General features: G+C 31.7%; 3 protein-coding genes across 4 annotated transcripts in view; 2 read left to right on the top strand and 1 right to left on the bottom strand.

The window, feature by feature from the left end:
- Positions 1 to 23,213, top strand: part of LOC111614986 (CD109 antigen-like) — a 34,624-nt gene extending 11,411 nt beyond the window's left edge. Inside the window, exons 4-8 of the mRNA XM_023356357.1 lie at positions 1 to 28; positions 4,986 to 5,195; positions 16,248 to 16,347; positions 19,532 to 19,633; positions 22,993 to 23,213. The exon at positions 1 to 28 is cut by the window's left edge and continues 201 nt beyond it. Coding sequence (XP_023212125.1) covers positions 1 to 28; positions 4,986 to 5,195; positions 16,248 to 16,347; positions 19,532 to 19,633; positions 22,993 to 23,198 — 646 coding nt within the window. The 3' untranslated portion in view covers positions 23,199 to 23,213. The remainder of the gene's footprint in view (positions 29 to 4,985; positions 5,196 to 16,247; positions 16,348 to 19,531; positions 19,634 to 22,992) is intronic.
- A 5,591-nt stretch (positions 23,214 to 28,804) lies between these two features.
- On the bottom strand, positions 28,805 to 30,465 carry LOC111614988. 2 transcript variants are annotated; one of them, XM_023356359.1, is made up of 3 exons: positions 30,301 to 30,465; positions 30,030 to 30,169; positions 28,805 to 29,951 (listed from the first exon to the last, which is right to left on the bottom strand). In XM_023356359.1, the coding sequence occupies exons 2-3, from the start codon at positions 30,070 to 30,072 to the stop codon at positions 28,879 to 28,881; spliced, it is 1,116 nt and encodes a 371-aa protein (XP_023212127.1). In that variant the 5' UTR covers positions 30,073 to 30,169; positions 30,301 to 30,465; the 3' UTR covers positions 28,805 to 28,878. The 2 variants fall into 2 exon arrangements, with proteins under 2 accessions (XP_023212127.1, XP_023212126.1); XM_023356358.1 differs by having other exon boundaries at positions 28,805 to 30,169.
- Positions 30,466 to 32,643: 2,178 nt separating this feature from the next.
- On the top strand, positions 32,644 to 71,206 carry LOC111614985 (C3 and PZP-like alpha-2-macroglobulin domain-containing protein 8). Its single transcript, XM_023356356.1, has 8 exons — positions 32,644 to 32,853; positions 38,624 to 38,699; positions 44,813 to 44,969; positions 52,686 to 52,763; positions 58,402 to 58,570; positions 64,276 to 64,442; positions 70,794 to 70,952; positions 71,024 to 71,206. The coding sequence occupies exons 1-8, from the start codon at positions 32,724 to 32,726 to the stop codon at positions 71,189 to 71,191; spliced, it is 1,104 nt and encodes a 367-aa protein (XP_023212124.1). The 5' UTR covers positions 32,644 to 32,723; the 3' UTR covers positions 71,192 to 71,206.
- The last annotated feature ends 883 nt before the right edge of the window (positions 71,207 to 72,089 follow it).

The raw sequence follows: 72,089 nt of genomic DNA, 5'->3' as shown, positions 1-72,089 counted from the left end.
TTTCAATTATAATCCAGAAACAATACCTGTAAGTATTTTTTTAATTAATATTTTATAGTATGTGTTGATCTGTAATTTAAATTTTCTCTGATTGTTTTAAAATGGTGATATAACATTATAATTAAAACATTTATGCCAAACTAGCTTACTCGTCGCGCATTGCTGCGATCTCAGAAGAAATGAAATTCAAGCAAACTCGTTATGATAAAATTAAATTTACATTTTATCATTTTTTATGAAACTTATTATTATATNATTAAAATTAGTGGAGTTCTACACAATTATTTAGGGTTCATATGGTATTACTACCTATAATTTTTCACATGATTCATAACATGAGATTCAAAAATACAGTTTATTGAATGAATAATGAACAACACAATTACTTGTATCTCAGAAATATTATAGAACGTCATTAGTTTAATGTAAAAGTTATATTTTATTATTTTATTATAACATTTTCAAAGTATAACATCCATTCATCAGATATTTCATCAAAATAAATAATTGGAAGAACTAAATCAAACTACTATTTATCTATATACATCAAGATTGCCTCGTATCACTTAATGAATCATCAATGATGTTGCTATTTAAGTTACATTTCAATGCACTTGAGAAAAGATACTATTTTCATTTTTCAGTATGCACCACAGTTGAATTTAGATCAAATTAATTAATAAAAGCTGTGTTAACATTTTGTCAGGCATGATCTGTATTTTAAAACAAGCAGTGCAACCCATCCTGGGGATGGACAATTTTTTCTTTTAGGTTAATTATTATTTACCATAATTTTTCTTCATTATCATATGTTATAATTATTTATTTGAAAAAATAATATATACATGAAAAAAATACAAATAAATAAGGAAAATACAGTAAAAATACAATATAACATATCATTACTTTGAGCACTACTACAGTCAACATCATTGGAACCATACATCGTGCTTCACTTTCATGATAACTTTCTAAAACTTTTTTTGCATCTATGGTGCTTTCTCTTTAATCTTTTATAGTAGTTTTGGCATTTTGCTTCTTCTCCTTAGAATGATTTTGAAGAATGCAAGGCATGTCTTGTAGTTGTATGAGTCTATAAAAATATCATACTTGCAATTAAAAGCATGAAAGTTGTATAAACAAGTAGAAATGAACCAATCTATTTTTTTAGTAAAAAGTACTAAAACACAAACATAAAGTAATTGTTATAACTTATAATTTACTAATTATCTATAATACAGATAAATGTTTAGTTTTAGTCAATAATAAAAATTTTTATAATTCTTAATGTTTACTAACAAAAGTAAGATAAGGAAAATAAAAATAGCAGAAAAAAGTGGAAGAATTACTTACATCTTTTCCACACATCCACATAACATAAGCAGGTGTAATATATAATAAGGATGGGTTATACTGTATTTCTTCTGAAAAAAGTAACTGTTTTCCAAAATCAAAACACTCTACACTCTGGTATTGTTTAGTACAGACATCCCTTTGAGAATACTCCTCTCTTCAAGCTGATCACATGCATTTGGAAGCAATGGTGTCTATAAGAAAAAAATACCATCTTGAGGACAGGTTGCACCTGACAAAAGGTTAATATATATATATATATATATAGAATAAATGTAAGTATATATATAGATAAAGTAATATATATAATAGTCTATTATATTGCCTTTATAAGCATTTTATGCATGAAATACACCTAAAACGGTAAAAAAGAAAGTTTTGTTTTGGGGTTAGTAATGGATTAATTCATTTTTCATTGTTCTCAAACTGAAAATTTGTTTCAGCTTGAGAACAGATTGGTTTCCGAATAACTTTTAGGAACAAATTAAGTTTGTAAAATGATGTTTTACTGTCTTTTATAAAATCAGTGCAATTCCTTTATATATTTCAGCATTTTAGTTACATCAGTAATATGTTCATATAATCCAATACAAAAACACATTAATTTAAAAACATTTCATTTTTTTCTTTTAATTTTTGACTTTTTTGACAATTTTTGTTTGTTTCGTCTGTGATGAAACATGCTTCAAAAATTTTAATGTTTTAATGAAATATAACTTTGGTATTAAGCTAATGAATTGCTGTTATATGACTTAAATTTAAGAATTTAGAAATATATATCACAATTGTCTGTGAAACTTTTGTCAGAATTAATTGCTTCTACATCTCTCTTCTCGGTGTACATAAAGAGAAATTTATGTATATTGAGTACATTATTATGAAGTGACTTAGCTTTGTAANTGTGTTAGATGTTTAGCTAGTTCCTGGTGCAGTGATGTAAACTTTTTGTACCAGAAATTGTGAATGTTGTCTACACCAGGTGTCTTCCAGTTGTGTGTTCTGTTAACAGCGTAGCGGATGTCGTGTACATTTATTTCAGCACAGGGCATAGTTGGTATGTTGTGCAAGTTTCTGTTCTCTTCGATCCAGCCTGCTTGAGCATTGTGTGTAACAGCATTGGACCAAAGAGAAGACCAATAAGTTGTGAGTTCTTCTTCTGTTGGTGTGCCACTGTGTTGTGTATCAGTGTTTGTTTTGGTACTGATTTTGTCTGTCGAAAAGTTTTTCATTGTTTGTGAATAATTTATTTTGTTGTTTTCGTAGTGTACATGTTTTGTATCGTTTGAGTCTACGTGCTTTGGCTGCGAGTTTCTGTTTTAGTGTATTGATGTATTCTGTAATGTGTGTGTTGTGATGTTCATGTTTTGTGTGTGTTTTGATTTTCTTGAAAATGTTATTGAGTTGTTTCTTTAATTTGGGTGTTATGTTGTGACAGTGAGGTGAGGATATTGTTGTGTGAATCTATGGTGTAGTTGTTGTCTGTATGCTGTCATGTTTGTTTCGAGTTTTGTGATTGTGTAGTAAGTACAGATGATAAACTCGTTCATTTCTGATATCCATTTCATTCATTGGCATGGTTTTCCAGCCTTTGTGGTCTGTGGATGCATTGCCACAGAAACACCAAGGCTAGGTTGGTTCCTCACATCTGTTGAGGGCATTGCAGTAGCCATGCTTGGGCCGGCGCTGCTTTTGCCACCGGTAACCAAGGGAGACTGCGGCCTATTTTTCGAACATGAGCCTCTGCCTAACCCACGAACGCGGACCTTGTTAACCTGGGCGATGTCCGAGCCGGTATCACACTTTGATTTGGTTACTACCATGATAATTATCTCCACAGAATGTGGGTGTGGTCACTCTTAGCTTCATTTCTCCCCATAGACCTTACTGGCATGGGTGTCCCTACCAGGAGCTTGCGCTTCAGCCTGCATTGCTCTATGGTTCAGTAAAATTACTTGGCTCTCCCACCACGACCAGGTGGTGACCATGGGAGAGTTATTATTATTATTNGATCATTTGACATTTATTAAATTATTTGATTTGTTGATTTACTGTTTATTTAAAATATTTATTATTTAGTACTACTGTAATATAAATTGTTTGAGAGAAAATATGATTTATCTTTTTGCATATTTTACAGAAGATACAATAAAATATATTTCAGATCTTATTAGCCAAGCATTCGTGGCATTATTATTATTGGTAAATAATATTTCAAATAAACTGAAATATATCATTATTATATATGATGATAATACATGATGTAATAACACCACAGCTTAATTATAGTTTCTATTTTATATTTTTGTAAATTAGTTGATTTGCATAAAAGCTATTTAGGAGTTTTTCCTCAGCATTACAAATGTGACCAAAGGGTCGGCACCAGACTGGTGATGCCTATGTCGGGATCGGTGATGGCAATTCATTTGTTCACGCGTGAACAGTCAGATTCAGGAGTTGGAACGTCCTGAGAGACAATGTGGTTGAAAGATGTGCACGCTACAACTTACTTAAAAATACCCATTTATTTTTGTATATAATTAAATTATTTACACGTATACATAAGATAATGTTATAGTGTTCTAGCATCATAAAATGAATAAAGCTTCGGTAGCGTAGTATTTTTTGTTACTTTACTAAGTTAGCCGAGAGAGAGCTTTCATTTCTTCATGTGAGAATAAATACCTTGATCAGTCAAATCGGCTTGATTGAAGTCTTGAAATTGTAAAATGTCCTGATGACAGGGTGGAGAGGTTTCCTGGTTGGGTAGAGATAGGGTGCTTGAGGTTACAGTTCACAATCAAAAAGTTCATTTCTAAGGCGTCTACAGTGAAGGGTTGTCAAAAGGATCAGTGCGGAGGTCGGCAAACTCTTGGTGTTGGTTCTGATGCTCGTCTTTTATTTTGGGGGTCCTCTCCCTAGATTTCAATGCCCATTTTTGACCATGTTAAGTTATTTTGACCAAAAGGTGAATTTTGGATGAAAGTTCCTGATGACACACATTCGGAAGATGTGTGACCATGGGAAAGGAAGTAGATCTGGGGAAGGATGTGATCACATCCTTCCAGTTTTTTCTTTGTGTTGGGAAAATTTTTCTTTATACAATATGCGAGATTTAAGCATTAATTTAAACAAATTTGATATATTTTCTTGCAGTTAATTAAAATTTTCATCTTATTTGGTCTCTCACACAAGGATGGGAAAGTTTTTTTAATATTCTATAATGGCATTAACCTGAATGATAAATAAATATTCTATGAATATGTAGATTGTATATGACAGGATATTTTTATTATTTGAATTCCATATTGTTGTTGCAAAAGTGATAAACAATATGTTGTTTGTAAAAAATAAACTAAAACCAGAAGCAATAGCAAAGCTTATTAAAAAAAAATATATAAACACATATAATTATTTTTATTCAAGATCCCAAGCAAGCATTTTTATTAATACAATAATCTGTCATTAGATTAGGATGAGAGAAAATAACAAATTCTTATTATTTTGTATTGCAGCCTTTGGAATGTATTATGATAAATTTTTAATATTAAACATGAAAGAAAAAAATCAAAATTAAACTATGTAATAACTAAAAGTTTATTTTTAATAAATATTTACGTATAATTTTATTATAGGTTACTGTCTATATGTACGGTGTTGAAAACCTTTGTACAGGAGTGCAAGCAGGAGAGAAAAGTGAACGTAAAAAAATTTGGGTTGAAGGTAATTCAGCAGGAAACGTTGGTTTTCCTGTTGTTCCTTTAAAAGATCAGAAATTTCCTATTCATATGGTGGCTTTGAGTCCTGCTGGTTCAGATGTTATTATTAAAGAATTAAATGTTGTGGTAAGTGCAATGTCATGTTTACTTAAATATTAAACATTATTTCATTCTTTATTAATTAATTATATATGTAAAGCCATAGGGAAGAAGTACTGCCTTCGTTAACAATTATTTTAAATGTAGCCTATCTAAATATATAAAATTGCTTGTCCTGACTGACTCACTCATTCATTCACTGATTCATCATCGCCCAGAGCAAACCGCTTAACCTAAAGAGGTGAAATTTGGTACACAGTTAGGGTACGTCATGGAAACGCACACTAAGAAAGGATTTTTCGAAATTCCAACGCGGGGGGGNTTGGTTCTGATGCTCGTCTTTTATTTTGGGGGTCCTCTCCCTAGATTTCAATGCCCATTTTTGACCATGTTAAGTTATTTTGACCAAAAGGTGAATTTTGGATGAAAGTTCCTGATGACACACATTCGGAAGATGTGTGACCATGGGAAAGGAAGTAGATCTGGGGAAGGATGTGATCACATCCTTCCAGTTTTTTCTTTGTGTTGGGAAAATTTTTCTTTATACAATATGCGAGATTTAAGCATTAATTTAAACAAATTTGATATATTTTCTTGCAGTTAATTAAAATTTTCATCTTATTTGGTCTCTCACACAAGGATGGGAAAGTTTTTTTAATATTCTATAATGGCATTAACCTGAATGATAAATAAATATTCTATGAATATGTAGATTGTATATGACAGGATATTTTTATTATTTGAATTCCATATTGTTGTTGCAAAAGTGATAAACAATATGTTGTTTGTAAAAAATAAACTAAAACCAGAAGCAATAGCAAAGCTTATTAAAAAAAAATATATAAACACATATAATTATTTTTATTCAAGATCCCAAGCAAGCATTTTTATTAATACAATAATCTGTCATTAGATTAGGATGAGAGAAAATAACAAATTCTTATTATTTTGTATTGCAGCCTTTGGAATGTATTATGATAAATTTTTAATATTAAACATGAAAGAAAAAAATCAAAATTAAACTATGTAATAACTAAAAGTTTATTTTTAATAAATATTTACGTATAATTTTATTATAGGTTACTGTCTATATGTACGGTGTTGAAAACCTTTGTACAGGAGTGCAAGCAGGAGAGAAAAGTGAACGTAAAAAAATTTGGGTTGAAGGTAATTCAGCAGGAAACGTTGGTTTTCCTGTTGTTCCTTTAAAAGATCAGAAATTTCCTATTCATATGGTGGCTTTGAGTCCTGCTGGTTCAGATGTTATTATTAAAGAATTAAATGTTGTGGTAAGTGCAATGTCATGTTTACTTAAATATTAAACATTATTTCATTCTTTATTAATTAATTATATATGTAAAGCCATAGGGAAGAAGTACTGCCTTCGTTAACAATTATTTTAAATGTAGCCTATATATATATATATTAATTCATATGCCTCTATGTCCTTATTTTCTACAATTTGTTAAATGTTTGTCTACGAGGACTAAGCTTATTAATAGGATGTATTGCACTGGTGTTTTGGTTTTTGCAATTGAGGAAAAAACTTATTCAAAGGAACAATCAATCTTTATTTTTTACCCTGTAATTATACCTGTGCAAAACACCAGTGCAATATATCCTATTAATAAGCTTAGTCCTCGTAGACAAACATTTAACAAATTGTGCCTATATATAATTTATTTTTTAAAATGTTTCTTTTCTTGTATTGTTTTTCTTAGTTTTTTGCAATAACTAATTGTAAGTTTTTTGATGGATTATCCAAAATCAAATTCAGACTTGTATTACTAATATTGTCTGAATTTCATATAATTTTGCTTGTTTTTGATGACAGAGTTTAAATAAAATATATTTGTATAAATAAATTAAGTCTAAGAACAAAACCATCAGAAATGTTTTTTATTTATATCGGGGCTGTGGAATCGGTAGATTTTTACAAGATTCCAACTCTGACTCCGACTCTAACTTTTCTTTACCATTCAACTCTGATTCTGACCAGGTACAGACTTATTAACAAAGTAGGCCTGAAAATTCTGATGTCATCATGTGACCTCAGAATATAAGCTTCAATAAATATAGTTCTAATAAAGATAGAATGTAGAAACTTTTTTATTCTGAAGCTAAAATACTACTATAAGTAATGAAATAGTCAATATATAAAAATGCATTCGATAGTTTTTATTTATCTGGCTGTTATATATAACATTGTGAGGGGGGTTGGTGATGGGCCGCACTCAAAGGTATAGCCCCAGAACCGGAAAAAGAAGGAAGGAAAAGTTTGACGAGTTAAGGCGAAGGTGAAAAAAAAAAAGTAAGATAGGATAGAGTAGGGTAAGTGGGAGAATCATGGGCGCCTGCATCGCATTTATTAAAAATAAGACGAATACATACATGATTGGCAGTATGGACAATTAAGCAATGAGAATTTACAATGGATTGTTGGCGCGACACTTGGTTAGCATATTAGAATTTCGAGGTAATACATCATACAGTTATACATAGATAAATGCAATGAGAAAATGGTTACATGTACTGTACAAGGTAGATACGAATACAATGAGAGTAGAAATGCCAAATAAAAGTAACAATAAGTGATGCAGTTTACATTAAGATGCCCGGGAAGTACAAATTATACAATTATAAATCACAAAATCACTAAGTTATAAAATTATAAGATTACAAAATCACAAAATATAAGATTATAAAAGATAAAAGATTACAAAAGATAAAAATTTATAAAATTTATAAAAATTACAAATTATATATTACAAAAATTAACTTATATAGATTATAAAACCATAGATTATGAATTTGAACAATGATGTGTGATTAATACAGTCCTACACGAGTACAGAGACCACATAAGACTTGTGGGGTGGTAACCTACCACAGCACCTAGTCGAGCACCTTAATGCTTGAGGCAAAGTCTTTTAAGGCATTGTAGTACTGCTTGTTGCTGATAAGAATTTTGCTTTTGCATGGCCATAAGTCGTTATTGTCTTGAACCTTGATGATCAAGCGCTGCCTTTGTGTATTGTAGTCCGGGCAGTTCCATGTTATATATAACAGAGGTAAAGTGTAGCGATTGGTCAAAAAATGATCCTACCCCATATTTTTACATTTTTGGACTCAGGACACCTCAAAATGTTGAGATATGCAAAAGATTCAGGTTTTTTTTCTGTATGTACAAATGTTAGATTGTATGGGAGGCATGATTTTGAATTGGAGTTGGATGGTTTAACACAGCAGTTATTAAGCTTCAAAATGGTTGAACTAGATCAGTTGGAACACATTCTAACATCCATGCATACAGAAAAAACCTGAATGCCTTTGCACTTCTCTACGTTTCAAGGCTTCAAATGTCCAAAAGAGTAAAAATCTGGGAAAGTCACTTTTTGACTGATCGTCGTTCTTTTCCTTTGTTATAGGCCTATTCTGTATAACTGCCAGGAAAGAGATAATGATGATGATTCTGATTATTTTAAAAAAATACAAAATAAAACGATTTTAAAAAACTAATTAAACATTAAAATTTGACAGATCTACTGAACACATTTATTGACTTGTTTGATGATGGCAATGGTATTTGGTAAGCATGTATGAATAAAAATAGTAAATACATTCAACACAAACAAATTAGTTTAATAAAAATATTGTACATAATATACAAGTATATTGGGTAATATATAAGTATACAGATACATTAAACTTAGTCAAGAATGAGAAATAAAGAAAAAGGTTGCTTATTTTGCCATGTTAATTATTTTATTATTTTTCATTTCTGTTATAAACTGAATTACTCCTTACAAAAAAAAAATCATGTCTATTAAATCAGCATTTACTGAAGCTCTTAAATCATATTTAATAATTTTAAGAGCAGAAAATAAACGCTTTACCGAAACTTGGTTGATGGCAATGCTGTGACAATCAATACTGTGTCTTGGATAATGTGTGGATAGTGCAGTATTGCCGTTTTAACATGCAAACTTGAAGAGTGGTCAATGTGATTTATTTTTTCCAGTGCATAGTAAATATCATTTTCAAATTTTGTAAGATTTCCTTTTTTGTCTGTACTCATATTTGAACTCAAACTTAATTTTGAGGGTAGAAACGAGTTTTATAAAAAAAAAAAAACTAGCAGATGAGCCAGATGTTGCACAGGCAAAAAGCAACAATAACGAAGATTAAGATTATTAGATTATAGCTGATCTTACCCATTTTCATTGGGTGCAAGAATTAGGTTCCCCCACTTCTGAGACTAATTAGAGAATTTTTGGATGGATCTAAAAGTATGTTTGATTTTTCATAAAAACGCAAAAAACCACATCTAAAATAGTACAATAGAAACGGAGTTCTTCAGGGTAATCCTTAGATCTCATCAGGGACCATTTGAACTCTGAGATTATTATTGTTATTATGTTGGGTTTTGTGAATTATACTCGGTTCACACCGGTGGCTGTGTACTATGCCAGACCAAAGTCAAGGCATAGCAACCAAAACAAAACTAAAATTAAATAAGTGTGTCAGTGTGTGTGTCTGTATTCAGGAATTTCCTAACAATGTGGCATGTATTCAATATAGTGGCCTTCTGTAGTGTGATGTATGTATTTCTATTCAATTGAATATTGTAATGTTCCTAGGCTTTTGTGTAGTGTGTGTAGTATCCTACCTGTACAGGAGAGAACGACAGATACAATAAGCATTCTATCCATCCTCCACAGATGCCTTATTTCCTGGGCAAGTTCTGTGTACTTGGTAATTTTTTCAGTGTATGTGTTTTGTACATTGTGAGTGTTTGGAATGGCTATGTCTATAATGTATGTGATTTTATTGTATTTGTCAATGAGTGTGATGTCTGGTCTGTTGTGGTAAATTGTTTTATCTGTGATTATGGCTCTGTCGTAGTACATTTTGTGCGTGTTGTTTTCCAATACTGTCTGTGGAATATACTTGTAGTATGGTTCGTGCATGTCTACCAAGTTGTGTTTGTTTGCAAGCTCTTGGTGTATTATATTTGCTACTTGATTATATCTGTGTAAATAATCTGTCTGTGCCAAGAGCTTGCAACCAGAATTGATATGTTGTATAGTTTCTGGCATAATGTGACATTTTCTGCATGTGTCGTTTGTGACTGTTGTATTTTTGAGTATGTGTTTTCTGTAGTTTTTAGTATTTATGACCTGATCCTGTATGGCAATCATGAATCCTTCCATCTCCCCAAAGAAGCATCCCTGATCTAACCAGCTGTTTGACGCAGTTTTGTCAATAAAATCCTGGGCCTGCCATGGAGTGCCTTTCGAGCCCACGATTGCTTGATGGTGTCTATGCTTAATGTTGTCTATGCTTTTTATATGTTGTGTCATGTCTGTATGTTGTGAGTGTAAGTTTAATGGTGTGTTATTTGAGTCTGCTAGAGTTACTGCTTTATGTAACTGTGATGTTTCTTGTTTCTTGTAGAAAAACTCTCGCAGTGACTGTATTTGTTTGTAGTGAAGGTTAACTATGTCAATCAGGCCACGTCCGCCTTCTTTACGTGGAAGGGTTAATCTTTCTGTGGCGGATTTAGGATGATGTTGTTTATGCTTAGTAAGTGTTGTTCTTGTTTTCCTTTGGAGTTGCTCGAGATCTGTGTGAGTCCAATGTATAACTCCAAAAGAGTATGTGAGTACTGGGATGACATATGTGTTTATTGCTTTAACTGTGTGTTTTGCATTTAACTGTGTTCTAAGTATAGCGTTTAACCTACTTTGGTATTCTTTAATTAATCGTTGCTTTATTTGTGTATGTTCTGTTAGTTTGGCCTGTTGGAATCCTAAGTACTTGTAGAACTCGCCCTCTTCCATGGATTCAATAACGTCTCCATTTCCAAGTGCAAAATCTTCTTTCTTCAGGATTCCTTTTTCTATGTGAAGTTTTTTGCATTTGTCTAGGCCAAACTCCATTTGTATGTCCTTAGTGTATGAATGTGTGATTTGTAGGAGTTGATGAAGTTGTTTTTGTGTGGATGCATAAAGTTTTATGTCGTCCATGTACATGAGATGTGAGAGTGTAAACTGTGTTGTTTTTTCGTGTCTGATATTGTAGCCGTATTGCGTGTTGTTTAACATGTTGGATAATGGATTCAGGGCTAGGCAGAACCAGAGAGGACTCAAGGAATCTCCTTGAAAAATTCCTCGCCTAATGAATATTTCGTTTGTTTGTATGGAAGTGTTACTAACCCTGAGATGTAGTGTTGTTCTCCAGTGCTGCATAGTGTTTTCGAAGAATGCAATGAGTGATGGATGTATTTTGTACATGTGTAGAATATGTAGCAGCCAACTGTGTGGAACACTGTCGAATGCTTTTCTGTAGTCTATATATGCCATGTGTATGTTTCTGTGTTGTTTGTGTGCTTGCCGTAGAATGACTGAATCTATGAGTAACTGTTCTTTGCATCCCCTGTGATTTCTACGGCAACCTTTTTGTTGTTCTGTAAGAATGTCGTGTTCTTCAACATGTTTGTATATTTTGTTTGTGATACAGGATGTCAATAATTTGTAGAGTGTTGGAAGACATGTAATTGGTCTGTATTGTGTGGGGTCTGTGGTTTTGTTGTTTTTAGGTTTCATGTAGGTGATGCCCTGAGTAAGAAATTTTGGCATGTCTTGTGGATTGATGATGATGTGTGTTAGATGTTTAGCTAGTTCCTGGTGCAGTGATGTAAACTTTTTGTACCAGAAATTGTGAATGTTGTCTACACCAGGTGTCTTCCAGTTGTGTGTTCTGTTAACAGCGTAGCGAATGTCGTGTATGTTTATTTCAGCACAGGGCATAGTTGGTATGTTGTGCAAGTTTCTGTTCTCCTCCTCGATCCAGCCTGCATCAGCATTGTGTGTAACAGCATTGGACCAAAGAGAAGACCAATAAGTTGTGAGTTCTTCTTCTGTTGGTGTGCCACTGTGCTGTGTATCAGTGTTTGTTTTGGTACTGATTTGTCTGTAGAAAAGTTTTTCATTGTTTGTGAATAATTTATTTTGTTGTTTTCGTAGTGTACATGTTTTGTATCGTTTGAGTCTACGTGCTTTGGCTGCGAGTTTTTGTTTTAGTGTATCGATGTATTCTGTAATGTGTGTGTTGTGATGTTCATGTTTTGTGTGTGTTTTGATTTTCTTGAAAATGTTTTTGAGTTGTTTCTTTAATTTGGGTGTTATGTTGTTTTTAGTGTATTGTGTCAGCCTGCCTAATTGCTGTCTAATGTCATTTATTTGTGTTTCTATTCTTCTCTGCCAGGCAGGCTTGTGATAGAATTGTGTTTTGTGTGTGTCTGTCTGTGAGTGTATTTTCAGTCCATGGTGTGTTACTACTGTGACTGCCCCAGCATAAACTAATGTATGAATGTCTGAGAGTGTAGAAATTGAATGAATGTAGTTTGGTAGTAAGTGAGTGTTTACATAATTTAGTGTTTTTCCTACTACCTTTGACGTGTTGATTTTCGGTATTCGTGGTCTTTGTGTGGGATCTGTACCTGTATATTTAGTGAGTGTTTCCTGAAATATAAGTGAGAGTGTATTAACTAATTCTATGTCTACGTTATCAGTGATGGATGGGGAAGTGCCTGCAGTATCATTAGTGGTACTTGTTGTGTGTGTGCTGTAATCAGTGCTTGTTGCTGGATTATCCTGACAGGTTACGTGATCTTCATTAATGTTAAATGTTTCTGTCTGTTGATGTATTTGATCAGCAACCTGTTGTTTGATAAGTTCAAGTGTTGTTTGTGGGATAAGGTTGTTGTGTATAATTGTTCTTTTTTGATCAACAACCCTTTGTTCGGTGACAGTGAGGTGAGGATATTGTTGTGTGAATCTATGGTGTAGTTGTTGTCTGTATGCTGTCATGTTTGTTTCGAGTCTTGTGATGGTGTAGTAAGTGCGGATGATAAACTCGTTCATTTCTGTTGTCCATTTCATCCGTTGGCGTGGTTTTCCAGCCTTTGTGGTCTGTGGATGCATTGCCACAGAAACACCAAGGCTAGGTTGATTCCTCACATCTGTTGAGGGCATTGCAGTAGCCATGCTTGGGCCGGCGCTGCTTTCGCCACCGGTAACCAAGGGAGACTGCGGCCTATTTTTCGAACATGAGCCTCTGCCTAACCCACGAACGCGGACCTTGTTAACCTGGGCGATGTCCGAGCCGGTATCACACTTTGATTTGGTTACTACCATGATAATTATCTCCACAGAATGTGGGTGTGGTCACTCTTAGCTTCATTTCTCCCCATAGACCTTACTGGCATGGGTGTCCCTACCAGGAGCTTGCGCTTCAGCCTGCATTGCTCTATGGTTCAGTAAAATTACTTGGCTCTCCCACCACGACCAGGTGGTGACCATGGGAGAGTTATTATTATTATTATTATTATTATTATTATTATTAACTCATTTCGATTATATTATAAAATTGTGAATGCTAATAATGAGTAAAATATTCATTAAATCCAACTACACTGGTAAATATGACACATGACCTCTTCTGTCTCTATCCTATCCACTTTTAATTAAGAACCAAAATTTAATAGCATTAATGCCCTTTATACACATGCTACTGTGCCAAATTTTGTTTCTTAAACTTTACTCATTCTGAGATATTGTTTAATATTTCAGAACAGAATAAAGAAATTAAACAAATTAGACACCAACATATGTGCATGCACATGCATGAATTTTTCCCTTTATTTGACATTTTTTGGGTTCAAGAGATCTCCAAACATATAGATTTGCAAAAAACTCAGAGGGTCAAATGTGGCATTATTCAAATACTTCTTTGTTTTCTATATACATAACAAGTTGGAAAAGTAAAAAGGAGTTGGTCAGAGTCAGGTGGGATTTTTGACGACTACAACTAAAACACAAAAACTCCACGACTCTGACTCCACAGCCCTGATTTATAAAGAAAAAATTTACAAAAATATATTTATACAAATATATTTTTTTGCAATTTGTCATCAAAAACATGCTAAAATTGTTTGAATTTAATTTTGTATAATCCATAACATAAGTTACAAAAATAATAATTTTTTATTATACACGAATAAGAATTTTTTATAAAGATAATAGTTAAATTGTTATACCATATAAAAAAGTATATTGCAGTTCAACTGTTTGTATTTTGAGTAGTTGAATCAAAAAGAACTTGAGGAGAGTTTAAGGTAAATTGATTTATTGAAAAAAAAACTGTAAGGTTTTTAATTTTGTAAATATTTTTGAAAACTTTATAAAAATATTTTAGTAAGTTATAAATTTTTTTCCCAAGATTCTTTTTCTGAGATAATTTTACCAAACCTTAAAAATGATCAGCACAGTAATGAATGATTATTGTTACATGCTTAATCTTTAATTTACATAATAGATTGATTTCATATAATTCAGAAATGTTTCATTCAGGAAATGAAAGGATAGATTTCAAGGTTTCATTTTTCTATTAACCAATAAATACAGAGTAACAAATATAAAATGAACAATATCATTTTTGTTTGGTCATTAAAACTTCGTTAACATAGAAATGTATAATATAAATAATGAACTTCACTTCTAATACTGGAGGTAATATAATTCTCTCCACTTGAATAAAAACAACACATGCTTTGATGTCATTGAAGCAAGAGCGTGGTGTTCTATATTTTTGATATTAACGTTGACGTTCTAGGATTTGAATCACATTTATTTGGTTCATGTTCGATTTTGTACTGTTTGAATTTATTGAAACAGTGGCCTGAAGAAGACCCTGGTAGGGCTGAAAACGTTTGCCAAGAAGAATAACACTGGAGATTGAAAGGTTTTTATTCAAGTGGAGAGAAGTATAATATAAATTTAGTGAAAATGAAATTTTATTCTGGAGTTTTTTTTGCTTGTTGATAAACAAAGTTTTTCTCCTCTTTTATCTTGTTTTTCCTCATTAGTTTACTGAATATGTTGATGTTCTTATCTCAATAAAACTTGTTATAAAAGCTTGGTTTTTTTAAAATCTCTATTTAATTCTTTATAAATTTCCTGATATGGATTATGTTTAACATGTAAGGTGTGAATTCAAGACATAGTACAAGATGCCATCTCTTTTGAATGTGCAGTGGGATCTGATTAACTTAAATTAGTTGGGAGAAAAAAATTCTGATTTTGAGTTAAAAAGCTTTGAGTTAGGGATAGATTCAGTTAAAAATCAATAGGCTTATTGATGTACATATAAACATATCAAAACCTGATGTTATGATTCCCCTAATATATCAGGCTAATTTTTCACTACTATTAATACTATACTTTCATGGATTGTCGGTCTGTCTGAGGGAGATCATAAAATCAGATATTTTCATATGGTAAAAATCAGCATGCCAGTTTAAATGAGGTTATACATCCCTCTCTAGAAGGCACATTAAAAAAATGAACGTTGCGTAAAACAAATGAGGTTTTATTCTAAAACTGTGAAACTGTCAGCATCACATCAAAAACTATGATTATATGTTTAATTTCTGCATTTTGTGTTTTTTCTAACAGGCATGCTGTCCATAATTACTAAATGTAAATGTTATAGTTTTACAGATCTCTTCCAGAAGAGAATTTTAAAATTTTAAGAAGTTTTTACAGAGGAAATTTTCTACTTTTGTTTCCAAACAGCTTTGCAAACAACCTTTTCAAAAATGAAATATATAAAATAAAATATTTAAGATCACTGTCCAATGGATGTCTAAAGGCAACTTTAATGTTGGTGCCAAAAAATTTGTCAACATTCTTTCAAAAAAGCAATTGCAAATTTCACATTGCTTTACATTCATCATTATTTAGAAATAAAGACAATCTTAATCTTATTTGTTCCTGTTATGTTTTACAGCTCACATTGGCCTTCTCAGATAAACATTGGAGATTCTTGTTTGTTAATGATTTGTTTGATTTACACTGGATTATAAATTAGCTATTAAATTACTTTGCTAAAAATTGGCATGAAATTATTTTTAATAAAAGTATAACCCAATGAATCATTTAAAATTTGATTCTAAATAAGAACTAATTTTGAGATTATATGATTTTATTTATTGTATTTTTAAATGGCACTTAGGCTGAAGGTGTTGTCAAAGAAGAAGATGTTGTGATCATCTTAGATCCTACTAATCAACAAAGAAGAAAACGAAGAAATGTTGAAACTGAGACCTATAAAGGTATTACATATATGAAGTATTAATTAAACAATAAATTGAAATGCTTTTCAATTTAGTCTGGAAGTGAGATCAGACTGAGGTCTACCAGATTACACTATCAGGACAGTAGTAACTGGCAATGAATCTGCACAATAAGCAGAAGTTGTAGGCTTGAATCTCCTCCAGATTGATCTTTTCTTTCAGAATATCCTAAACTACTTAATTGTAATTATTAAATTTTACACAAGATGTCAACTTAATGCCTAACTTTAGACCAAATTACATAGCATTTGTATATTTAATTACCCAAAATATAGCCAATAATAAATCTGGCTTGACGTTTTGATTAATAGTTTATATTATGTGATCATTTGCCAATTATAAAATTAGATTACATTTCATTTACTTAGTTTATATGAATGACTACATAGATTTTTCTTATAAGTTCTTGACAGAAATAAAACAAAAACTTACAAGTAAAAAAATTTAAAGGTAATTCTTTGTGCCTCATGTCTTTACTATTTTAATTTTGTTTTTTATATTGTCCATATAGATCTTGTTTATAAGACTTTCAAAACTACACCAGTATAATAAGTTGTATTTATAAATAAGGTCTACATGGACAATATAAAAAACAAAATTTAAAGGTAGTTTTAATAGAAATCATGTGAAATACAGGGTATCTGAGAAACATGTACATTGTAGAATTTCATTTAAAAAAACGATGTGGTCTCTCAAAATGTGGTTTGTGATAAAAGAAACATTACCTCAAAGTGTTTTTATTGCAAAAATTAATACAAAAGCTGAAGTAGTTTGCATATATTCAGTGAATCTCGACATGTTCTTCTTTAGTTGCATGAAGAATGTCCAGTTGATAACTGTTTTCTGCCAGGTGTTGTTTGGCATTTCCCATGTAACATTGGAGGTTGCAAGTGTTATCCTTTCTTTCAAAACAATAAAATTAGGAACAGGTGTTTAATACACAATGTCTTTTACATAATCCCACAAAAAGAAATTCAGTGGGATTATGTTGGATGATTTAGGGAACCAGGGTATTGGTCTCTATGTCTAATTCATTGTCCAGGAAACATGGTTTCCATAGGTAATTTGTTTGATACAAACCACCCAGTGAGGGAGTGCATTGTCCTGTTGAAACAGTACAGTTGGCTGTATGTGTTCCAGTTGTGATATGACATAGTACTTCAGAATATCATAATAGATATCCCCATTAACTGTGTTTTCCATGAAGACAATGATTGTGTCATGATAACCTCAAGGTTAATGTCATACTAAGCATTAACCTTGGGAAAATCCTGTTCATACTCTACCACATTGCATGGGTTTTCAGAGCCCTATATTCTAACATTATGGCAATTGTCTTTTCCTGAAACATGGAATGTTGCTTCATCACTAAAGCAAATCCTGTTAAGGTCCTCTGTTTCAATCCTGCTTAACAAAGTGCATGCAAATTCAAATCTCCATTGCAGATCATTTGGTTTCAAAGCTTGACATATTTGTGTAGACTAACGACCATAACCATTTGTATATCACATTGTAAGCAGTAAAAACTTGGTTAATTAAATTCTCATGAAGCACGTCTCACTAATTTCCTCAGACTCCTATAAAACTCTTCTCTAACTTGTTGCAGATTTTCATCCAATGTCAATGAATGATTGTAATGTTTTGAGTGCTAAAATCTTCCTGTATCTTTGCATTTCTGTATGCAAGCTATAAACTGAGTAGTTAGTTGGTGATGTCTTTCTGTACTTCATCTGACACTTTCTTTGCACAATCATGTGTGGTTTTTCAGTTATTCAGCTAACCACAATACATATTGTGCTTTTTCCTGTGTTGTCATCATTTTGAATTGTATAAGCCACTAGCACCATCTATTAGACACCATAAAAACTTTTTTGAGTTAATTTTTCTTTTATTACAAACTGCATTCATCAATGGGTAACTTCATTTCTTTTCAAATGAAATTTTATAATAATGGAGATCTTTCTCAGATACCTGCATATCTGACAAACAAACCAAAAAAGAAAATAATTAATTATTTTAACTGTGTCAAAAACTACTTACTTCAGCAGTAAACCAAAACAGTGCTTATTTCCAACTATTTCACTAACGTTTTCGAACTTCGTTCTTCCTCAGGTGAAACGGGTAGAATCGATGTTATTCGAAATTTGAACGCAATGTTCTAAGGAAACTCGTGCACTCATCGTGTTAAACTTGCGCATGCTCTGTAGATAGAAGGATTGCTTTTGGCTTCTCAAGTGTCGTAAATAAGAGTTTGCCATGCCATCGACAAGGAAAGCCTCCTTAATATTTAGAAGATGTCCCACTATATTTAGAATGTTAAATAATGCAAAAGACATTCCACATCAAAACAAATTAGCAGGAGTATACAGGATCCCTATAAAAGATCATAGGTGTGATAAAAGTTTAGTATACGTGGGATCGACAAAAAGATCGTTGGAGGTGAGGATCAAGGAACACAAGGCGGACATCCTGCATAAAAGATATTCGACAGCACTAGCACAATTTGCCACGGACCCTGATATAGAAGCTGTATTTGATGAGTCAAAGATAATTTACACCACACAGCTAATACACCATTTGTGCTGGATGGAAGCGATATATATCTATAAAACAGCAAAAGAAGACAACTGTATAAACAATAAAGATGAACTATCCTTGTCGATGGCATGGCAAACTTTTATTTACGACACTTGAGAAGCCAAAAACGATTTTTCTATCTACAGAGCATGCGCAAGTTTAACACGATGAGTGCAAGAGTTTCCTTAGAACATTGCGTTCAAATTTCGAATAACATCGATTCTACCCGTTTCACCTGAGGAAGAACGAAGTTCGAAAACGTTAGTGAAATAGTTGGAAATAAGCACTGTTTTGGTTTACTGCTGAAGTAAGTCGTTTATTTTTACAGTGTGTTTAGAGGAGATTATTGTGTCAAAAACTCTTACAAAGAAAGATTGATAGAATTGATTTATATTTTATATATAAAGTCAATATGTTTTTTACAGAACTTGATTTTCATAGAAGTTTTAATTACAAAAATACTATTACAAAAAGAGATTTATACATGAAAACATATTTGTTTTAGCAAATAAACAACTTTTTATTTTATAATTTATATTACTTATAAATTTTAACAAAATAATCTTTGTATGTAATTTTCCTGTAGATACAATAGATGATTCTCAGAAACTTCAAGTAACTGCAATAAAACTTCTCCCCAGTGAAAAATATGTACCTGGAACTGAATCCTGTGTAGTTTCTGCAATTGGTAAGTTGAAATTTTTTTGGTTAAAAATGATTAATAGTATTATTAAAAAGCTTTCAATATTTTATAAATACAGTCAAAGATTTAAAGTCTTTATAACAAAAAGATAAGTAGACTTGGTTGGTATTTTAATACAGCTTTTATAACTGTATAATTAATTACTCTATAATGAAAACTAATTTAAAACAAAAATGATTTTCTAGGTAAAAGAGTAAAAATAAAACTATAATGGAAAAAAGACCTACATGACAAACAATTGTGGTTAGATCAAATTTTATTATCACACATCATCATTAACATAGATTAGGCCTGCCAACTTATAGCGGGGTATGATGAATTTTCATGATGTACTTTACATCTCTGTTCTTCTATAAAAGCTTAATAATCTATTTTAAGAAAATTATGCTGCAAAACATAGTTATTTTATTTATTGCATGTTAATTAACATTTCATATTATCTCTTTTATATAAAAATACTAAAACTTAAATTAAATGGTACCATTTGACAAAATTTATGATTTGTGAGACAATGAAATAAAATTTTTTCCTTATGGTATTATTTTATACCATAACGAAAAAATTTTATTTCTTTGCCTCACAAATCATAAATTTTGCTCCTCTTTGACTCACTTATTTTGCACTTAACTGAAATTGCTTAGGGCACAATAAAATAATTACTAAAATTACAATATAGCAATAACCATTCACACAAAAAGCATTTCTTTGTATCCACCATACATTATCTTATGAGGTGTTATATTTCAACTATTTGCCATAGATTGATATCTCCATGAAAAATATGGACTTAATATTCCTATTAAAATTATGCCATATTTTTCGTATCATGTCTTAACAGATCACATTTTCGTGATTGACCAAAAATGATGCATCAATGAACTGGTCAATCATGTGATTGACTTGTCCGAGGTACTGGACGGGGGTAGAGGGTCTTGAATATACTCTCTATCACTTAATTGGCTTCTAGTCTGTTGGGAAGAATATTTTTCTCTGTTTTATAGACTATACAAAGGCATTTGACAATGTGAAACATGATTACCTTATTAGATGTCTAGTAGAAAATGGTATGGATGGAAAGGATGTCAGATTACTTGCCAATTTATACTGGGGACAGAGGGCTACAATAAGGATTGGCAAAGAATGTTCGCAAANTGTGTTATTTGAGTCTGCTAGAGTTACTGCTTTATGTAATTGTGATGTTTCTTGTTTCCTGTAGAAAAACTCTCACAGTGACTGTATTTGTTTGTAATGAAGATTAACTATGTCGATCAGGCCACATCCATCATCTTTATGTGGAAGGGTTAATCTGTCTGTGGAGGATTTAGGATGATGTTCTTTATGCTTAGTAAGTGTTGTTCTTGTTTTCCTTTGGAGTTGCTCGAGATCTGTGTGAGTCCATTGTATAACTCCAAAAGAGTATGTGAGCACTGGGATGACATATGTATTTATTGCTTTAACTGTGTGTTTTGCTTTTAGCTGTGTTTTGAGAATGGCATTTAACCTACTTTGGTATTTTTTAATTAATCTTTGCTTTATTTGTGTATGTTCTGTTAGTTTGGCCTGTTGGAATCCTAAATACTTGTAGAACTCGCCCTCTTCCATGGATTCAATAATGTCTCCATTTCCAAGTGCAAATTCTTCTTTCTTCAGGATTCCTTTTTCTATGTGAAGTGTTTTGCATTTATCTAGGCCAAATTCCATTTGTTTGTCCTTAGTGTATGAGTGTGTGATTTGTAGGAGTTGATGAAGTTGTTTCTGTGTGGATGCATAAAGTTTTATATCATCCATGTCATCAGATTTGACAGCGTAAACTGTGTTGTTTTTTCATGTCTGATATTGTAGCCATANAATATTAAAATATTGTATAAAGTAAAAAATCTTGTAAAAAGATGCATCATAGAACATTATTGTATTAAAGGACATGTAAATTGTATAAATTTAAATAGTGGCGCATGTGTTAATGCATGCTGGGATAGCTTGATAGAGTATAAAAGTACTGGCAACGTAACAATGTAATATCCACTGATGAGGCTGACAAGCGAAATATATATGGATAAAAAAATGGATAAAAATAGAAAAATAAAGTAAGAAATAGTGAAAGTGATTTTCTGGTCTTTCTCTGTTTTTTAAACTCTATCGAAGTCAGATTTTAAAAAGTGAATTCACTTGTATTTCTTAAAGGTGTTTTTTAAAAGAAAAATTTTTTTAAATTTATTAATTGTAATAGATATTATTGATTTCTCTATTAGACCATATTTAAATTAAGTGGAAATCTTAGTCACTGTTCATTACTTTTTTATCTTGTATGATAGTCAACTCTAGTAGTGGTACAAAAGACATTGATGACACAGCAGTATATTCAGGAAATCCTTCACTTTCATATGATGCCTTTTATTGCAGTGCTAAAAGCAGTCATTTACCAGTAATATAATGCTCCATTGCACACAATTAGGATTTCTCAGGAATGAATTTGTTACATTGTTGCCTTTTCAGCAGAAGGGATACCAGTTTTGGCTATCTATGAGTTTGAGGGATCTGGAGTGGCATTTGAAACATTTATTGCAGGAACAGCATAGGTGTCTGTATACCTCTATAATCAATTAAATTGTTGCATATATCTAAAAAGAAAAAGTTCTACATGGTACTAAAGTTTTCTTTAAATTATACTATTGTTCCACAAGAAATTGACCCATTTTTATGATATTGTAATTATTTATGAGCATTGCTCTTATATTGCCATAAAGTTTTATTCAATTTAAATATTTCCTTCTTGGTCCTTAATATTTTTGTTAATGAATGTATCATGTAAAATATTTCTTTTATTCCATTATATAATAATAGTGTATTCTTCTGAAAGCTCAAGAATCTTCATAATGTATTAGTGGATCATAGTTTTTCAAACAGGTTAAATAAAAAAATCATATTTATTGAATTTCTCTTTTTCTTGTAGTCTACTTATGTTTCTTTTCATTCCTTAATTTAGATTGTTTCAAATTTAAAGAATAATTAAACTTAGTGCAGTCATAAGAGCATATGAATAAATATTTTGATTCTATTTAGAATATTAGATTTTAATTCTTAGTTATAAATATTTATCATAAAACTAACTCATTGTCATATTTAAAACAGATTGCATTAATTTTATAATGTTTAAAATTTGAATAAATAAATTTTTTATAAAACAATACTTATTGATTCAATAATTTTTTACAAATGTTAATTGAGCTTTTAATAATTATTTTTTCATTATCTGAGAGTATGAAAAAATAAGCAAAAATATTAATAAAAATTTAATTAATTATATTAATTAAATTATTATCAATATAATTAAAAATATATTACAGGTACTGAATATGGCCCAACAGTCGAAACTGTGATTCATGATCCTGAGACTTTAATTCGGATGCCTGTTGGCTGTGGAGAACAGAACATGATGTACATGGGTCCAACTTTGTACACATTGCGATTTTTAAAAGTTAAAGGAGATGTGACACCTGAACGAGAAGGAAAAATTTATAACTTCATTAGAGAAGGTAAAAAATTTTTATAATAAATTATTTATATATTTTTCTATAAATCTATAAATTATTTGTGTATATAGACATTTTCAAAATGTTTATATTTCTAATGCTCTTATATTAGAAAATTGCTTGTTTTCATGTTTTTGAAACCATGTCATACTTCACTTATAAGAGTATGCTCTTATATGTGCCAGCTTGTTTTGGTTTATAAGAGCACTGCAATGCTGTATCAATCTAAATTAATGTAAACATACTGATACAGTAATTATTCAGTAACTTCTCTGTAGTAACTATTATTAAAAATAAAAAGCCAAAATAAAATATGCTTCTGATACTATACAAATTCTTCTAAATATTGAGATTTTTAGATACTTTATGGAAATGTAATGCTGATTTTGCTGCATCTATAAGAGCATACTATTATACGCATGGTAAGTATGTGATTTGGTATTAGCTAGACCGAGGTCAACAAGTCTACAACAAACAAACAGTCGGCTTACAGATTTACCTTTATTTATAACAATTACGTGCTCAGCAAACTGAGGGTTCATGTGAACTTTTCTGAAAAACTCCTTTACATAGTCACATGTTCTGAGAAAAGCAAAATGCTCACTGCAAAGCATATGCGAAGCAGGGTTAATTAAAAGAGGAGTACCTCAAGCCAGTAGCATTTAATGCTACAGGTCAGAGGGAGTGCTCCACTAAATGTAAAAAAAAAAAAAAAATGTAGTCACATGTTCCAATTACACATAACACTCATACCTTCACTCTCCTTCTTCCTTCCTTAACACATAACAAGGTTTGCACTAGTTTTACATTAACATGGAAGTTAAAATGAGAACAACCTTCTCACGGAAATCCAATGCTTAAACAATAATCTCTAACCGACAGCTATCGCATTTGGAGACAAAATAATTGTTTGTGATGATACCTCAGGTGCTCTAACTTCTTTATTGACTCTATACACTCTGTTATTTTCTTATACACCACAGATGGAATTGGATTCTATTCCCTTTCCCTTCTCCAATGGCTGAACGGGTCTTCTCTTCTTAAACCAGTACTTTCCTGATATTCCTCAATGGCGCCTACACAAAAAGATGCTGTTTCACATCTGGACCTGCTATTTATACCCATTCTTGCTGCTCCCATGTGATCTCTTTGGTAACCAATCAAAAGATCCGTCTACACACACCATGAAAAGAAGGTACGGAGTGAGAAAGACACGTGTCAAACACGAACAACAAAACAAACAAAGAAAAACAAAAGAAAACTTGATACAATAATGAACATAATAAAACTAATGTGAACTAAGTACAAAGGATAATTATATATATAAATAATATATACATACACTTCACTAAACAACCACCAATAAGTGGCGGAGCACTACATATGTGCAGTATGGGCATTACAAATATGAATAAATTAGGTATCATTTTGTTATTTGACTAAACAATTCATTGATTTAAAAAAATACAGGATGATTCTTTTGGGTGCACTCCTGCACCTGGAAATACATGGTGAACCCCATAGTTTTAAACTATTCTGTAAAATCCATTTGTTCAGGTATATGTATCAGAGAATGTTTGCCAATATTCCAAGTTTCATATGCATATGCTTGAAAGGACCATGTGGTGATGATCTGGATCTCTGTTACCATGTGGTCTAGATCAGTGTTTTTCACCCGTTGGTCTGCAAAAAGTTTTACTGGTCCACAGAAAAATATTTGACCACACTGATACTGATGCAGTTGATTTTGAATGACATTTAAAAAGTAACCTAGAATTACTGTATATATTTTGTTACTTACAATAAATCTAGATTATCATAGATAAGTGTAATAAATAAGCATAATTCATAGATGCACATAATTATCGGTCCACATAGAATTATCCATAATTTTACTGGTCTGTGATGAGAAAAAGTTTGAGAAATACTAGTCTAGATCATTGGACTGGTTGATGCAATCCAATTTCTTGACCTATTTCTGACATTACCCCCTTTGAACTCCTCCTTTGTGGGATTGTCAAGGATCATATGTATGATAGAAAAGTGCCAGACATAAGAGCCTTGCATACAAGAATTGTGGATGCAATTAATAATGTGATTCCTGACATGCTGGCTTAAACATGGGCTGAAATTTAGTACAGATTGGGTATCATTATATGTGCCAGAATAGGCGCACATGTGGAAATATACTGTTAATGTAGTTACAAACTTTTTCATATGCACTTTTTGTTTCCCATTGTCTACAGTACTGTACTTGAGTTTCTTTTCTTAATTAATTCACAAAATTAGAGAGGCTTGAGAGGAACACCCTGTACATATATTCATTACCTAAAGTTTAAAAGGCATACTCAAGTCATTAAATTTGATAATTTATAATTTTGTTTCAGAGGGAATACTTATACTTCATAATATAATGAACACAAAAAACTGGATAATCACTAACAAAACACATATTACTTACTGGAGTTTGGTTTAATATGTAAAACTAGCTGTTACTCGCAACTTTGCTTGTGCGGATTTTGCAAGCAAACCCCATTTATATTCNGAAGCACAAGATAGGTCATGGTGGCATGAAATGGTTGTCAACCTCCTGACAGGAGAAGACACATAAAGAAGAAGTCTGTTGGACTAGCCCTCTCGTTGAAGGATGGAGATTATACTGGTTATTAAAAAACGTGGAGACAAATGATCATAAAATTACAGTCTCCTAATGTCAGGCTCCTGACACCAGTTAATCAATTTATCACGGATTAACACACATAAACTATTATAAATATATGTGATATCTGAGTGATGACATCTGTATAAATCATAGAAGGGTTTACTTCTCGATATGAGTGGAGACTAATTAATTAGACCATTATAAAAACAACAACAATATTTAATAAAAGCTAAATGGAACACTTACAATAAAAATACAATATACTGAGAGATCAAATATATGCTAATCTAATCTATGTGCATGAGAGAGAGTTTACAATGAACTATCAGTTATACTACCTTCACAGAGGAGGCTTATTCTTGTCTTTAGATGAGATGAAGGGAAAATGTACCCTAATTCTTCTCTATACGAGGATGGCTTGCTGTTTTCCTCAAAGATCTATATGGAGTCGACTTTGAATGCAATGTATGGAAATATCTTTATGTTGGACTCCTTCTTATATGGAGGGACTTTACTCTTCAATAATCTATGTCAAACTTCTCTGTCTTCTATATGGAGGACCACTATAGATCCTTCTCCTGTATGGATCTGATGGAGAACTCCTCGATCTCAGGATGTGCTTTGCTATATTAAATGTTACAATCAAAATATGGGCTTTTCTGTCATCAACGGGATGTTCAGGGAGGAATGAAGGGGGTAAACATGCAGATGGTTGTCTAACTTTCAAGATAAGGGTTATGTGAAAGGAAGTTTAATTCTTCACTCTTTCTAATGTTACATCCTTTTTTTTGTGAATAATTATTTATCAAAGAAATAAAATATTTTGTTATATTTTATATCAATTAATCTAATTAACCTGCAGATCTCACACTTGTAATGCATCATCTATGTCTGAGGTGGACAAAATGTCCACTTCTGACATAGATGATACTTTACAAGTACACAAACATTTTCCAGTAAATGAAATAATTAGGCCATCATTACTTGAATGTGAAGTATTGAAATTTATTGAACAAAGGACTGTGCAAAAAAGATATAAATGACTCCTTCAATGTTATAAAGTCAATTGTGACCAATGGCATAACTACCATTTGTGCAACTTGTGCAACTGCACAGGGTGCAATACAGCTAGGAACCCTTTGGTCTCTTACTCTACCAACATAGTTGTTTTATTATGTAAGAGAATTATACCCATGATGATATGTAATTGATTAATGTTAGGAACAGAATGCTTGAATCAGGTTCTCTAGCATAGTTCTCTTCCTGAAGAGAACTATGTTAGTGCTTACTTCAAAGAATTTCAACAGAAAGAATGTGTATTTTCACTGATTGTTATAGCAGAAGGTGATTATGTATGGTACCAATTCAGACTAGAGCAGCCGCCACATAATAATAATAAGTGCAACCTCTTGGCACAGACAGATTATTTACACAGACATAATCAAGTAGCAAATATAATACACTAAGAGCTTGCAAACAAACACAAATTATTAGACATCCACAAACCATACTACAAATACATTCCACAGGCAGGATTGGAAAACAACATGCACAAAATGTATTACGACAGAGCCATAATCACAGATAAAACAATTTACCACAACAGACAATAAAAATTACATACATTATAGACATATCCATTCCAAACACTCACAATATACAATACACATTCATTGAAAAAATTAGGAAGTACACAGAACTCGTCCAGGAAATAAGGCATCTGTGGAGGATGGAAAGGGCACTTATTGTACCTGTCGTTCTCTCCTGTACAGGTGTGATACCACACACACTACACAAAAGCCTGGAACATTACAATTGAATAGAAATACATACATCACACTACAGAAGGCCACTATATTGAATACATGCCACATTGTTAGGAAATTCCTGAATACAGACACACACTCATTTAATTTTAGTCTTTGGTTGTGTACTAGTCTTTGGTCTTTGATTGATACTGGTGGCTGTGTACTATGCCTTGACTTTGGTCTGGCATAGTACACAGCCACCAGTATCAACCGAGTATAACCCACTAAATACTGTATAATAATAATAAGGAAAGAATGAACCTTAGAGGATATAAACTTTGTGCAGATTTGAATTTTTTCTTTATTTCATTGTTGTTGTTTAAATATCTTCTAAAATATTATGTAGACTTACAGTGTAATAATGTAGTTTACTATTTTAAAAAAGAATAAATTACTGTTTACTTTATAATTGTATGTACGCTAAACTGTGTTGTGAAAAAAGTACAGAAAGCTAATGTGGGCTCTTTTTAGAACATTGCATGGAGACCCACTCACATGTAGTTACACACTGACAGTAAGGAAGAATGCTCTGCAGAAATGCAAACTTTAATTATGTCATACTTAATATCTCAATAAGTATGCTTAATTGTATACTGTATTTTATATTCTGTAATCGATTATATTTAGATTAATAAACATTCAATAGTTTAAAATTACAGTAAAACTTAAATATAGCGTAAGATGTGAATCATTCAACCAATTTTTGTATTACAACTTTAGAATGAAAATATTCCATTAATGAGACATAAATAAAATGTTTTAATGAAAATATTTTATAACAAACTGTTTTAATAAGTCCCTTGAATTTTGTTATATTGGGTTTTCACTATATTATTAAAAATAGAATGGTTATAATAAAAATAAAAATACCTTAATTTTCCACTTTGTTTTATTTTATAGATATAAATTCTACACCTACAGTTTGTCATTTTTGTGGAAAATAATTTCCACAACTAGATATTAAACAACTATATGTTAGAAATAATTAAACAACTAGATATTATTGATAAATAAATAATCCATTAAAATTAATTAATAAATTCTAAAAAATTTTTCCTTAAAAAAACCTTTAAGAAATACAAGTGAATTCACTTTTTAAATCCGACTTCGATAGAGTTTAAAAACAGAGAAAGACCAGAAAATCACTTTCACTAATTCTTACTTTATTTTTCTATTTTTATCCAATTTTTTATCCATATATATTTCGCTTGTCAGCCTCATCAGTGGATATTACATTGTTACGTTGCCAGTACTTTTATACTCTATCAAGCTATCCCAGCATGCATTAACACATGCGCCGGTATTTAAATTTATACAATTTACATGTCCTTTAATACAATAATGTTCTATGATGCGTCTTTTTACAAGATTTTTTACTTTATACAATATTTTAATATTATTTCGGTCAATAATACAATTTGTTATACTGCAGTGTTGTTGCCACGGGGATTCTGTTCTATTTAGTCGGATTGCCGCTTCATGCTCTTTCAGCCTCACTTCCAGTTTTCTTCCTGTTTCTCCAATATAGTATTTCCATTCTGTACACGTGCACATCAACTCATATACGACTCCTGCTACTTCCAAAGGATTCTTCAATTGTATCTCATTTGCTTTATTAATCAAACAAATGCTTTTGTTTAATTTATTTCTCTGTTCACCTACTAAGTTGACAAAAAATAATTCTTTAATATAAATTTTATATTTTTCATAAAATTTTGAAATGTACGGAATTTTAATATATAAATTTTCTATTTTTCTATTTTTGACATTATATCTATTATTAATATACGTAATATACCACCTATGTATAAGCTGTTGTGGGTAATCATTTAATAAATATTTTTTAAAAAGATTCTTAGTCTCTATTTCAATATATTTTTTTAATGTTGTTCTATTAAATATTTTCTTTAATTCCATCAAAAAAACGTTTCGTTTTATTCCTATAGGACAATATGATTTATATTTAATCACCTTATTATTATTACATATTTTTTCATACTTACGAAACAACAATGTTTCATTTTGTCTTGTAATTATTACATCTAAATAATTAATTTCATAATTTCTTTCTTCTTCATAAGTAAATTTAATGTTATTATTTAAACTATTTGCATAATTCTTGATGTTTTCAGCTGTGATGTCATTTGAGTCGTACAAAATTAATATGTCATCCACATATCTAGTATAAAAAACAATACATTGAAACTGGAAGATTTTTTCATCTAATGATGTCATACAAATATCTGCAAGTTTTGGGCCGATTACTGATCCCATTGCAATCCCGTCTCTTTGACGATAATATTCTGTAGAAGTTTTAAAATAATTATTTTTAAAGGTAAACTGAATAAATTCTAAAATGTGACAAGGTAAATTATATTTACTTAAACTTTCTATAATAAAATTCCAATTTATTGAAGGATACATAGATTAGGAATCTATAAGATTCTTTACTTTGACCTTGCATTAATCTTGAGATCAATTGATCTGCATTGTTTATGGTATATTTAGAGTCGGGTATACACTGCAAATAATCTTTAATATAATATTCTAAACTATATAATACTGAAAATTTAAAATCCACTAATGGTCTAAAATTAGTGGAATATTCCACTAATGGTCCATTAGTGGAATATTAAGTTGTGGAATACGTACATTATTAAAGTTTACGATCTTCTTAAATTCTTGGCTTGTAAATTCCTTTCTATATGTTTTCATTAATTTAATTAGTTTCTTTTTAATGTCAATATATGACATATTAATTTTGTACGACTCAAATGACATCACAGCTGAAAACATCAAGAATTATGAAAATAGTTTAAATAATAACATTAAATTTACTTATGAAGAAGAAAGAAATTATGAAATTAATTATTTAGATGTAATAATTACAAGACAAAATGAAACATTGTTGTTTCGTAAGTACGAAAAAATATGTAATAATAATAAGGTTATTAATTATAAATCATATTGTCCTATAGGAATAAAACGAAACGTTTTTTTGATGGAATTAAAGAAAATATTTAATAGAACAACATTAAAAAAATATATTGAAATAGAGACTAAGAATCTTTTTAAAAAATATTTATTAAATGATTACCCACAACAGCTTATACATAGGTGGTATATTACGTATATTAATAATAGATATAATGTCAAAAATAGAAAAATAGAAAATTTATATATTAAAATTCCGTACATTTCAAAATTTTATGAAAAATATAAAATTTATATTAAAGAATTATTTTTTGTCAACTTAGTAGGTGAACAGAGAAATAAATTAAACAAAAGCATTTGTTTGATTAATAAAGCAAATGAGATACAATTGAAGAATCCTTTGGAAGTAGCAGGAGTCGTATATGAGTTGATGTGCACGTGTACAGAATGGAAATACTATATTGGAGAAACAGGAAGAAAACTGGAAGTGAGGCTGAAAGAGCATGAAGCGGCAATCCGACTAAATAGAACAGAATCCCCGTGGCAACAACACTGCAGTATAACAAATTGTATTATTGACCGAAATAATATTAAAATATTGTATAAAGTAAAAAATCTTGTAAAAAGATGCATCATAGAACATTATTGTATTAAAGGACATGTAAATTGTATAAATTTAAATAGTGGCGCATGTGTTAATGCATGCTGGGATAGCTTGATAGAGTATAAAAGTACTGGCAACGTAACAATGTAATATCCACTGATGAGGCTGACAAGCGAAATATATATGGATAAAAAAATGGATAAAAATAGAAAAATAAAGTAAGAAATAGTGAAAGTGATTTTCTGGTCTTTCTCTGTTTTTTAAACTCTATCGAAGTCAGATTTTAAAAAGTGAATTCACTTGTATTTCTTAAAGGTGTTTTTTAAAAGAAAAATTTTTTAGAATTTATTAATTGTAATAGATATTATTGATTTCTCTATTAGACCATATTTAAATTAAGTGGAAATCTTAGTCACTGTTCATTACTTTTTTATCTTGTATGATAGTCAACTCTAGTAGTGGTACAAAAGACATTGATGACACAGCAGTATATTCAGGAAATCCTTCACTTTCATATGATGCCTTTTATTGCAGTGCTAAAAGCAGTCATTTACCAGTAATATAATGCTCCATTGCACACAATTAGGATTTCTCAGGAATGAATTTGTTACATTGTTGCCTTTTCAGCAGAAGGGATACCAGTTTTGGCTATCTATGAGTTTGAGGGATCTGGAGTGGCATTTGAAACATTTATTGCAGGAACAGCATAGGTGTCTGTATACCTCTATAATCAATTAAATTGTTGCATATATCTAAAAAGAAAAAGTTCTACATGGTACTAAAGTTTTCTTTAAATTATACTATTGTTCCACAAGAAATTGACCCATTTTTATGATATTGTAATTATTTATGAGCATTGCTCTTATATTGCCATAAAGTTTTATTCAATTTAAATATTTCCTTCTTGGTCCTTAATATTTTTGTTAATGAATGTATCATGTAAAATATTTCTTTTATTCCATTATATAATAATAGTGTATTCTTCTGAAAGCTCAAGAATCTTCATAATGTATTAGTGGATCATAGTTTTTCAAACAGGTTAAATAAAAAAATCATATTTATTGAATTTCTCTTTTTCTTGTAGTCTACTTATGTTTCTTTTCATTCCTTAATTTAGATTGTTTCAAATTTAAAGAATAATTAAACTTAGTGCAGTCATAAGAGCATATGAATAAATATTTTGATTCTATTTAGAATATTAGATTTTAATTCTTAGTTATAAATATTTATCATAAAACTAACTCATTGTCATATTTAAAACAGATTGCATTAATTTTATAATGTTTAAAATTTGAATAAATAAATTTTTTATAAAACAATACTTATTGATTCAATAATTTTTTACAAATGTTAATTGAGCTTTTAATAATTATTTTTTCATTATCTGAGAGTATGAAAAAATAAGCAAAAATATTAATAAAAATTTAATTAATTATATTAATTAAATTATTATCAATATAATTAAAAATATATTACAGGTACTGAATATGGCCCAACAGTCGAAACTGTGATTCATGATCCTGAGACTTTAATTCGGATGCCTGTTGGCTGTGGAGAACAGAACATGATGTACATGGGTCCAACTTTGTACACATTGCGATTTTTAAAAGTTAAAGGAGATGTGACACCTGAACGAGAAGGAAAAATTTATAACTTCATTAGAGAAGGTAAAAAATTTTTATAATAAATTATTTATATATTTTTCTATAAATCTATAAATTATTTGTGTATATAGACATTTTCAAAATGTTTATATTTCTAATGCTCTTATATTAGAAAATTGCTTGTTTTCATGTTTTTGAAACCATGTCATACTTCACTTATAAGAGTATGCTCTTATATGTGCCAGCTTGTTTTGGTTTATAAGAGCACTGCAATGCTGTATCAATCTAAATTAATGTAAACATACTGATACAGTAATTATTCAGTAACTTCTCTGTAGTAACTATTATTAAAAATAAAAAGCCAAAATAAAATATGCTTCTGATACTATACAAATTCTTCTAAATATTGAGATTTTTAGATACTTTATGGAAATGTAATGCTGATTTTGCTGCATCTATAAGAGCATACTATTATACGCATGGTAAGTATGTGATTTGGTATTAGCTAGACCGAGGTCAACAAGTCTACAACAAACAAACAGTCGGCTTACAGATTTACCTTTATTTATAACAATTACGTGCTCAGCAAACTGAGGGTTCATGTGAACTTTTCTGAAAAACTCCTTTACATAGTCACATGTTCTGAGAAAAGCAAAATGCTCACTGCAAAGCATATGCGAAGCAGGGTTAATTAAAAGAGGAGTACCTCAAGCCAGTAGCATTTAATGCTACAGGTCAGAGGGAGTGCTCCACTAAATGTAAAAAAAAAAAAAAAATGTAGTCACATGTTCCAATTACACATAACACTCATACCTTCACTCTCCTTCTTCCTTCCTTAACACATAACAAGGTTTGCACTAGTTTTACATTAACATGGAAGTTAAAATGAGAACAACCTTCTCACGGAAATCCAATGCTTAAACAATAATCTCTAACCGACAGCTATCGCATTTGGAGACAAAATAATTGTTTGTGATGATACCTCAGGTGCTCTAACTTCTTTATTGACTCTATACACTCTGTTATTTTCTTATACACCACAGATGGAATTGGATTCTATTCCCTTTCCCTTCTCCAATGGCTGAACGGGTCTTCTCTTCTTAAACCAGTACTTTCCTGATATTCCTCAATGGCGCCTACACAAAAAGATGCTGTTTCACATCTGGACCTGCTATTTATACCCATTCTTGCTGCTCCCATGTGATCTCTTTGGTAACCAATCAAAAGATCCGTCTACACACACCATGAAAAGAAGGTACGGAGTGAGAAAGACACGTGTCAAACACGAACAACAAAACAAACAAAGAAAAACAAAAGAAAACTTGATACAATAATGAACATAATAAAACTAATGTGAACTAAGTACAAAGGATAATTATATATATAAATAATATATACATACACTTCACTAAACAACCACCAATAAGTGGCGGAGCACTACATATGTGCAGTATGGGCATTACAAATATGAATAAATTAGGTATCATTTTGTTATTTGACTAAACAATTCATTGATTTAAAAAAATACAGGATGATTCTTTTGGGTGCACTCCTGCACCTGGAAATACATGGTGAACCCCATAGTTTTAAACTATTCTGTAAAATCCATTTGTTCAGGTATATGTATCAGAGAATGTTTGCCAATATTCCAAGTTTCATATGCATATGCTTGAAAGGACCATGTGGTGATGATCTGGATCTCTGTTACCATGTGGTCTAGATCAGTGTTTTTCACCCGTTGGTCTGCAAAAAGTTTTACTGGTCCACAGAAAAATATTTGACCACACTGATACTGATGCAGTTGATTTTGAATGACATTTAAAAAGTAACCTAGAATTACTGTATATATTTTGTTACTTACAATAAATCTAGATTATCATAGATAAGTGTAATAAATAAGCATAATTCATAGATGCACATAATTATCGGTCCACATAGAATTATCCATAATTTTACTGGTCTGTGATGAGAAAAAGTTTGAGAAATACTAGTCTAGATCATTGGACTGGTTGATGCAATCCAATTTCTTGACCTATTTCTGACATTACCCCCTTTGAACTCCTCCTTTGTGGGATTGTCAAGGATCATATGTATGATAGAAAAGTGCCAGACATAAGAGCCTTGCATACAAGAATTGTGGATGCAATTAATAATGTGATTCCTGACATGCTGGCTTAAACATGGGCTGAAATTTAGTACAGATTGGGTATCATTATATGTGCCAGAATAGGCGCACATGTGGAAATATACTGTTAATGTAGTTACAAACTTTTTCATATGCACTTTTTGTTTCCCATTGTCTACAGTACTGTACTTGAGTTTCTTTTCTTAATTAATTCACAAAATTAGAGAGGCTTGAGAGGAACACCCTGTACATATATTCATTACCTAAAGTTTAAAAGGCATACTCAAGTCATTAAATTTGATAATTTATAATTTTGTTTCAGAGGGAATACTTATACTTCATAATATAATGAACACAAAAAACTGGATAATCACTAACAAAACACATATTACTTACTGGAGTTTGGTTTAATATGTAAAACTAGCTGTTACTCGCAACTTTGCTTGTGCGGATTTTGCAAGCAAACCCCATTTATATTCGGTATTTCAACAACCATAGTAATTGTTATATAACACCTACCACTGAGAATGATGAGAATTGCTGAGAATCAAACAAACTATTTTCAATTTGATCAATTTTCTGGAACGTTTACAATCTTTCTATAATCAAACCAATATGCAATAACAAATTCAAATTTAAAACGGTTTGAACATTTGGTTACAAAATCAAAATATATAAAAATATTTATAACAATGTCTGAAATGCTATCAAGTTAATACACCTAAGTACTCAATGAAAACTAAACATAATTGAAAACAAAAAATCACACCCCTTCTTAGTGTGCATTCTCTTGGTGTACGCTACTAAAACATAGTTAAAAATAAAAAATTACATCTAAAATAGTTGCGAGGGTCGGACCGAATAAAATAAAATTAAATAAAGAAGCTCAAATTAAATTAAATATCTTTATTAAATATCTTTATTAAACAAGGAAAAACTTCATTTTTCGAAATTTTACGAAAAAGGATATACACATTTCCTTCCCATGGAGCCATTTCCTATCTCTCAGGAACCCGAAAAATGATTCATGAGGAACTTATCTTAAAAATCGGCGATTGGCAAAACCCAGTAATGTGACGAAAGGTATAAAAGAGGGGCGATGACGAGAAAAAGGGATCTGTCGTTGCCATCCATGAACACTGTCCGTCATCACTGTTCGTGATCGCTGAAAACCCGTGCCAATCCTCATCGCCGTTGTCCGTTCCTCAAGACAACTTGTCCAATCCGGTTAGAAAACGTCCAATCGTCTGATCCCCTCCTCGTAGAGGTATGGCAAGCATTAATGTAAACTCTCTCTCGGAGCGTTTCCCTCCACTTCTGCGTGTCCGCTCGAGATAAGCTCAATGTATATATGTTAGTTATGTTATCGTCTAAATAAATGTTTGTTTTGTTGATAAACGTCGTCTTTACTTCAAGTATCACTCACACGTCATATCGACGACCCCTCTCACCTCCTCCACTCGACCTGACAAAAGAAATTCCGACTTTCCGGGATAGAAAAAAAACCATAAACAAGCCATCCACTGACCAGTGGGCAGTTCTCACCAATCTGTTGCCTATCAAAAAGAGGTATGACGAAGTCATACCTCAGGCTACCCACATAGTACAGTAGAAGCCATTCTTCAGGTTATACCTTAATTCTCTTCCTCTCCCCCATGGGGGAATTTCGAAAAATTCCTTCTTAGTGTGTGTTTTCATGACGTACCCTAACTGTGTACAAAATTTCACTTCTTTAGGTTCAGTGGTTTGCTCTGGGTGATGATGAATCAATCATTCAGTCAGTCAGGACAAATAATTTTATATATTTAGATTTACTGGTAAATAAATGTTTTAGAAATAAAATAGAACATAACATCAAACATCAATCTTTAAATGATGGTGAAACATTGTCTGGTCATTGCTACAGTGATATAGAAAAATTAAAATGGAATCTCAAATAAAGATCGTTAGGCCTGATGTAGGGTGTCAGTATCTATAAAATTAATTGCAATATTTTTCTTATATGCTTTATATATTTCTAATATTTCAAGGTGCTTCAGGAATGGAAGTTCTCTGGCTGAATGTAGAAGTTGAATGTAGAACATTAGACTTGGGTGTACCCAAGTCTAATGTTCTACATTGTGGGTCTAGCTGAACTCATGACAGACATAAAGAAAAGGCCTTCTTCCTTTTTCCCTGCCTTAGCCCTCCTAACCACAGAACACAAGGCACTTGGATCTAATATTCTGTGGTTAGGAGGGCTAAGGCAGGGAAAAAGGAAGAAGGCCTTTTCTTTATGTCTGTCATGAGTTCAGCTAGACCCACAATGGGGGTGGCCAGATGGTGAGGGACAGAGCTTGACATATTCTTGACAGATTGCTCCTGAAAAATTTGCAGGATTACTCACTCAGATTTGATGTCATGTTTCTTGTAGCAACATGCTGTTCCCTTAACCTTTCCCTTTTATATGTATATATATATATATACACCATATTTACTTGAATATAAAACAATCTCGCATATATGACAAGGTGTGACTTTACAGACTGAAATAAAGAAAATTTGATTTATTAATACAATTCTAATTTTATTTCAAATAAAATATCAAATGCGCATAAATGCACACATTGTCCCACAAAAATTACTGGCATCTTAAACTTAAAGGAAAAATCTTGTAAAATCGACAACATAATTTGTTCACGTAAAGCTGGACAATTGGGAACCTTTTTTTGCCAATTCTTAACAGTCAAATTCACTCTTCGTCAATTACACTTATGAGTTTCTTCAAATTTCCAAATAATCATCTGTTTTCACATGGGAATGGATTAAAACTTATATTGGGCTCCTGTGTAATTTTGGAATTCAATTCAAAAGCTTTGCTTTTCCTATTGCTATTCATCTTTAATCCTGTCAATATACAAAAATGATTCAAACGACCCAGATAAAATACTTTTGTTTTTAAACGTCAGAAGGTGAGAATCCGGTAAAATATGCAAATACATAGTTTACAAAAGTTATACAAAAACAAAAGGAATCCTTCACTCACACATATAGGATAATCTAGGTTTTTGAAGCAGTGAAAAATGGATAAAAACCTCATCTTATATGTGAGTAAATACAGTATATATACACATCAATTTTTAGCTGGAGCAGTAATATGTAATGAATTTAATAAAATATAAATTTAATGATTTAACTTTACTGTTACAATTTAATGAATTAAGAAAATCTTGAATTCAAACATGGTTGCTATATAAATGCATATTTCATGAATAAAAAACAATAAGCAATAGAGATAGCAATGTACAGACAAAGTGTATTTTATCATCATATTTTGCACATATAAGAGCATGCTCTTATAGATGGTAGCAAAATTGGCACTAGGCCTATATTCCATAAAATACCAAAAAAGAAAAATCTATTTTTTAAAACTTTTATTGTATTGGAAGCATTTTATTTGGCTTTTTATTTTTGTCAATGTATTACATTAGTACAAATACTGTACATTTCATTTGCTCATTGCTCTTATAAGTGAAGAAGGACATGTTTCAACAAACATGAAAACAAGTGATTTTAACATAAAATCATGCTCTTATTTGTGCAAAAATATGGTATTAGATTCATCAGACGGTGTCATTATTTTTATGATAGAAACAGTAATATATTGATTGTTATGTTATAATAATGTTTTTATTCAACTGTACACTTTTTTACATTTTTGAATTTTAGGTTATAATCGTCAACTTACTTATAGAAAAGAAGATGGTTCTTATGGTGCTTGGATTCAAACACCATCCAGTACTTGGTAAGTAATTCCAATAATATCTAAAATGATTAAAAATTAAAATTATTTGTAACAACAATCAATAAAGAAATTGCAAATGTGAAATTCTTTTAAGTAAACATTATTTGTATAAAGGGATGTTAAGGTGAAAATGAACTCATATTTATTGAACTAGTGTCAATTATACAACTATAAATTAATCTTTTAGAATAGATTTAACTTTTGATTGAGAAAATAGATAATTCTATGTGAATTCAAAAGATATAGTTTTGATTTATTCTCAAAACAAGTTTTCATATGGTATTTTTTAAATTTAAATAGGAATAGAAACAAATAGAAAATATTTAAAAACTTTACATAGTGTAACATTATATTTTCATTTGTTCATTATTTCCTCCAAAATTTTCCTATTTGTTTTAAAATATATTATTTTGAATGTAAGAATACTCTCACTTTTGAAAAGAGAATTTTTCAGAGAAAGTAAATTATAATTTAAAAGAATATATTAAAGAAAATTACAATATGAAGAAATTCTATTACACTGATAAAGGGTGTAATAGAATTTCTTTTGAAGCTGGTTTTGAAGCCATTTTTTTTAGGAATATTGTGAGACTACTTTTTGTGGCATGACCTTCAGTGGATGAGTCTACATGCATCTTTTTTCTATCTGTTTAACTGTAGAAACTTAAGTTTGAATATTTCTATTTTTTAAATTGTTTGTATACAGTTTATGCTTGCTTGCTTCTCCAGAAATGATTATAGTATTTTGAATTTCAATTTAGAAACATGAAAAAGTACATCTTAAATTGGAAGTAAGTTATAACACTGTATTTAATATATTGAGCAACAGTGGCTCAGGGGATATGATATTTAAATATCTTATGGGCTGGATTTTTTCCTCCTTGTTCTGAATATACACAGACAACTCATAAGTAAATAGACACCCTGAATGTCAGCAAATGAATGGGGCAATACACTCTGAAAAACACATTGCCACATTCATCATCCAATATTCTCAAATGGGCCAATGGATAAAACATCCATTCTGTTTATGGAAAATGGAGCTCTATCTCACACTGCCAAAAAGACCCAGAATTGGCTGACATCACAAGGCATCCTCAAGCTTTCATGGGTCAGTCAGTCACCCAACACAAATCTCTTCTTTTCCAGCCTTGGAAGCTGTTGAATGTGCTGGAAATGATACTCTAAATATCATATACCATATTTATAATCACTTAGTGTTTCTGTGTAGTTTGTGTTAGTAAAGTTTATCAATATGTTTTCTATCAATTGGATAAATAGATAAGAAAAACACACTTTTAAAAATCCAGAAAATAAATTTGCTACTAAAAACATTTTTGATCGGTTTAATGAAAAATTTAAAAATTTGAAAAAATAATAATGTTGTCTTCAGGAACTTTGTCAAAATCCATAAAAACCCTACTTATATGCTACTGAATAGAACAGCGCTGAAAAGCGGCACTACTTGACACCAGTACAACGATGCAGTAAGACAGCATGGTCATGGGACGAGTCCAATGGTTTGAGTTGCCTTGCTTTGGCACCTATAGAAACTATGGTGAAGGCTCCTTATGAACTTTCTCTGTTGTTAGCCCACAAGAAGAAACCCTATTCTGACAGAGAGGAGATAATAAAAAATTGTTACCCACCTGAAATCCAAATCGAAATTATTGACCTACAGCATCACACTACACTGAAAAACAACTTATTTTAACTGCAAGTGATCCAAATTATATTGAATTTTTGAAATTTGTACCAACAAGCAATTTTCCAAATTTACACGATTTGGCTGTCAGTTATTGTTGTAGGTTTGAATCAACATATGTATGTGAACAAATGTTTTCTATTATGAACATAATGAAATAAAATATCGTTCAAAATTAACTGATATGCACCTAAAACACCTAATTTTGTTAGCATCTTCAAAACCTAATCCTAATGTAGATGACTTGGTAAAAAAAAACTATAAATTCAAAAGCCATATTACTTAGAATTAAATGTTTCATGTTATTCATTTTTATTTTATACATAATCTAACTGACTGAACCTTTAAAAATGTTTATTAACAATAAAACTTGTTTGTATTTTTGTTTTATTTATTATATTATATTTTTAAATTTTCACTACTCAGACTTACATGAAAAAAAGTGCTATTTGCATAAAAATCCCATAATCAGCCTATAAATAACATTTTTTCACTTTTTATATTTTTTAGTATGTTGGAAAAGTTGGAAGTGACATGCATAAGTTTTTTTCAGATAGTGGCACTCTTCCCAAAAAGGTTGGCCACCCCTGGTTTAACCAATCCTCCTCAGTTAAGATGAAATAGAAAATAAAGTGTAAATTTAAAAATAAATGATGAACCATAATTCTAAAATAAATACATAACTGAAATCATAGTTGTGAATAATAAATAATAATAAAAAAATACAGAAATGAAATAAACAATGAAAAGTGAAAATAGACGAATAAATGTTCCTTAATAAAATTAACTTTTATGAAAAGACTGCCATGCGGTAGTCAGCGTCTCTATTATGTTTGATGCAACTGGTTTTTGTATGCTTTAAAAATTTCCAATCTTTCCAGATATTTCATAGTATTTATATTTGATGTTGGTTTGATGATCGATGCCTGCTCCCATTGCACATGAATGTCCTGATGGTGTGTGTAAGCTGCCAGTGTCATGCTATCGAGATTTTTATCAATTGTATACTTATGTTGTTTGAGCTGTTGTTGTAAGTTGCGCATAGTGGCACCACGTAGGCCAGTTTTGATTTGAAACATTGGTTGATTAATGGGATGGAGTAATTCTTCACAGCCAAATTATGGTTATATGGTTTTTTATCATTTCTTAAAATTCTGAATATCATTGGGTTGCGTCGATATACAACCTGGAGATTTTTAGCTCTGGCCGCTTTCCTATGTATTCCTCTTAAAAAGGGAAAATAATTAAAAACCACTCTTTGTTTCTGGACCCCTGATGCATTCTGATGTTTTGCTGTTTGAAACATTGCAATTAACTTTTGAATCATTTCTATTGGATAACCCTGTTGTTCTGCAATCTTTAAGACATAATTCAGCTCTGTTATGGTGTCACTTATGCTGGTACAATGTGTATATGCCCTTCTTATCAAGGATCTGAAGGCTGCCAATCTGATTTGGAGAGGATCCACAGAGTTATGCGGAATTGAAATGAGTTGAAAACAAGGTTTCCTGTATACCTTGGTCCAAATTTTGCTATTTTTGCAAGAGATGGAAATGTCTAATAAGTTTATAGTTGTTTCACTCTCCTGGTCTAATTGTAGGAATAATCCGTAGAGTTTATCATTGATCTCTTTTAAAAATTGCTGCAGGTTTGGTTTTCTCTGCCACAAGATGAAGATATCATCAACATATCTAGCATATAAGATAATAAGGTGTTGGAATTTGGGTAGAATTTTGTTTTCTAATTGTTGCATCACCCGCTCACAAAGTATTGTTGATGTGGACTGCCCATGGGTACTCTTCTTCCTTGTAAGTATACTTTGTTCTCAAATTCAAAGAATGATGTATAAGATACAAGATTTGCTAGCTCCGGTATATGATTGTGATGCTTTTGTGCATCATGATGTTTGTAAACAGGAAGTCGCTTATAGCATAAAAACAAGGAGGTATTTTTATAGATGAATACATCGATTTGAAGTCCAAGACCGTCATGTATTCCTTGTCCACCAGAGAAATGGTATTCAGATGTTCTATCACTTGCAGCGAGTTGTTAACTGAAAGTGGATGGTAAGTAGCCTTAGCATGATAGAATTTGACCAGCTGTTTTTCGATCAAAAATGTTGGAGAATTACATTTCTCAATCACTGGACGTATTTGATTTCCCGGCTTGTGNACAGAATCTTTTCTGACAGAACAAATATTTCATTATAATGGTTTGTTCTAATAAGGTTTTTGGTTATGTTTATGACATTTCAGAAATTTTTTTATGTACAAATGATCATATTTTTCATATTTTTTTGAGTGATAACTAATAGTGTTTTATAAGCTTTAAGAAATGTTGGAGAATTACATTTCTCAATCACTGGACGTATTTGATTTCCCGGCTTGTGTGTCTTGGCGATTGCAAAAATTCTTGGTGTTTTTGGTACATGGACTATGGAGCTGTGCATATGTAAAAGTCATGCCAAGGGAGTGGTGGTGAATCTTTTAACCCTTTGCTGTAATGATTCTAAAAAGTTGATGGGTGCTAGCTGGCATTCTGTGGTTTTAACATATTCTTTTAATTTCTCATTGTAGGTTGATCGTTTGAGCAACATTACTTCTTTTGATTTATCTGCTTTCATCAGAACTATGTTATTTTGTTCCAACCATTGGCATGATTTGTGTATAACATCTCGAAAGTGTCACATGTCCAAATCATTGCTTTTCTCATGTGCTATCTGGAAATTGGTTTTCCAACAAAAAAAAATCTTGACGTGTGTCATTCATTTCTTTAGTGATTAATTCAATGTCTTGTATGAAGGTTTTTGGCAATGGCAAAGGGTTAGGAGCATAAAGAGGACTGAATTTTAAGACATCCAAAATGCATTGTAGGGATGCGATGTCGTCTTGTGCTGTGACTTAGGAGTTTCTGGCACCTCTTGGTTTAATATTTTGCATGCGGAAGATCCATTTTAGCTTCTGTATATATTTATGTTAAGTTCTTGTGACACACATTGATAAATTAACGACCCTGTCTTTCACTATAGATAGTAGTTTTGTGTCTTGTGCATAAACGATGTCTTCCATGTTTATCAGGCTATGTAACAGAGCACATGTATGGCATCTGGTTTTCCTCTTTTCTGAGGCACAGCTATTGCAGATGTGGGAGTAGCGAATTACATTGTACCGGTAACCGTATGCAATAAATAGACATTGGAAACACTCCATTAAGGCGGCACTGAGTAAGAAAATCTAATTTAGCCCTTGCTTTACATATTTTATGGACCAGTTTCCTATATTGTTTAGGCCGGCATAGCCATAGGTATATCAATATATTTTCTATCAACTGGATAAATAAATAACAAGAAGAACACACCTTTAAAAATCCAGCAAATAAATTTACTAATAAAAACATATTGGTTTAACCAATCCTCCTCAGTTACAATGAAATAGAAAATAAAATGTAAATTTAAAAACCAAAAGAAATGATAAAAAACTGTATAACCATAATTCAGCCATGGGGATTTACTTCATCCCATTAATCGACCAACATTTCAAATCAATACTGGTCTACAAGGGTGCCACTATGCACAACTTACAATAACGGCTCAAACAACATAAGTATACAATTGATAAAAATCTCGATAGCATGACACTGGCAGCTTACGCACAACATCAGGACATTCAGGTGCAATGGGAGCAGGCATCGATCATCAAACCAACATCAAATATAAATACTATGAAATATCTGGAAAGATTGGAAATTTTTAAAGCACACAAAAACTGGTTGCATCAGCCATAGAGATGCTGACAATTTGGCTATCGCATGATGGTCTTTTTATGACAGTTAATTTTATTAAGGGACATTTATTTGTCTATTTTCACTTTTTATTGTTTATTTTATTTCTGTAGTTTTTTTTTAATTATTTATTATTCACAACTATGATTTCAGTTATGTATTTATTTTAGAATTATGGTTTATCATTTCTTTTTAAATTTACGTTTTATTTTCTATTTCATCGTAACTGAGTAGGATCAGTTAAACCAATCAAAAATGTTTTTATTAGTAAATTTATTTGCTGGATTTTTAAAGGTGTATTTTTCTCGTTAGTAAAGTTTGTATTAAAAAAAGTAAAATAGCTGAAAAGTAATTAATTGTCAAGCACTACAATATGTTTTATTGTGTTGTTAAGCAACTGTAAATAAATTGAAAGTAAGATTATTCCTAATGTGCATGTATATAAAAATAATTGTTGTTAGTTCATAACAATTATTACTATTAATATGTCATAATTACATGATTTTGAACTGCCTTTTATTGTCTTAAATAAAATTCTAACTGTTTTATTTGTGTACCATAAAATTTACTTTAAAAAAATTTATTTTATTTGTAATATTATTCAATTAAAAGTGGATTTTTTTTATAGGTTAACAGCATTTACAATGAAAGTATTTTGTCAAGCCAATAAATTTATTTTTGTTGATGAAAATGTTATTTGTAGTGGAATTAAATGGTTAATTTCACATCAGAAAGATGATGGTGCATTTGAAGATGCTCATCCAGTTTATCACTATGATATGACGGTAAAACTTTTCATAAGTTAATATATTTATAAATATTATCCTTTTATTGTTTTTAAATTAATGCCTAATACAGAATCTTTTCTGACAGAACAAATATTTCATTATAATGGTTTGTTCTAATAAGGTTTTTGGTTATGTTTATGACATTTCAGAAATTTTTTTATGTACAAATGATCATATTTTTCATATTTTTTTGAGTGATAACTAATAGTGTTTTATAAGCTTTAAGTTCATATTTATTACCTCTGTCTGTACACAAAGTATATTCCTTTTTATTTTGAAGTCAATTCTGTGCTTTCTTTTCTCCATTGCATAGAGCAGTGGCTCCCTAAGTGTGCGCCAAGGCTCCATAAAGAGTAAACAAAAGTGCCACAAGGGCTTCAAAGCTAATGGAACTTTCTATCTAGACTAGATCATGCCCATAGCTTGTAGAACTTTCTAGAAGACTTATATAGCATACTATCAGACATTGTCAAAGTTTCGCAAAAGTTCTAAGTAGGTGGCGTGGCTAATATAAATACAGCATCACTTTGGTGAACCAGTTCAGTTCCTAAATAACAATCGAAGAGTAAACATCTGAGAAGAAAAGTAAACAGTTTTAAGACGCCCCGCTACTAGAGGAGTGCCTGCTTTGTTTCAATGTGTCGCTTTTGTATTTTCATATAGTCATAGGAAAGTGGAAAAATTTTTATTAAATAGGCAAGTTGACAGTTCAAGTGAGAGTGATCAAGCATCGACATGTGTTGGGGTAGCAAAGAAATTGAAATATCGTAAATATAATTATAACTATTTGAATTTTGGCTTTATTTCAGTAGAAGTAAACAATGAAGAGAGACCACCACAGTGAGTGCTGTTTAAAAATTCTAGTGCCCAAGTGTATGCTCCCAAGAAAGCTAAAGCAGTATCTTGAGACCAATCACTCTAATATGGTTGAAAAATCTTGCAAATTCTTTAGTAGGATGTTGCAAGATTTACAAAAGGAAAAAAGTGTGTTTACTAAACAAGCTTCAGTAGCAAGCAATGCACTGCTAGCATCTTTTAAGGTCTCATACAGAGTAATGAAGTGCAAAAAACATCACACCATCACAGAAGAACTTATTATACCGGCTGCTTTTGACATGGTTAATATTATGCTGGGAGAATTGGAGGGAAAATTAATTTCAAAGGTACCTTTGTCAAACAACACTATTAGTTGAAGAATCCATTATATAGCTCTGGATCTCAATGACCAATTAATAGAGAAAATGAAAGGTGGGCATTTGGTGTGCGACTTGATGAGGCTACTGACAGTAACAAAGACACACACCTTATTTGTTTTGTATGCTTCCTGGATGATAATATTATCATTGAAGACCTCCTGTTCTGCAGAATCATCATTGGAAGAGCAAAGGCTCAAGACTTATTTGAGATGCTTGATAAGTTTATAACCAAAAATGATTTGGATTGGGAAAAGTGCATCAGCATATGTACTGATGGAGCTCAATGAATGTCTGATTGCTATGGATGATTGCAGGTCTTATTCTCAGCAAAGCACCACATGCTATGTGGACCCGTTGTATCATCCATCGGGAAGCACTTGCATCAAAGTTGATGAGCTCTCAATTGAATTTGGTATTAGAATGTGTCATAGATGTAGTAAACTACATAAAAATAGGACACTGAAAGCCAGATTTTTTAAAAAGCTATGCATTGACATGGGAGCTTAACACACATCACTGCTATACTACTACAGTTCATGATGGCTTTCACATGGCAACGTCTTATCCCGTGCATTCAAGCTACATCAAGAAATTCACACTTTTTTACAAGAAGGTCATGAAAATTCCTGGTACTTTGCTGAAACTAGCATATTTGTGCAATATATTTGACAAGCTGAATTCCTTCAATCTGTCTCTGCAAGGCAATAACATGCATATTTTGAAACTTTTGGAGAAGGTTGCGGCATTTAGGAAAAAGCTGCAGTTGTGGATAAGGAAAATCAATGAGGATGGTGGTCAACATTGTTTCCCTGAATTGCACAAATATATGGCCTTTAATATAGTCATTGTTTCACAAGACTTGCTGTTCCTTTTCAAGGAATACCTCTCAAAGCTCAGTGACTGGTTTGCAACATACTTTGAGGAAGACAATGCCAAGAAATTTGCATGGATCCAAGATCCTTTTCGTGCTCAAGCTCCACCAGAATTCACTTCACAGGAAGAAGAGAGTCTAATTGAACTTTCTTGTGACAACAGCCTGAAAACAAAATTTGCTTTTTTCAATTTAGTGGAGTTTTGGATATCAATCAAAAATGAATATCCAACTCTGAGTTCAAAAGCTGTAACAATCCTCATTTCCTTTGCGACAATGTATTTATGTGAAGCCAGATTTTCAGCTCTAGCTGTCATAGAAAGCAAATATCGCTCAAAAATCGATGTGGACGAGAAATGAGAGTGGCGGTGTCAAACTTTATTCTGCATTTTGAAAAAATGTGTGGCGATCAGCAAGCTCACCCATCACATTAACTTACTTGTCATTGAAGGTTCTCACCATTTATTTCATATTATTTTTTTTTTTTTTCATATTTTAGTTTGATGGTTCTTGTGATTCAATTTTAATAAATGTGAGCTTCACATTGTGAGGTTTATCTTACGAGTTGTTTTTATTTTTGTGCCTGATTTATGTCATTGTACACATATTTTGACAAGGGCGCCAGGCAAAATAAGTGTGCCACAGACTAATAAAGTTTGGGAACCACTGGCATAGAGAATGCAAAGCAATCAAAAGATGTTTACTGTGTTGATGGCTGGATGACAGCCACCAACCCATTAAGAACGATAGACACTCGATTGTCCAGTTCAACCAACATTTAGACCCCCTACACAGGGAGATTGCTTGCCTTAATCGCACGAAGATTGCGTACAGGAGAACCGGCACTATTTACGACCTGCTGCGCAATGCCAAGGATGCGATAGCTCTCAACAGGGCTCCAGGGGTATACTCCATTCCCATCAGGGACGATAGATTTCATAGAGACTTAGTTTACATTGGCTCCACCATCTGCTCAACACAAAAACAGTTACATGAGCATCAATTGGATATTAAAAATAACAGGCACACCACCGCCTTGTTGGCCTACGTTACCAACCCTGAAATTCGGGCGGACTTCCAAAACACCAAAATAATCAGACAGGCATTTCATATTGATCACATCTATCACCTGGAGGCCTGGGAGATTTATAAAGCCAACATTGGGGGCACCTGCATCAACTTTAAAGACGAAGAAACGATTGCGCAGGCGTGGAGATACTTATTCAAAGAATTCAAACTGGGATAAGTGGAGGGGTGAAACGCGACACGCGCATTATTTACATCTCAGGTGTCATCGTTCCAACGGTCAAGAGGAAACACCATTTAGTCACCACCTGAAGCAGACCTCAGTGGAGGTCAAAAACGTTTGTGAAGATTGTTATAGGACACCACTGTTATAGAAAGGTTTTGTGGATTGTTGTTAATCAAGTAACTAGTAATAAAAGAGCTTTGGAATCACTGAATCCAGAAATCCCACTGCATGATATAATTCTTGTGGAAACTGTTTTGAACAGATTAAAGTGGCAAGACAGGCAAAAATGGGAGCTGAAGACTGCTGCTAATAAATTTAATTATTTGGAAGAACTAGTTACCTTCCTAGAAGCTAAGGCACAGGCACTAGAAATCATTGAATTTAGAAGCAATGCTAATTGTATAAAAGAAAACAAAACCAAATTAACTGTTGGTAAATCATTCACTACTAATGTGTATAGTGAAATTTGCAAATACTGTAATAAGTCTAAACATGTACTGCAAGAATGTAGACAATTCAATGCAAGTAGAATTGAGGAAAAGAAAAATTTTCTTTGAAGCAAGAATGTCTGTTTTTGTTGTTTAAAAGAGAACCGTGCATTTTCAAAGTGTAAGGCTAGACGTACTATTTGTAAAGGCAAACCTAATCAACGATTACATGTTGACAGTATTGAGTTGAGCAGTCCTACTCATTACTCTGTTAATTCTGGTATATCAAGTTACACTAGCATAAAGGGTAAATATATGACTAGTCCAAGTGCATTATTGCCCACTGTTTTAGTTGATGTTGCTGACAGACATGGAAAATTAGTCAAGTGTCATGGAATCTTGGACTCTGGAAGTCAAATGTATCTCTGGTTCATTGGTTAGGAAGCTTGTCATACCATTAACTAAGAATAAGTTTTCAGTGAATGGAATCAATGACATTCCTGCTGCTAAGGTTTTGCATACCTGTTTAATAAAAATTAGATCCAGAAACAATAGCACTGAATTTAAAGTTATCTGTGCTGTACTGAATAATATTACTAGTTTAGTGCCTAGTTCACTAATCTGTTATAAAGGTTGGAACTTACCATCCAACATTGTATTGGCTGACCCTGAGTTCTATAAACCAGGTGAGATTAATTTGTTATTAGATGCTGATATTTTCTTTGATGTTATTACTGGTCATACTATGCAGTGTTATGGCCACCCTACATTGCTCAGCATTCTCTTTGGTTATGTTATTTCTGGTCAAATACCAACTTATTGTTCTACTAGTTCGAGGAGTGTCATGAGTTGTATAAGTAAGTGTGATTTACTTGACAATCAACTTAGAAGATTTCGGGAACTTGAGGAAAAAAGCAAATTCCTCAGACTAAGGAGGACAAGTTTTGTGAACAACATTTTATAGAAAATACTAAAAGAAATTTTGATGGTTGATTTATTGTAAGGCTTCCTTTTAGATTAGCGGTAACTATAGGAAATTCCCTTGAACAAGCCAGGAAAAGAATGACTTTGCTAGAAAGAAAATTTGAATATAATAAAAAGTTGCACCAAGATTAATTAATTAAATACAGTTTATGAATGATATTCATGTTAGCAGAAAATTAATTAATTCTGCCAGTCTCAAGAGAGTTGAGCTCCATAGTTTTTGTGATGCTTCAGAACAAGCTTATGGTGCTTGTTTGTTCATCAAGTCCATATGTGATAATGATTCAGTTTTTTTCTTTAATTACATCTAAGTCTAGACTGGCTTCCATTAAGCAACAATCTCTCCCTAGATTAGAGCCATGAGGTGCTTTATTACTCTCTTGTTTACTGAAGAAAGTTTTGTCTTCATTAAAGTTAAGTAAAATTGAATCAAATTCACTTATGGTGTGATTCTACCATTGTTCATCTCCAGTTAAATTGAAAACCTTTGTTGCAAACAGGGTCTCTGAAATTCAGGATTACACTAATATTGTATGGTAGCATCATGTTTCTTCTATGGAGAATCCTGCTGATCTGATTACTCATGGAATGCTTCCACACCAATTATCTTCACTGGAACTATGGTGGAATGGCCCAAAATTTCTTATGCAAAAAATACCTGTTTATTAGTGATTCAACTGTTGAAAACTTCACATTGTCTAATGAATTACCTGAGTGCAAGACTCACGCCTCATATATTGCATGGTCAGCTCTAAATCTACTGGTCTTAGTGAAATTATCAAGAAATATTCCTCTCTGGATAAATTAAAAAGAATATATGCTTATGTATTAAGATTTATTCATAATAGAAATATTTCAGAAAGAAAGGTTGCCAGTCACCTTACTGTAGAGGAAATTGATACAGCACATATTACCATTGTATTAATGATACAATGGTATATGGAAGAATAGGAGGAGGAGTTTTGCTGCCTAAGGAAGGGAAAGGATATTCCTAATTCAAGTCCACTGAAACTCCTCTATCCTTTTATAGATGAAGATGGATTACTAAGGGTTGGAGGAAGACTTATAAATTCCAATCTTCCATATGATACAAAGCATCAAATAATTGTGCCATCTAAGCACTATTTTGCTGAATTGCTGATAAGAAAGAACATACACAATTACTTCATGCTGGCCTCCAATCTGTATTAGCATCATTGAGAAGAAAATTCTGGTTACCGTCTGAAAGAAACAGCGTGAAGGTGGTCTTACATTCTTGTATTACTTGTTTCAAGGTCAGAGCATCTGCTAATAGTCAACTTATGGGACAGTTGCCTAAGAATAGAGTATGTCTTGCCTTCCCATTTGAATTCTCTGGAATTGACTATGCAGGACTCATTAAATTGGGCTTTGTTGTAGCAATGCTGTTAGCAAGGCGTATATTGCCCTTTTTGTTTGTCTTGTCACCAAGGCTGTTCAAGAAATTGGTTTCTAGTTTGACTACCTCTGCCTTTATTTCTGCACTGAAGAGATTCATTGTCAGGAGAGGTAAATGTCATCAGATGATAAGTGACAATGCCACTAACTTCATGGGTGCAACTGCTAAAATAAAGAAATTTTTTTGAGACCCCAAGGTACAAGAATCTGTAAGGGAATATGGACTCAGTGAAGGGTTTGTTTGATTGGAAATTCATTCCTCTTCGAGCTTTTCATTTTGATGGTTTATGGGAGTCTGGAATTAAGTCCATGAAATCTCATCTAAAGAAAGTAATTGGTGAAACTATTCTAAACTTTGAAGAATTGCATGTTGCTGTCTCAAATAGAAGCGTGTCTAAACTCAAGGCCATTGTGGCCCCTTGTTGATGATCCATAATCTTTAGAACCATTAACCTCTGTCCATTTTCTTATTGGTCATCCTTTATGCTCTATTCCCAAATCTTCTCTCTTGTTCTTACCTGTTGGCAGACTTTTCAGGTGGCAGCATCTTCAACAAATGATGGAGCACTTCTGGAACAGATGGTCTACTGAATATATCAGCAAACTGCAGCACCGCAAGAAATGGTCAGACATTAAACCCATTCTTCGCCTCAACAACTTGGTGCTCATCAAGGAAGATAACACCTCACCATTATGTTGGAAACTTGGACAAATAATCAGACTATCTCCAGGACCCAACAGTCTGGTTCGAGTAGCTAAAGTTAAAACGGCCAGTGCTGAACCTGCAACACCCTGCTGTGAAGTTATGTTCACTCCCATTGAGTTCTTAAACTTTCTGTAATTGTGAGCCATAAAATGCCTTGAATATATTTTGATCTAGTAGATCAATGGGGGAGGATGTTCAGACCAGCAGATGATATTTATTTTATTTTTATTTTTCTTTAAATAAAAATGATTGTTAGTGTTCGTTAGGCCAGCATGCTTTTGCTATGTGCCTGATCTTGGTTTTGTGTTATTTCAGGGCTGTTCCCTGCATCTATGTATTACTTTGTTCAACTTCATTTTGTGAATCAACAAAATAAATTCACCAGCTATTGCTGGAGGTGTTCATTGCATTAATTTATAGTCCACTTCGTAATTAGACCCACAATAGAGGTTTTGGGGGAATTCTTTGCTATTTCTCAATGAGAGCGGCCACATGCTCCCCTAATTGTTTTGACCAGTGTATATAAAAGTATTTCAACTCTAATTTCATATTGATGTTTGAAAGTGTAAGAATAATTTATAGATATTTTTTATTGTTTTTAAGACAAATGTAAAATTTTAAAATCTTTTCTGTTCAATCTCTGAGTAAATTTTTATATTTTTATTTTGATTATTTAAATGAAAATATTTTTTGATATTTCTGTGAATAACATTTTCAAATACTGTCAATTTTAGTATAATTCTAAAATATTAAAAATAAATTCATAAAACATTATTTTCATAATACTTTTTCATTTATAGCAATTTATCACACAAAAGCCAAATAATTATATTTATTATTAATTCATTTTTATTTTTAAGGGAGGAGTTAGTGGAAGAATTCCAATGACTGCTTTTGTCCTTATTGCTCTTCAAGAATGCTCTTCTTGTGAAAGTGAGGTAACTACTCTTTTATGTAATATATTTAAAATTTTAACAATATATGATGTGATCATAAGGAAACCTAACTATTCTGTTATTCAGCAATAGCAAGAAGTAAAATCTTTTTGCTACCAAGGATCACTGACTTTTGACAAATTGGTCAAGTAGTGTTGAGTTTTTTTAAACCAGAATGCTTGCTATAACAATTTATAATATTGTGTTGCTGTGATGCCATGCTGCAATTTGAAAATGAACTTGAAAATTAAGCAAGGGTGGATGTTACATTCTGTATTAAACTTGGAAAATCTCCACAGATCCACTTGAAATGTTTTGAGAGGCCTATGGCAATGTAACGTTGGGTGAGAACACAATCTCCAAGACCCAGAAGGCAAAACAAGTCAGAGTGGAACAAAGAGCATGTTGATTTTTTTTACCATGAGAGGATTGTTTGCTAGGAATTTATTCCTTCTGATCAGGCAATGAATTCAGATTTTTACTGCAATGCTTTGAGGCAGTTATGTGAGGATATTCATTACAAAAGAACATCCTCAGATAGTTTGTAACACTAGAAAGTGATGCAGTTGAACTTGGCTCCTTTGTCATTACAATGCTTCTGCACATACCCTTCAAAATACAAGTGTTTTTGGAAAAATCAACATAACAGTCCTCCCCACTGTCCTTATTTGGTCCCTTGTGATGTCTTTTTGTTCATCAGAATGAAATTGAAGTTTAATACAGTTGAGAGAATCCAGTCCAAACTGCAATAGGTGATTCAGAATTTTCAATACAGTACTTTCAAAGAGTATTTGGGACTTAGTAGAAGTGGTGGGGTTACTGTATAAATGCAAATGGGGCCACTTTGAAGGAAATGGCTGCCAGATTTAAATCAGTTAAGTTTCCAATTTCAAAAGACCAATTTCAGTTTTTTATTTTTATTGCACTTCAACATGAGTCAGAAGGAGAGAAAAATAAGTTAGGAGGTTATAGTATGGATTATTGTAAGCAAAAAACTTTATCACAACCATGGCTATTACAGTAGAGCGTCGATTTTCCGAAAGTCAATCATCCGAAACGTCAATCATCCGAAAGAACTAACTCCAGTCGGCAAATTTAAATTTTCACCAGTGCTGTGGCGCTTCAATCTTTGGCTATGTCTGTGGGCTACTCAAATGTCTTGGGCTACTATTTTTTAACATTATCAAATAATTTACATTTTTGATACTAAATTAATATTCAAAGTATAATTTTTATTTTTCAATGTATTTATTTTGTTTGTACAAAATAAAAAAATAATTTTTAACGATACAATAGTCTTTGTTAGGCTTAACATCGACGAAAATTCAACATGAAGCGACACACAACGGAGAAAAATTTCGAAATCAGATACGTTAAACTATTTTTTCATACGTAAATCAGTTATCCGAAATATCAGTTATCCAGACAACCCCAGTCCTCAATTGATTCAGAAAATTGACGCTCTACTGTATTTTCAATAGTTTCAGTGTCTGCTGTTTGGAAGTTACTCATATACAAATTTTAATATCATTCATTATTATTCTGTGTGAGATCAATTTTCAAAGAGCAGTATTTTTCAAACTACTAAGAAAAATACCCATGTTTGTATATTTTTAGCTTACAAAGCTCACCAAATTATTTCCCTCTCTTCCTGACTCACCCTGTACACATTCTTTCAGCTTTTGGTGAAATAAAAATAAACAGAAACCGAAATGCGCATGCGTACTTCATTGGACTTGCGTCTTCTGAAAATCTATAAATAACTTGCAAATAACAAAAAAATAATAATAATAAAGCCGCCCAAAAAAAGGGGGGAGGAGAATATATGTTGATTACAAAGTGTTAATCTGCGTTATTGTAAAAGGATTTCCAGGCATAAGATAACCCTTTTGCATCTCTATGATTAATGCGTCCCTTATTTATGTGTGCCTTGTGTATCTCTATCTTTTCAAGGTGTTTCAATGCCTGTCTGGAATTCGTGGCTCTAATGATCGAGGCTTGATCCCAATATACATCGACCTCTTGCTGTTTGGCAAATGCTGTGATCACTGTGGCATCTATGTTCTTACTCACAGAGTATTTATGTTCCTTTAATCTTTGTTTTAACTGCCGCGTAGTAGCACCCACGTAGTTATTTGCAAGTTATTTATAGATTTTCAGAAGACGCAAGTCCGATGAAGTACGCATGCGCATTTCAGTTTCTGTTTAATTTGTATTTCATGCGTTCTTTTTTTAGTGTTCTTTTAATAAAAATAAATTTTTTAAAGAATGTAAAATGAAAAGACAAACATACTTTAATAAATTTTTATTTTATCAGTGTATAATCAAATTTGTGATATGTACTATATGTACATTTTTTAACATTATTAGTTTTGATGTGTTTTTGAAGATAATTCTTATTTTTGGTATTATATTTACAGTATTATTAATTTTAACTACAGTATTATTATTATTAACTAAGAAATTTTTCAAATTTAGTTGTATAATTTAGTTACAATGGAACCTTGCTTAACGAGCATAATTCATTCTAGAATGTTACTGATAAAGTGAAACACTCATTAAGAGAAACAATTTTTCCCATATAAATTAATGTAAAATACAATAATGTGTTTCATTCTGCAAAAAATACTCATATATTTTATGTATATTGCCTCTAATAGTTTGAGGTGATCCTGACCTCAAACTATTAGAGGCAATGGAAATATTTAAGGCAGGATGCAAATCAACATGCATTAATTTTAAGGAGGCAATGTTGCTTTCTATGGCATGGCAAGTCCTAATGGACAATAATATTTAATTTTATTTACGTTTATAATATTTTAAATTAAAAAACAGTTTGCATTTCAAATCTCATAGTAGCATACGATATTTGAATAAATTTGGAATGTGTGCACTTTTGGAATACAAAATCGAATGCCTTCTAAAGAAGTTCAAAAGTTTAAAGACCAGCTTGCAACGGATTTAAGTGAATGCCTGAAGAAGAGCCCAGGAGGGGTGTCAAAAATGTTAGCACTAAAGAAACATTTTTTTGCTCCAGTTATTTGGTTTGAAGTAAGATCATTTTTTTACAATTTGCTTTGCTTGTTATGCAAATTACTTGTTATGAGAGGTGCTCATTAAGCGAGGTTCCATTGTATGTATAAAATAGAAACCCAAATCAGATTTTGGATGTATTCAAATTTTAATTTTTATTATACTGAAGATATAAGACTGAAATTTTTTACATTCTTTACTTGATACATGACATAAATAATTTCTGGTTAATCTTTTAGTTTGATGAATAAATGTATGTATAATATATAAAAGTTATATTAGCAAATAGCATTAATTCATAAAATAAATGCAATTTTTAAGGATTTAAACATTTTTAGAATAATCTTAATTCTATTTTATAACTTTTACTTTAATTAATTAATACCTTAAATATTGAACAGTATAAAAATAAATTACTTAGTTCTGAACAAAAAATTATTATTTTCAATTATTTTTCTGACTTCTAATTAAGTCTAACTTATGATTGCAACATTTTTCAAACAAAATCACTCATCACATTTGATGTTGACTGGGAATTACTATTTGACTCTGCTTTTGCAGTCTTCTAAGCACTGAATTTTTAATGTCATTGTGTGCTCATCTACATATTTGCTATAATTCTTTCTTACCAACAATTTTTCTTATACAATATTTGACAAAATACATTCTTAATATAAGGTTGACAAAATTACCCTGTGACATAATGATTTAATTGCCACTTTTAGTTTACCAAATCATACACTGTTTTTGACTGGGATATGCTGACATAAACAACAATAAGCATAGGGTAGCTTTCAGTTTTGAATCAGCATGTGGGATTTTCAACCTTTTAACAAATTCCAAAATAAGAAAAAAATTAAACAAAATATAATGACTTTAGAAAATGAAATAACATGTGGGATCAATTCCTCACACAATGAATAAGTCACAAGTTAATTTTAAAATGAAATGTAGATATATAATGACCTATTATATGTATACTTTGTTTTTAATTGAATTGATAGTTTTTTATTGTAATTTAAGAATAGAATTATCACACTTAATAAAACATTTAACCCTTATAATGCTGAGAATATTTATTAAATCACACACGTTAGAATTATCTTATAATTTTTGTATTTCAAAAATATTTTTAAAAAATAGTCTTAATTGAAGAAATCAATATACATAGGTGTATAAGCTTAAATCCACTGTTTTTTAGTCAGAAAAAAACACGTTTTTTTCTTAGAAAGCAAAAACAAATTTATTTAAAGTACTTTCCCTCACTAGTGACACATTTGTTCCATCTCTCGGGCAATGTGTGGATACCATGCCAAAAAAATTTCTTCTCTTTCAAGGCAAACCACTCATCAAGCCATTTTCGGACATCTTTGTAAGAATCGAAGTGTCGCTCAGCAAGCGCGTGGCCCATCGATGAAAAGAGGTGATAGTCGGAAGGGGCCAGGTCTGGTGAATAAGCGAGATGGGTAGCACCTCCCAGTTGAGTGTCTCCAAGTAGTTTCGGACCAATGTTGACACATGCGATGGTGCATTGTTGTGGAGGAAAATCAGCTTGTCGTGTCTTTGCTGATAATCCGGCCTTTTTTCACGCAGAGCACAGTGATCAGTTGTTGGTGGTAGTGGTGAGCATTGGCAGTTTCACCAGGTTTCAACAGCTCATAGTAGACAATACCCTGCTGATCCCACCAAATGCCCCACATTGTCTTCTGTCCAAAGCGATTTGGTCTTGGGAAAGATGTTGATGGTTTGCCTGGATCAACCCACGATTTCTTGCGTTTAGGATTCTCAAAATATATCCATTTCTCATCGCCAGTTACAATCTGATGCAGAAACGACTTTCTTTTTTGTCTGGCGAGCAAGATTTCGCATGTGTTTTGGCTTCGCTCCATCTGCCTATCATTCAATTCATGTGGCACCCATTTTCCGATCTTCTGAATCTTTCCCATGGCACATAGACGCATGGATATGGTTGGTTGAGTAACACCCAATTGCTCGGCAAGCATTTTTTGCGATTGGTTATCGTCCTCATTCAAAAGAGCCTGCAGTTGATGGTCCTCAACCTTCCTGGGCCGATTTTCACGCTTCTTGTCGGTCAGGTAAAAATTTCCATCTTTGAACTGACGAAACCAATCTCTGCACGTGGTTTCTGATAAAGCTCTGTCTCCATAAGCCTCCACAAGCATTCGATGTGCTTCGCCAGCCGATTTCTTCAAATTAAAGCAGAAAAGCAAAGCTTGCCGCATATGCTCTTTTTCTGGCACAAAAGTAGACATGATTACAAAAAAAAAAAATATCTAATGATGTGCACTGATTAATGTTGACAGATGTCAAAATCATCAAAAAAACAATATGGCATCGTCATGGTAACTTAGTACGCTCGCTTACACCATCTACTAGCAAACAGCGGATTTAAGCTTATACACCTGGTAAGACTCTTTTTTGAGTTTTAAGAAAAGCTGCTTAATGATGTAATTTAAATACTTTTCACTCTATATTTTCATTTGGTTCTGTTGCAATTTTGGTTTTTTTTTTCAATTATAAAATTTATAAAAACTTTAAATGAGTTAAGTTAAAAAGTAATAATAGAATTTTAATTAAATATCCATAGGAATTGAATGTAGCTCGTTTAAAAGCAGAATTATTTTTGGAGATATCATTACCTACGATTAATGATCCATATATTATGGCAGTGGTAGCTTATGCTCTTTCTCAGTCTTCAAGTGATCTAAAACATGAGGCAAATGAAAAATTGAAACAGATGTCTATATTTGATGAAGGTAAGTTTTTTTTTGGTCTATTCTAATTTTATTAAATAAAATATTATTAGCTGTAAAATAAAAATACTGCATATGAAAAGTTTTTCTACTGTTAATAAGTTATGTTAAAGCATATTGTTTTGAATAAAATATAATTTTTCAATTTAGAAGTTTAGAGAATTAGTAATGAAATATGTAGTAATTTTACGGAATATGCTGAACTCTTTTCAGCATTTTCTAAACATAGAGTAATTGATTTAAAATTGTTACAAAACATTTATTTTAAAGTTTTGGTTGACAATGAAACAGTATAAATGACTCGTGATTTTATTTACAAATTATAATTCAGTAGTCCATAAATGCTAATTTATTCTGTAAAGTCCAGCAGCAATGTATTATATGTAAACACAATATGTCACAATGCAACTGTAATGGCATATGTTCTGATTTTTCAGATTGAAAAAATAGATCATAATAATATAAAAAATAAGCAAGTTTTCTTGAAAAATATATATCCCAACAAAGACTAATAACTTGCGAATCAATATGCAAGAAAAGAATGGTGAAAAATGTAACAAAAGTGTGAAAAATAAAATTACACTCATTTAGTCATAAAGTATGTTGTCTGCCTGATTTGTTCAGATGAATTGCTGTACAATAGCAGCATCAGGCATACAGCATACTTTATGCATTGAATAAGTGTATATTTTTTGACCAATGTGAAGCTAAATTACTACTCACAACTGCTATTAATCAAGTTAAACCAAGCAGAAACTACTAGAATTTGTCTGATGGACTATTGAATTAAATTCACAATGTCATTTAGCCATTCATCTATCATATGATCATTGATTCAAAATCATTTATATCATATCCCTTAATTAAAAAGGACCCTTTGATGACTCTCATATCCAAGTGGTATGGTCTTATCCATATGCAACTCATATCAGTTGTGAGGCACTTATATGTAACTTAATTGAGAGCATATGAAGAAAGAAAAATGCACAGTGGAATATTTATTCCATACTTTTTTTCAGTTGTGAATTCTGTGTCTGGAATTCTGAGTCTGACTATTTGTTATTGCTTATCACAGATATAAGAATATAATTATTCATTAAATTATTCAAGTGTATAAATATCAGGTCAGTCCATAAATTCATGTGCATTTATAGTTAATTTAATGCAAACACAAACGTTTTCGATCTTTCGTGGAATTTTTTAAGGTTCAGAGATGTGTTGTTTTTTGTGCCGTTTTTATAGTTAAGATAAAAAAAAATTCATAATATTCAAATTTTTTCTTAATCCAAAATGTATTTGCCATCAGTTTCCACTATATCTTGAAACTAACTTTTTAATTCCACTCTCATAAAAAGTTTTTGGTTTAGAATCAAAACTGTGAAAATTCAAGGTTAATTAAATTAACAGGTGATTAATTGGGTAAGTGGAAAAACCCCAGTTTTTTCCCACTCCACCATTTCATATTTCCATCACACACAGATACGAGAAATAAACAGACGATCGAATAATTTTATGAATCAACGATCATCTTGATGTTTGGGCTTATTGGAGAAACTTTGTCCAAACATCCAGTTATTAATGAGGAAAGCTGTCAAAAGTGATTATCGAATATGGGAATAAGAATCGTAGAATTGGCCAGATTGTCGATGTCTCATTGGCCTGCCTCTGCTGGACAGACACGGCTCGAACTTAGTAGACCACATTAAATCAAAGTCACCTGAGTCTGTTCCCATGTGCAATGCGTATAAAAAAGGCTTGCACCTAAGTATCAGGGCAGACATCAACAGTAGACATAAGGGGACCAACCCGCCATAATAGAGACGGACTTCACACAGAGAGCTAAGGGACCAAAGCTCTGTCCATCATCTCTCCTGTCTCTCCTCCAGAAGTAACCTCCAAGGAAGATCAACGAGTGTCTTGTCGACCTTCGAATAAATTGGATCCGAAGACAACTGATTGTCTATAAGAAGCATTATGCAGTTATTGTAAACTCTCTCTCTTGGTCGACTTAGAATATAAGGATGTAGATATAAGGCTTTAATGTTTATCCCATACAGTCGTATGGACTGGATAGAAATAGTCCCGGATCTTATGTTACCTACAAAAGGTAGACTAACCTGTAGTGTATTAGCTTACTGTATCATTTACTTTTGTTATTAAGTTCATTAAATTGTTTTAATTGTTAAATGAGTCTGGAGTGAACTTCCTTTGGAGAACGGCACCTCGGCTTACCCATCCCCTTTGTTGCTCAGATCCTGCCATCCAGAGATACTTGAGTGACTCACTCAAGTGTCTCCAGATCATCCTTGCTCAAGTGGATGCCAATAAAAGAGTTTAGAGCTTTTTACACCCTAACCCCTTGGCTTCTCACAAAATATTTGGCAACTGCATTTTCAACACTACTGCTGTTTAAAAATTTTTTGTTTTAAAAAATTCTGTAAGCACTGGAATAAACAGTAGTCACTTGGTGTCAAATCATGTGAATATAGTGGATGCAGTAAAATTCCCCAATTTAGTGTTCCAACTTTTTGAGAGTTGATTTTGTAGTGTTGTGATGTATATGTGGTTCCACAAACAGGAATACCTGAAAGAAATTCAGTACAGTAAGGTCTGTAACACAAATCAATTTTATTTGCCTCAAATAGGTTCAAATAATAATGATCCCAACTCACAGGCAGTAATTAAGCATATACAAAAATCAAATGTTCCTTTATATGATCAAGCCAACTAAGACATGACAATATTAGTGCAAGGACTTATAACTATGACTTAACCTTAATATAAACTAAGAAGGAGAAAATGAATATATGGGAAAAATAAGAGAAGGGGAAGAAAGAAGCACTTGGGTATTTTTAGTCACATGTCTCAGGTGGGCCACCGTTAACCAATATTTGGTTGTCAATATTTGGTTAACTTATCTATATTGTTCTTCTCTACTGTGCAAGTCCACCTTCCTTTGAAGTTTCCTTATAATTGCTTCACTCCGGATTCCTTGATAAGAAAATATTACCTTTTGGAAAAATCTTCTCTGAACTTCACTCTTTATGTTACAATTCAGGAGAACTACGAAAGCTGACTCAACTCTATCGGATTAGGTTCTTTAGCTCTTTTCATAAGTCTTTCGTTGCCTCTGATCTCTCCACCCGTAACCAAGAGCACAACTCTATGATGCTTCCTATCACATCGAGATCACGACCAAAAAATGAGCCTTTTTGCTCTTTCGAACCCCCTGGGGTTCATTACCTCCTTTGTCTTACCATGTCCGTTCTGAGAATCAGTGATCCAACCTGAGAGGAAAAGGATTAAGAAAGAAAGTTCTAGAATAATGAAGACAAAGAACAAAGAAAACATTAAGCCTAAAATGTAAAATATATAAAAAACTACGCATTAATATGGCTGACAGCCACAGTGTATTATCTATCATTGTCATGTTGCAACAAAACATTCTTTCTGTTGATTAGGTTTGGCCAATTTTATTGTAATCTTTCATTTAAGTGTTCTAATTGCTGACAATATATTGCAGTTGAAATTATTTGGTTTGCTTCCAACAGCTCAAAGTGAATTACATTTGTCACATCCCATCAAAGAACCAAATGAATTTTTTTGGATGCAACCCAACTTTTCTTATTGGTTTTGATTGTTGAGCTCGATCTGTCCATTACCTTTCTCTTGTTACATTATCATAAATGATCTACTTCTTACATCCAGTAACAAACTAATCAAAGAAGGGTTCCAAAGCAAAACATGAAATTATAGTAGTACATCTGTTTGCTGGTGATTACCCAGCAATAATTCATGTGGCACCCATTTTCCTAACTTCAACGCTTTTCCAATTTCTTTTAAAAGTCTGTAAATGGTTTCATGGGAGGAATTTAAATATTCTGCAACTTCATCAACAGTTAATTTGGGTTTTTCTGCCACTAGTGCTGAGATAACATTGTTATCAGAGTTCCCAGGTCTTCCTGAATGAGTTTTATCATTCTTCTTAAATCATTCAAACCACTTTTTGCAAGCAGCTAAAGGAGTAACAAAAATCAGAGGTCATTGAAGAGGTCATAATGGAACTTGAAACTGACCTAATGACAGAAGAACACTTGAATGAAAAACACCAAGAAACCCAGAGAGATGTATTTTCTTCTGAAAAAGAGGAATACAAAAGAAGATCAATGCTGGCATCTGCTATTAACAATCTTTTGAAGAAGTGGGAGGATGTCAGAACAATGATCTTAGAATGGCATCCAAACCAGGTTGAGGTTATCTCTATGACGACAATGCTATTAATTACTTTCGAAAAATCCTGAAGAAGAGAGAAAAGCAATCGACATTGGACAGATTCTTTAACATGTTCCAGAAATGGAAAAACAACATGACTGATAAAAATGCAAGACTGTATATACGGTCTTGGAACAGATTACGTTCATTAAACGATCACCCACTGTATAATAAATGTGTTTTGAATTTTTCAAAAATTTAGCACAACACATGGAAATTAATAAATAAATGTATAAATGCTAATTTTATAAAAAAGTTCTAAAGACAAGAAAATAATTTACTTTTTTGTCTTTAGAACTTTTTTTTATAAAATTACCATTTATACATTTATTTATTAATTTCCATGTGTTGTGCTAAATTTTAGAAGTTAACAAAAAAAATATATACAAGGTCTGTTCAAAAAGTATCGGACCTTTTTTTTTTCCGTGTAAACCAATGATGCGCGAGAGGCCTCCTTCGGTGGAGTTGTGGAGGGGACAGTCATGCACAGCCCTGAAGTTTTTCCCGCCTGCAGGAAGCGTCAGTTGTTGGCAATCGGCATATGAGTGAGGTCATGTAGTGCGCTCTCATCGGATTTCACTAAGCTGGAAAATGACTGAACAACGTGAGCAGCGATATTACATCAAATTTTGCCAAAAACCTTGGCGATACCCGAGTGTAAACCATTTGCAAGATTCAGCAGGCTTTCGGGAACAATCCTCAAGGCCAAAAAAAGCGCGGCAGGCCGCAGCAATATCAGAGGTCATGTTGACAGTTTTTTCGACTCTCGTGGGGTGGTGTGTCGTGAGTACGCACCACAAGGCCAAACCATTGCAAAGGAGTACTACCAGGAGGTCCTTCGTCGTCTTTCTGATACAGTACGACGCAAACGACCGGATCTGTGGTCGATCAAAACTTGGCAGCTCCATTGTGATAACACATCCGCCCATTCTGCGCATCTGATTCGGGCTTTCGTCGCCAAACACAATACTCCTGTGGTTCATCACGCTCTGTACTCTCTCCACATGGCTCCGTGTGACCTTTGGCTTTTTCTCAAGCTGAAAATGTCGCTAAAAGGAACCCAAATTTAGTCGAGAGAAGACATCATGCGAAATGCGACGGACCGGCTTATGGTTATAAGCCGATAACCATTCCAAAAGATGCGTTCCAGCAGTGTTTCCAGCAATGGCAGGAACGCTGGGAGAAGTGTATACATTACCAAGGAGACTACTTTGAACGGGATTAGGGTTTTGTACCTCAAAGTCAATAAATTTATTTTTGCCGACCAAAGGTCCGATACTTTTTGAACAGACCTTGTATATATATTTTTTGTTTGTTTTTGAATACAATGTATCTGAGCATGTAAATTACACATTTCTATTCACTATTTAAAGATAGATGGGAATTTTCTATTTTGCATGTGATGCTAAATTGTAATTTTTTTAATATATTATTAGACTTGAATCAAAGACATTGGAAAGAAAATACAAGATCTCATTCCATTGAAGTTGCTGCTTATGCACTCCTGACGCAACTTGCATTAAATGATTTATCTTATAGTTTACCCATTGTGAACTGGCTCAATACTCAACGACTTGTTGGTGGAAGTTTTCCCTCTACTCAGGTATTTATTTCTTATTTATTAAATGATCACTAGTATATATTTCATTACTCAATATTCATATATTCAATTTATAATTCTAATGGTTTTATAAAATATATAAAATTTTTACATTATTATTGTACTATATGTGAAAGATTTTATGTATTAGAGCCGAAAGTTTTTGCCAAATAAATAACTGGCAGTTTTTTTTGGTGAATTTAAGGCAAAAAATTGGTGATTTTAGAACCAAAAGTCTAAAATTGCCACTTTTTTGCCTTAAATTTTCCAAAAAACTTGCCAGTTATTTATTTCAAAAATGAGTTAAAACGAATTACACTTAGATATTTCAAATAATCCTCATTTAAACTATGATGTCGATCACTCAATACTGATGAATATAATGAGAACGAACATTCAACGTCAACTGCAACTAAAGGAGCGTACTTGCTATTAACTTTATCACTTAAATTCATATCAAATGACGTAAATTTGATAAGATCCGGATTGTTTGACAAAACTTTTCCCAATTTTTGATAAAATATAGGATAACCAGAAACAATTTCTTTTGCATTTTCAATTAGTTTGGCTTGTTTAGTTACATTGAGTCCTTTTTCTTCCAGTGATGATATAATATTTGATAGCCTGATGAGATTACAGAGATCAAATAATTCTTTCTTGAGGTTAAATTTCTTCTCTTGCAATAGTTTCACCAAAACATTTCTAGCATTTGAATGAGATTTTTGTTTATAGTTCAAAATGAAGCACTCAACAGCATCAAAATTATTGACATAGTACTTTGCAGTATTTAATCACAACCCCCAGCAAGTGACAATTGGTTCTGGAAGAAGATTACTAATTCCAGTTGCATTCTTAAAATAATTTTGTCTTTCTCTTGACTTCACAAAAAACTTCATTTCTGATATAAGTGAATATGTTAATTTGTACTCATTCTGAATCCTAAATGCAACGTTATGTAAGGCATGAGTGAGACACATGACGTGATGTACATTTGGAAAAATCAATGAATTTTTCTTAATCTCATTTACTGCCTTCATCGTGTATTTTTGCTTGATCTGTCACTATTAACTTCAGTTTTGAATATTTTAAATCATTTGGCCACAATTTTCTAGACACATTGAGTATACATTCTTGTATTATAATGTTGTGAACTGTTGAGTGTAATGTCACATCAATTAACATTGATTTTGCTTTCTCGCCATTCAATTTCCCTACAAGCATGTTGACTACTTTGCGTTGCACTTTGTCACTAGTTTTGTCAACAATGAAATAGACATCATGTCCTTAATTTTTTCTGTTACTGAGTTGAAGATAGTTTTTTGATGTGCCCACAGTGCTAAGAAAATAAATGATGCAATGAGACTTCAAATAAAGTCATATTTCAGCTAAATTATGAGCACAATCATGAATAACAGCATCAATTTCAATAAAATAAACGTTTCATTAAAAAAAACTAATTACAATAAAAAAAAATACCTGGAACACTTTTGATCGGCTTCTTCATATATTTCTCAGAAACAATCTCAGTTTTTCATTATTTAATTTTTCAAGCGGAATATCTGCACTGGTGAATGCTTCAATCATTTTTTAATCAAAATCGCTTCCATTTTCAAACAGCAGTGTTTGTGACTGTAGTGTATGTATGTTTCTTGTGTTTTGCACTGTTGAAATGTTCCGAAAGTCGTTTCTTAATTGTATCACATTTGTAGTTGACGTGTGTAGAGCACTTAACACAGAGAATTGTTTTTTGGTACTGCAAAATATATTGCCACCTAATTCCTTAATCACGGAATCAATTTTAAATTCAATTGACTGTTTTCTAGACATTTTTGCATGAAGCACATGGAAAACTGACGATTTCGCCACTTATCACCAAATTTGCCAGTTAGGGTAAAAATTGCTGATATTGAGACTGGATTTTTAAAATTAGTATTAATTGAAAGATGCTCATTCCAGATGAATATAGCTGAGAAATTGCCAATTTTAAAATGCAATTATAAACTCATCAATCACTAAGTCACTAAGAGCATCTGTAAGAAAGAAGAAAATCCTTTAGCATTGCAGACATATTCAACTAGCATTTAGATTTTTTCCAAAAATACCAAAACTGTACATATATCTTTCCTTTAGATATTTTCTATTCATTATCATCAGGCACATTTCTACTTGAATCTTGAAATTTGATAAATTTCTGGCTACTTCCCCAATCTGTATGTAATGTCATTATTTCAGAGAACTGTTTACAAACTGAGTGCTGAATTTATCTCATAGCAATAAAAATAAAGTAATGCATTAAAATAAGGTGAATTTTGATATGATTAAAATAATTATAGACATTTAAAATGATAAGTATAGCTTATTAATTAACTGTGCAATGTTTTACCTTGTTTATGAATAATATCATAACTTTCCACCATAATTAAATTGAAACTAAACAATAAATTTGAATATAAAATGCATTTGTACACTATGATTAAAAGAACATGCATTTAAAATTAAATAACTTCTAAATTATAAGATAACACAGGTATTGATCCATAAGCAACAGAGGGGACCTATCACTTCAAATATTTTTATACCATACTACAAAAATCTGGAGTAGAAACTAGTACATCATATAGAGTCCGTGTGCAAGTTACTCACGCGCCGCCCTGGTGGAAAATATTTACATAACACATAGGAGAAAAATGCGAAAGGTTTCGTCTCCATTTGAACCCTTAAAGTGGAAAAAAATGAGACATTCATTTAGTCACCATTAGAGAAGATGCAAATGTTCTACTTTAATTATTGTTTACCTGCAATTGTAAACAGTATTTAAGTATTAAGTGTAAATATATCAAGTTTTTATAGTGTTTTCACAATAAAAAAATTTCACTCATTTATAATTGGTAGCTGCAGATTTACTAATACTACACAAACAAACATTACATTATCTACATATGGAAGAAGTTAAATGGGTAATCTACAGTTCAATATTTCAAAAATTTTAATTCTACCAATGGCTCTCTCAACGTGAATTCTTACACGAGCAATTTTGTATGTTTTGTCCATTTCGTTACCACTAAACTGCTTTTGATTCGGTTTTGAAAAAGGAGGCATAATTAAAATAGAATTTTTATTTTTGACAGCCAATTTAATTTCAGGAAACCCTCTATCAGCTATAACAATATCTCCCTTCTCCAGTTTTTGCATTTGTTACAGATTTGTATATAACAATTATTTGTTATGAACGAATCTGTACTTCTTCCTTCACACCCACTAGAACGAAAAGTTATAAGTCCTGATGGAGCAATTCCAATTAAATATTTTATAGTATAAGCGTATTTATAGTAACTTAATGTAACTTAACTTATATGTAACTTATTTTCCCAAGAAAATTCATAAACTCTAACAGGACTGTTTGGAAGCATGTCTAAAAATAAATTGAAAACATCGAATTCTACTGATGTTAGATCTTTTAAAGATTGATCGGCATGAAAATTTGTTACACCATTAAAATGACATGACCTATGATTTTCTCCTTATTTTTTGAAATCATTTTACATGGGAAACTTGAGTTTCTTAAACTTGTTACTAGTCATGCAAATAAAAATTCTTACATCTCCAAACTATTTGTTTGTATTCTCTGTTTGAGTTCCAAAGTCACGTTTTTTTTCTTTAGGGTCTAAAAAATTGTCTTCAATTGCTACATCAGTGTGTCTTCCTGCTTCTTCTTCAAATAAAATGTTCCTTCTGTTTATTAGGCGTTTATATCTCTTCATTGACTGTTCATGTCGACAATTTTCTTCATTGCTTCTTTTTTCAGGATAGATTGTTGAATTATAAATTGGACATCTTGGATCTTCACTTTTTCCCCCATCCATAAAATGCATACTACATATCTGTGCTGATTTAGAGGGTAGCCACTGTGATCCGTTTTTACTAAATTTACAAGGATATTTTTAGAAAATTATTCGTGTCAATTTTTTAAAAATTAACAATAAATTTTGTGTTTCTTATTTTTGTCTTTTAGCAAAATTTATCCAAATTTGGTGCCTCTGTTTAAGGTGTGGACATGCCTGAAAACCATAAAACGAAACGTTTGGTGTTACATGTTTGCTAGTGTATCAGAACATCCAAACACACAACGATTTACATTTGATTTATCCATGTTTAATATTATAACTCAAATACAAATTAAAAAACAATAAGCAATTTACTGTACTAGGTATCAATTTTGAAATGTCTCAGATACAATGCATATGCATTCTTTAGAGCAGTGTTTTTCAATCTTCTTGAATATGCAACCTCTTTACAAGTTAAAAAATTCTGGCAACCCCCAGGGCCATATTAAAACTATATCAGTGATTTTAAAAACTATGTATTTGATTTTCTTTCTGTTGAGACCTAAATATTGATCGAAAAACCAATTGTACTGTAAAATAAACAGGTACAGCCATCTCACTGAAATTGTATGTGTTTTTTATTGTTGCGTAGGACCTACAAACATTTGTCTTTTTCTTTTACCCGCAATCCCCATGTAAGGCTTTGCGACCCCCTGGAGGTCGCGACCCACGGGTTGAAAACCACTGCTTTAAAGAACTCCTGTGTTATGTAAATATTTGCCATCAGAGCAGCGTGTGAGTAACTTGCACTCAGACTCTATATAACAGGTAACCTTATTTTTTATATCCACTCAAAACCAACGAAAAGAAATTTTTTTACTCGTTTTTGTATACGAAAGACAGTTTGAATTAACATATGCTAAAGCATAAAAATTTGTATCAATAGTATTCCTACTCCATTTACTCCCTCTTTCAGCAAATAAAAAATAAATTAGGCATATGCCTTTTTCTCCATCTCCCCCCAACTGTCCTGACTCTCAAATAGATGTACAGATTGATGCTGATGAAGATAAGAGTTCTTAAATTTATATTTATTCTGCTACTATGTTTATGGAAAAAAATAATAGAAAAGAGAAGAGACATGTTCTCCTTTCTATTTTCTTTCCATAAACATTTATACTTAAAAAAAAAAGGAAACAGAATTGCATATACACTTTTGGTACTTTAAAAAAAAAAAAAAGCTTTGAAAGCATAGCAAAAGTGAAACCTGAGTTGTAAAATTCATTTAAAAAATTATAGTATATGCAGTTAATAAATTTGAGAAGAAGAAAGAACAGAAATTATTATAATCTTGTAAAAGAAATTAAGAAAGATAATGCCAAATTTTTGATATCTTAGGTAAGTTTTAAGTATATAGACCTATGTAAATTTAATATTCAATTCAGATATGTTTAACTTGAAATATATAAATAATAAAATATGATTCATTGAAAATAATTCTGCTGTAATCATTTCAATTTAATCAGTCTCCATGTTGAAGAATGCAAAAGATTGTGGACTACCAACAGGGAGAATAGTAGAACTTATTTTAAGAAAATAATAGAACCAGGGAGAAAAGTAGAACTAAAAGATAACAAAAGTATTTCACTAGTAATGTGCAAAGTATTATGCCACTAAACCTATTTAGTGTTGTTTTCTTCTCTTTTCCATTCTCGTGAAATATGAACTGGCCTTAATTCTTCAACACATTACATTGGATATTATCATTATTAAAATTATTTTCTAATTAATTTTTTCTGAGTTTATTATAGCATTTATTATTATTATTATCATCATCATCATTTCAACATTGAATTAAATAATTAAATGTCAGATTATTTGGCCTATATTTTGGCTAATTATCAACAACTAGTATAAAATAATTTTGTTCACTACTTTGTACTAATATTAATAATTACAAATATAAAAAAATATACCATTCCATGTAATAAAATGTCATACAACTTAATATTCCAGCTCCTATTTAAAAATCATTAGTATAATTTTCTTTATATAAATAGATATATAAATCTACTTCTAAATTAGTTTTTAACTTGATTAATGTATTCCTGTTATATTTAACATAATCTCATGTTGCTAACATGCAATGGCATATATCTCACAGAAAATTGCTAGATTGGAAACAAAACTTTTAAATAACCCATGCCCCCATTCTAAAATAGAATAATTTAAATTAGATCATATTGTCTATATTGTGTGGGTTTGAAAGATTTTTCAAAGATTTATTCTGAAATTTTCTTTCCTACTTAACCAATTAAAAAATATATGGAAAAATTTCAACTGTTGTAAAAACATGTATATGATCAGAAATAAATAGGCACTCTTATGTTCAGTATGACTACATTAATAAACAAAAATGAAAACTATATTATGTGGGATTAAGATTCAAAGATGCGCACATCAACTAGTCTGTATACACTTTGGCGGTATAACAAATACAGTTTTGATAATTTATATTTTTACATTTCAGGATACAGTAATTGCGTTACAAGCTCTATCACAATATTCAATGCAGTCTCAAAGTCCTGATTTATCTCTTATGTGTAATGTTACTTCAAGTAATGATAGAAACTTGGCAAAAACACTGGAATTTAAAAATGATAATGCACTTGTTTTGCAGCAGTTTGAGGTTAGTAAATAATTACCAAAATATTAATAGATTAGTGGATACTTCACATCTGATAATATTTTGTTATACAGGTCAATAAAGTTGGTGGAACATTGTTTTTTCGTACAGCTGGTAACGGAGTTGGTTCTTTGGCAGTGAAATTAAGATATAATGTTCCAGTTCCAGTTGAGAAACTTTGTAAAGTAAGTAGAAATATTAAATCTATAATCAAAACCTTGTTGAAAATAAAAATAATCTAGCAATAGCAACATACTTACTAATAAAATAAGTTTGTTAAAAATATATAAACTTAATTTATTTTTTTAACTCTCTCCACCCCATAAACCTAAGAGAGCCTTTTTAAAGCCCACAGTGCATTGGGTGAGAAAGGGGCTTGACATACATAGGAAAGATTGATCACCCCAAAAAATTGAGATTTTTTGACCTGGCTTCAATCTCAGGTTGATGCCATAACTGCCTCGGCCATCTGGCTAGCCTTATTTAATTGCTTTAAAATTTTTTAAAATATTTGATTCTTCATCTTAACATGAAACAAAATATTAGGGAATTATATTTCTATGCAACAATAGAATAGAAGAAAAAGTTATAGCTAATGTAAATTTTAAAAGTATGTGGTCACTTTGGAATTGGAATATTAAAATTCAGTAAAACTTGGTCCCATATTTAAATATAGGGAAATAAACTGCTTACTCAACATAGACAAAATTGGTTTTTGGGTAGATTTAAATTTAAATCCAATACTTGTTATTAGATATTACAATATCCAATATTTGGATACTATATTTCTAATACTGTAAATAGTATGCAGTTCTATCTTTGGAATTTGTTTCTTTGTGATAATTAATTAGATGTAAAATATATTGACAATGGAGTTCCTAGTAAGACTAATATTAATATATTCTAACAGAAAGTCTTGACACAAATAGAAATAGATCAGTTGCATTATTTTTTTTTATTTATGTAAAAAATTACTTTTATATAACGAACGAACTGGATAAATATACTATTAATAAAACACACCTTTAATAATCCAGCTAATAAAAATTAATAATATAATAACGTTTTTGATTGTTTCTTAATGATATTCTTCAGTTACCATAACATAGAATAAAATCGAACACAAAAAAGAACATAAAT

This window comes from Centruroides sculpturatus, unplaced genomic scaffold, assembly GCF_000671375.1.
Source record: "Centruroides sculpturatus isolate CEXI.00-Female unplaced genomic scaffold, Cexi_2.0 scaffold2012, whole genome shotgun sequence".
NCBI classification, from domain to species: Eukaryota; Metazoa; Arthropoda; class Arachnida; order Scorpiones; family Buthidae; genus Centruroides; species Centruroides sculpturatus.
The sequence above is the reverse complement of the archived record's forward strand: the minus strand, read 5'-3'. Positions and strand labels throughout refer to the sequence as shown.

What these genes read in the sequence shown, in the direction of transcription:
- LOC111614985 (XM_023356356.1), top strand. Translation starts at nt 32,724, where the DNA reads ATGCCTGTTGGCTGTGGAGAACAGAACATGATGTACATGGGTCCAACT. An exon ending in TTATAACTTCATTAGAGAAG is followed by an intron (nt 32,854 to 38,623) that starts GTAAAAAATTTT and finishes TTTGAATTTTAG; the next exon opens with GTTATAATCGTCAACTTACT. An exon ending in CAAACACCATCCAGTACTTG is followed by an intron (nt 38,700 to 44,812) that starts GTAAGTAATTCC and finishes TTTTTTTTATAG; the next exon opens with GTTAACAGCATTTACAATGA.
- LOC111614988 (XM_023356358.1), bottom strand. Translation starts at nt 30,072, where the DNA reads ATGTATCCTTCAATAAATTGGAATTTTATTATAGAAAGTTTAAGTAAA.